This window comes from Mus musculus, chromosome 2, assembly GCF_000001635.26.
Source record: "Mus musculus strain C57BL/6J chromosome 2, GRCm38.p6 C57BL/6J".
Classification (NCBI taxonomy): domain Eukaryota; kingdom Metazoa; phylum Chordata; class Mammalia; order Rodentia; family Muridae; genus Mus; species Mus musculus.
In genome coordinates this window covers 118519350-118580880 of record NC_000068.7, presented here as the reverse complement: position 1 = coordinate 118580880, position 61531 = coordinate 118519350, and the positions used below count along the sequence as shown (strand labels likewise).

Sequence of the window (61531 nt, the reverse complement as noted above, 5' to 3'; positions counted from 1 at the left end):
TCTTTCTGTCTCTGGGTTATTTCACTCGGGATGATATTTTTTTTTTGACAGACAGACAGGGGAACAGGGAGACAGACAGACAGACAGACCTGAGCTGCACAGGCCATGGGCAATGCCAGGCAGGCCAGGTCAGAAGGAAGGGAGCTTGGAGAGAGACAGACAGACAGACAGATCCGAGGGAGGCAGGACACACAAGCTGGGGGAAGTAGGAAGGAAGCAATGTGGCTCAGGCATAGCATCAGGCACTGCTGACAGACACAGAGAGACAGACAGAGAGACAGAGAAAGGATGATATTCTCAAGTTCCATCCATTTTCCTGCAGAACTCATGATGTCATTTTTTTTACTGGCTGAAGAGTTTTCCATTTTATAGATGCACCACAATTTTTTAAAAGATTTATTAATTTATTTTATGTATATGAGTACACTGTTGCTGTCTTTGGATCTGCAATGGGCATCAGATCCCATTACAGATGGTTGTGAGCCACCATGTGGTTGCTGGGAATTGAACTCAGGACCTCTGGAAGAGCAATCAGTGCTCTTAACCACTGAGCCTTCTCTCCAGTCTGCACGACAATTTCTTTATCTATTCTTCAGTTGAGGGACATCTATGTTGTTTCCAGCTTCTGGCTATTACAAATAAAGCTGCTATGAACATAGTCCTTTAGGGCATCTTTTGGGTATATGCCCAGGAATGGTATAGCTGGGTCCTGAGGTAGAACTATTACCAGTTTTCTGAGAAACTGCCAAATTGATTTCCAAAGTGGTTGTACAAGTTTGCACTCTCACCAGCAGTGGAGGAGTGTTCCCCTTGCTCCATAGCCTCGCCAGCATGTGTCATCACTTGATAACAGTGTACAGATTTGATACAATTACTATCAGAATTCCAATTACAGAACTTAAAAGAGCAATTCTCAATTTCATATGGAGAAAAAAAAATCAGGGTAGCTAAAACAATCCTGAACAATAAAAGAACTTCTAGAAGTATCACCATTCTTGATGTCAAGCTATACTACAGAGCAATAGTAATAAAAAAAAACAAGCAAACAAACCCTGCATGGTATTGCTATAAGAACAGACAGGTTGATCAAAGGAATTGAATTGAAGACCCTAGAATGAGCCCATACACCTATAGACACTTGATTTAGACAAAGAAGGCAAAACCACAATCTGCGTCCAGCAATTGTGCCTAGCAGACAAGTTCTAAAGTAATAAAGCTGTCTATGTGTCTTTTATCCTAGGATTCAAGGGTCTGGAGGGGGGCTGGCAACACCATTCCTCCTGGAGCAAAGGCAGGTAGAAAAGGAAGTCAGGTTAGGGCTGGTGGTGACTGTTCCTGGAGCTAAGCTGGGTGGAACAAAAGGGAGTCAGAAGGGGACAGAGCTCAGGTCATGGCCCTGGGCAAAATGTAGTAGTATATTTTTAAAAACTACACACAACAGTCTGCATGTAGAAAAATGCAAATAGACCCATATTTATCACCCTGCACAAAACTCAAGTTCAAGTGGATCAAAAACTTCAACATAAAATCCTAAATCTAATAGAAAAGAAAGTGGGGAATAGTCTTGAACCCATTGGTATAGGAGACAACTTCCTGAATAGAACACCAATGGCTCAGGCTCTAAGATCAACAATTGATAAATGGGACCTCATGAAACTGAAAACTTTTGTAAGGCAAAGGGCATGGTCACTAGGACAAAACGACAACCCACAGATTGGGAAAAGATCTTCAGTAACCCTACATCCTACAGACGGATAATATCCAAAATAGATAAAGAATTCAAGAAATATCCTGGGTTTTTTGTTTTTGCATATGAAGTTGGACACCAACAATACAAATAATCCAATTTTAAAAAGTGGTACAGAGCTAAACAGAATTCTCAACAGAGGAATCTGGAATGGCTGAGAAACACTTAAAGAAATGTTCAATGTCCTTAGTCATCAGGGAAATGCAAATCAAAATGGTCTTGAGATTCCATCTTACACCTATCACAGTGGCTAAGATAGGGGTCATTCCTATTCAAACCACCACACCAATCTACCTGATGCCCTTTCTGATTCACTAATTTATGACTGTACTGTTTCTGTATTATAATTAAAGTTCATGTAACCTCTTGCAAAGTAAGGCATATTATTCAAGGTCACCTGAGTCCAAATTTCCCACCATGGCTACTCAGATTGCTTCAGAATAATCTAATCCCTTAAACCCCCCCCCCTTTTTTTTGGGGGGGGGAGGCGAGACAGGGTTTCTCTGTGTAGCCCTGGCTGTCCTGGAACTCACTTTGCAGACCAGGCAGGCCTCAAACTCAGAAATCCACCTGCCTCTGCCTCCCGAGTGCTGGGATTAAAGGTGTGCACCACCACGCCCGGCTCTTAATCCCCTTTCTTTCTTTCTTCTTTTTTTTTAATTAATTAATTTATTTTTTAATTAGATATTTTCTTTTTTTTTGTATTCTTTTTTTTATTACGTATTTTCTTCAATTACATTTCCAATGCTATCCCAAAAGTCCCCCCCCTCCCCCCGACTCCCCTACCCACCCATTCCCATTTTTTGGCCCTGGCATTCCCCTGTACTGGGGCATATAACGTTTGCCTGACCAATGGGCCTCTCTTTCCAGTGATGGCCGACTAGGTCATCTTTTGATACATATGCAGCTAGAGTCAAGAGCTCTGGGGTACTGGTTAGTTCATAATGTTGTTCCTCCGATAGGGTTGCAGATCTCTTTAGCTCCTTGGATACTTTCTCTAGCTCCTCCATTGGGGGCCCTGTGATCCATCCAATAGTTGACTGTGAGCATCCACTTCTGTGTTTGCTAGGCCCCGGCCTAGTCTCACAAGGGACAGCTATATCACCGTCCTTGCAACAAAGGCTTGCTAGTGTATGCAATGGTGTCATCACTTGGAGGCTAATTATGGGATGGATCCCTGGATATGGCAGTCTCTAGATGGTCCATCCTTTCTTCTCAGCTCCAAACTTTGTCTCTGTAACTCCTTTCATGGGTGTTTTGTTCCCAATTCTAAGAAGGGGCAAAGTGTCCACACTTTGGTCTTCATTCTTCTTGAGTTTCATGTGTTTTGCAAATTGTATCTTGTATCTTGGGTATTCTAAGTTTCTGGGCTAAAATCCACTTATCAGTGAGTACATATCATTTGAGTTCTTTTGTGATTGGGTTACTTCACTCAGGATGATGCCCTCCAGGTCCAACCATTTACCTAGGAATTTCGTGAATTCATTCTTTTTAATAGCTGAGTAGTATTCCATTGTGTAAATGTACCACATTTTTTGTATCCATTCCTCTGTTGAGGGACATCTGGGTTCTTTCCAGCTTCTGGCTTTCAACAAGAACAGTGTTCTTGGCATTCAGGCTCTGCTTACCAATCTTGCCACAATGGCACCAAATTTCAACATGCATTTGGGAAAGACATATAAGCTTAGATTTTTTTTTCCCCAAACCCTATTTTATTTAGGGTTCTTAAACACTTCAGCCTCCCTTCCCTTCCAACTCACTGTCCAGTGGTAGGGGGGAAAAGAAGGTTAGTGGGAAAGGGTGTTATGGACCTGTTTAGAAGTAGTCCCTTGGGGCAATTCCACTCTTTACTGTCAGGATACCAGTAATCTAGTCCAATAGCAAACACCAATCATGAATCAGTAGTAGCAGCCTGATCCAGAAGAAACAGCAAGGCTCCACCGAATCAGCAGAAGTCAGCAGAAACAGCCAGAAGCAGCTGGAATACCATGAGAACTTCTTGGTGCATTTCTCTCTACAAAGTGAAGATCATTGAAGCCCAGCAAAGCATAGCATGGTGTAGCAATGCAAGAGCCTCCTCTCACTGTTTGTGGGTTCCACTTAGATTTTTTTCCTAAACATCACGTGTACAAGACAGCTTCCAGAAAAACATCACATGACACAACTGGGTTGTTAAAGAAACCAGGAAGTTCCACTTCAAAGACACATTTTTTTTTAAACTAAAGATTTATTATTTTTTTATTTGTTTCTGGAAGGGAGTGTGTGCACATGAGTACAGGTGCCTGTGAGTCCAGAAGAGGGCACTGGATCCCCTGGAGCTGGAGTCACAGGTGGTTTTGAGACTGGCATGTATGCTAGAAACTGAACTCAGATCCTTTGCAAGAGCAGCATATGTTTTTAACCTCTGAGCCATCTCTCCAGCCAGACACAACATATTGAAACCATAGTAGGATGAAATACTTCATAGGCTTCACACCTATTCTTGGCCTTACCCCATTTAAGGAACATTTGTTGTTATTTTGAGACGGGTCTTAGTTCAGGCTGGTATTGAACTTGACCTCCTACCTCTCAAGTGCCAGTATTATAGGAGTGAGATACCATGCTAGCAAGACACTTTTTAAAAAAACAAAACAAAACAAAACAAAACAAAAACCTATGTGAGCGTTAGACATGTTACAGGTGTTAAACAGGTGTGGCACATAGCTGTAATACTAGCACTTGGGAGTCTGAGGCCAGAAGATCATAAATTTGAGACAGGACTGGGAGGAGATTCAAAACACACCCACCCACACACTTAAAAATATATAAAGAAAGAAAAAGGAAAGAAAATTTTCTATAGGGCAGCAGATGGGAGTGGGATGCAGGAGCAGAGGTCAACGGGATGGAGGAGCAGAGGGAAGTGACATGGAGGAGCAGAGGGAAGTGACATGGAGGAGCAGAGGGCAGAGGGATGGAGGAGCAGAGAGGAGGGGATGGAGGAGCCTGAGCAGGTGAAGGGGACCATGTGTTAGTTCTAGCACTAGGTGGTCCTTCCTGGGTGTTCCTTATGTTACTGTGAAATAGATAAGCATAAACAAGAGGTGGAAACACCATCAATTGTGATGACAAAAATATCTTCCTCCTCTTCTTCATCTTTTTTGGTTATTTATAGCGGAGACTTTCCTGGGACAGAGCTTACTCTGTACCCCAGGCTGGCCTTGAACTTTCCTTGATTGTCCTACCTCTGTGTCCCTCTTAGGGGCTGGGGTTATTAGGTGTACATCATCATTCCTGTTTTTGAGAATGATGTTTTTGTTGGAACCCTTCTTTCTTTTCTTTTTCTTTTTTCTTCTTTTGTCTTTTCTTTTTTCTTCCTCCTTCTCCTCCTTTATCTCTTCCTCCTTTTTCTTTGAGGTAGGATCTCAAAGGAGGCCCTAATCCAGTTGTCTAGGACATCGTTTTATGAAAAGACCAGTTTCAATGCAGTGAGACCAGATATATTCAGGGGTTGAGGGTACACAGAGGAGGGAGAGGGGACTTCTGGGAGCCTGAAGAGGTTGTGTTTTGATTCTGCCTCTGCATAGGTGATCTGGATAATTCTCAGTATGGTGAGGCCCTGGACACATGGCAGCTTTAGAGACAGAGGCTTCCTCCCTCAAGCTTGTCCCTGGTTGAAATCATTCTTCTTTTATCATCATGAATCAGTTATCACCATCACACGCACCAGTACTCACTATCGTGTTAGGCACAGTTGCATCCTCAGCCCTAACAATGACATCATCACAGAGGCTGACTGTCTGCATGGCTCCCAATGACATCATCACAGAGGCTGACTGTCTGCATGGCTCCCAATGACATCATCACAGAGGCTGACTGTCTGCATGGCTCCCAATGACATCATCACAGAGGCTGACTGTCTGCATGGCTCCCAATGACATCATCACAGAGGCTGACTGTCTGCATGGCTCCCCCAACATCAACCCCCGGCCTGTCCTGCAGTGGCAGGATGATTGTTTAGGATGTGCCCTAGTTTGCTTATCTGTTGCTGTGGCACAACACTGACCAAAAAGCAAGTTGGAGTAGGGGGAGTTTCCTCCCTCTTACAGATTATAGTCCTTCAATGAGAGAAGTCAGCAGTAGGAACCTGGAGAAAGAAACTGAGGCAGAGGCCTTAGAGGAACACTGTGGCTATGTGGCTAGGCCCTACCAGAGCAATCCTTAATCAAGAAAATCTAAAAAACAAAACAAAACAACAACAAACAAAACAAGCTAGCCAGGCAATGGTGGCTCTAATCCCAGCACTCAGGAGGCAGAGGCAGGTGGATCTCTGAGTTTGAGGTTAGCCTGGCCTACAGAGTGAGTTCCAAGACTCCCAGGGCTACACAGAGAAACCCTGTCTTGGAAAAACAAAGAGAGAGAGAGAGAGAGAGAGTTTGAGAGAGAGAGAGAGAGACCACAGATAAATACATGGGCCAGGGCATGTCGCTGTACCTTCATCAGGCAGGCAATAGATCATTGTCTGCCACCTCAACATGCCGTTCTGTTCCCCAATGTCTGAGTCTCTCTTGTCCCTGTGTTCTACTTATAACCCAAATGAAAATCTGAAGATGGAGGAGAAAGAGGAAACAGTTGCCTGATCTTACTCTCCTGCCTGTCTTGGAGACAGTGGTGATGTCTGGAACGGGGCTGTAACATGTGGCTATGGGATCAAACCAAAATCTGGAAGGCACACGTTATTTGCTGAAGAGAAGCCAACAGGGAAAGCAGAGTTGTCCTGCCATGACCAGCCCAGGGTTTCTTATTATGGAGGGGAAAAATATTCCTCAATTACGCCATGTTTGCTGGGCTCTGTTATAGAAACAAATTCACCTCTTCTGTTCTCTCTCTACCTCCCTTCCTTCCTTTGGCCTCTGTCCACTGTGCAAGTGTGGACACTCTCTGGTATTGGTCTTTACCTTCTACCTTATTTAAAACAGGGTTTCTTTGTTGTCAGCCTGCTGTGTATACAGGGTAGATGGCTTGTGAGCTCCAAGGATTCCTGACTCCATCTCCATCTCTCCTTAGGAGTGCTTAGGACAGACTTATGCTACGATTCCCAGCTTTATATAGATTCTGGGTATTCAAACTTGGCTTCTCATGTGCATGAGTGGCTGAGCCATCTCCCTGGCCACATATCCATTTCTAAGGAAACAACTTTTATGTCAGTCAAAGTCCTAGCAGGAAACCAGTGACACATTGTAAGTGAGACGAGGCAAGATGATTTACAAAGAGCAGAGAAATGGGGAACAGAAATGGAAGACTGGGGGACAGCAGTGGCTGGAAACAGTTGGCTCTAGTTCTGATGGTCCAAGATAGGGCAGCCACCCAGGAACTCATCGAGGAACAGCAACAAAGGCAGAGCCTGACAGGAGCAGGTCAAGACGAGCCCCCCAACAATCATCATGACCCCCCCCCAGAGGATGGGGGCTCCTCCAGTTTCTTTCTCCTTCAGCTTTCTGGTCTCCACCCAGGGCTTCCCATTGGCCAAATGAAGTACAAGTCAGGGGGCAAAAATAAACTAGGTGACATAGGCCTTCCAGGTTGAGACTGTTGGGGAAGAGTGGAGGAGGAAGCAGGAGTGGTAAGCATGGTGGAAGTGCGAGTGTGTGTGTGTGTGTGTGTGAACCTGGGAAGAGGGGAACCTCAGATCCCCAGAGCAGGGTTCTCCTGTTACCTCCCTGCAGCAGAATTGCCTACTGAAAACAAATTTGCTTTGTATCAGGCTGGTAGTCCTGGTGCCGGAAGTGTGTTTCTCGACTACACTCCCTGATAAATGAGGAGTCTGTGAGTCACCAGGTGTCCCCTATCTGATTTGTTTGTGAGGAAGTTAGAGGTGAGATAGTGCATACAGTTATAATAACTACTACTAACACATTTTCTGGAATAATGCCTACCTCATACTTATTACATGCCTTTTTTATCCCTGTCTACTATTAATTGTCTCAAATTATACTTGGGACTGAATGGAATGTGAACAGTTGTGGGGCACCTGGCATGGGGAAAGATGGGCTGGGAGAGATGACCTGAGTCCTGCCAGAGCTCCAGGGCTCTGGGTGGGTGGACTCGGGGGATTGCCACATGTCTGGCTGTGGGAAGTCATGGAACCCCAGTCCTCAGGGGTAGAGAGGGAACAGTCCAGGGTCTCTGGGCCTCATGGAAGCCAGAGATGACAGATTCTCAGTCTCGGACATCCCAGACACTGATATGTGTCATAGAAGAGCTGAGAACAAAGTAAGGATGGGGGCGGCCCGGTCAGCCCTGGGGCCAAAGAGAGGAGGGGACAGAGGGAGAAGGTGCTGAGTGGTTTCCCCATGGGCCAGAGTCTTTGGTCCGGCCTGGTGGCTGGAAATGCTGAGAGGCCTCCCGGCTGGAGGTTAGACATGGCTCTTTAGGGGAAGGCCTATTCCATTGTTCTAGCACAGAGGGTTTTGGTGAGAAGAGACGGTCCATGGTTTTAGAGCTTTATTGTAGAAAAGGAGAGGGAGAGAGAGAAAATAGAGAAGTAGAGGCCGGCCATGACCACGTGGAGAGAGAGGAGAAGGGACGGGGCGGGGGGGGGGGTTAGGAGAGAAGGGAGGGGGAGAGAGGGAGCAAGAAGGCTAGAGAGAGAGAAGAGATGAGAGACAAGAGCTTAAGAGAGAGAGGAGGAGCCAAGCAGCCCCTTTTATAATGGGCTGGGCTTTGTAGTCACAGGATTATGGAGTTGAGGACTCTTGGTGTCAAGTGCCTGTGTCTGAGAACGTGGCTCACTGTTCTGTCCCTTGAAGAGTTTTCTACTGAGTCTCTCCAGAGTAAGCCTTGTTTGACCAGAACACAGACTGCCTTTCACAGTCCCACAAACAGTAAGTCCAGGCTAGGCTCAAACTCAGTACATAGCTGAGGATGGATGGTCATGAACCTGCTTCGCCTGCTCCATCTCCTAGGTGCTGGTATTACAGGTGCCAATCACTACACCTGGCAATAAGTCTTGCTCTGGGTAATACATACCCAGGGTGAGCCTGCCTTCAATGAGATAGATGTCTGCTTTTCAGTTAAGTGAGTGACTGCGGTGGGCAGGCCATAACAGGTATGGCAGATTTGCTCCACAAATTCTTTAGGAATATGAGCCTTTGAGGGGCTTGGGGACCAGCTGCTCTTTGGCCCTTTTCATGGGTTTTCTGCTGAGACTCTCACCAAGAGTTCCTTGGCTAAGCAGAGCACCAGCTTCTGTCTCCCCCATGACCTTGACTCTGGTATCATCACATAAGGAGCAGTGTGAACACCTCAGAGGACTGGCAATGTCTGCATGCTTGGACCTCATGGGTATTTCAGGCTTGGGATGAAGCCTCTCCCCCTAACCCCGCCAGCTTGAGGATCTTTATGGGATGGTGGGAAGATACGGCACCACCCAGTCTCCATGGAGAGAAAAAGATGGGGTCTGTATTAGTCTATTTACTGTCACCAATAACACTGTACTACAAACAGGACACGTTATAAAGAAATAAGGGTGGGACTGAAGATATAGCTAAGTTTGTAAAATGCTGGACTAACCTGCACAACGCCCTGGGTGTGATCCCCAGCATCTCATAAAGCAGGCGTGGTATATAATCCCAGCATTTAGGAGGTAGCGGCAGGAAGATTACAAATTCAAGGCCATCCTGGGTTATGCAGAGTTAGAGACCAGTATGGATTACACGAAACACTGACTCAAACAAACAAACAAACAAATAGAGGGGAAGGGACAGAGAGAGGAAAAAGGGAGAAGAAGGAGGAAGGAAGGAAGGAAGGAAGGAAGGAAGGAAGGAAGGAAGGAAGGAAGGAAGGAAGGAAGGAAGGAAGGAAGGAGAAGATGTTTGAACTATGTGTGAGAACCTGCTGCGCAGACTTCTCCTGAGGCAGTGGGTGGAGGATCATTTGAGACTATGAGACCAACTCAGGCAATACGGGTTTATTTTTGGCTGTGGTTCTGGTGACTCAAGGTTGAGGAGCCATATCTGGGATTGGTTTTTCTGGCACAGTCCCAAGATGATGCAATGTCACACAGCAAAACACCAAAATGTGTTTTTTAGGTTTTTTGTTTTTTTAAAGGGCCAACAAGATGGCTCAGAGGATAAGGCTCAGGATTCCAAGCCTGAAATACTGACTTGAGTTCAGACCCCATGCCACACACAGTGGAAGAAGAGAACTGACTCACTGACACCCACAAGTTGTCCTCTGACTGCCACATGTACACAAATATCACATACACACATGTGTACACAAACATACACACACACACACAAAACACATGAATAAATAATTATAATAAAAAAACCAGAAAGACCATTAGTTGTAGCAGGTATGTCGGCGCAGATCTGTCTCTAATCTCAGCCCTTAGGAATAGAAACAGGATTAGGAATTCAAGATCATACTCCTCTATACTGTAAATTCCAAGCCAGTTTGAGTGACCTTGTCTCAAACAACAGGAGCAGCAGCAGCAACAATGACAACAAAAACAAGAGAGAAACAGAGAAACAGACGTACACATACAGGACTGTGTTGTCTTTGGGCATCCCTCCCTCTTCCTGTAAGGATTCAATTATCCCCAAGATTGAATAAACGTATCATAATCACATCTTAGAGCACTAGCTACATTCACCCTGTTAATGTCTCTTAGTGTAGATTAAATTTCAACACATGAACCATTGGAAGACACACTAAGAACCACATCTACACCACAGCAGGATCCCATGGGAAGGCGAGACTAAAATGACAACCAGACTTGACCATTCTGTCCTCGGCAAGCTGCCAAGCTTTGGGGGGAGGGGGATGCCCACTAGACCCTGCTTCTGCTGGTCCTCTATCACTTGGGGCCAAAAGGGATCAGTACTCCCAACTGACTTATACTGTTCTCAGAAGTCAAGTAGGATGGCCTTTCTTCCTTCTGCCTCTGAAGGACTAACTCACTAGGTACATCTCTGCCCTTTGAATATGGGCCTTCTTTGCTCCATATTCTCCATCATCATCATCATCACCACCATCATCATCATAATAAAAGCTACAAAAAGAAAGAAAAGATAGCAGGGACAAAGAGAGGAGAAATATGTCCTTTATTCCTCTTGGAGAATATGGAGCAAAGAAGGCCCCTTTTCAAGCCACCCAAGTGCATAATGCTATGAAGAGAGAAGGCAACTATAGTACCCAGACTGGGTGGTCCTGGTTTGAGCATTGTGAGGAATCCTGAGGCCTTACCTACAGTTGGGCTTGACTCAGGAGACAGATAACTCAAAAGCTAAAAAATTACTTGGGAGTGGAATTTGAGGTCAGAGGTCAAGGCAGTCCAGAGTTCCCCTTAAGCCATAGAAGTTCCAGCTCGATTGTGGACACTAGCACTTGTTCCAGCACCTTGCATTTCCATGTTCTACCCCCTGGGTTTCCATCACACATTTCTTGGCTTCTGGTAGAGCTGAGTGACAACTCATTAGATACAGAGAGCCAGTAGAAAATTGAGAACAGATCGACTTAGTCCTGGAGCAGAGGACAAAGGACTCTGCAGACTTGACTAGGTTAGTGTACTTTAAGAGCAGAGATAGTGAATCACGGCCAAGTTCTTCCACATTCCCAGGTCTGGCCTGCCTGCCCTCATGGAGACTCCTTACATAGTCCCATACTGAGAACATGCCTCTGAATGTCTGTCCTGCTGGAGGTGATCTGTCCTGCTGTTCAGGTAGATCCTTCGTGGCCCCTGTGGGTAGTGAGGACCCTCTTCTTCCCAGGTAGCCTTCTTCCTCTGCTGCTTAGGCAGGGAGTCCCTGAGCCAGGTCCCATCTAGAGCTCGAGGAGGCAGAAGCAGGAGTTGGGAAGGCAGAGAGATCTGGGGGAATGAGTCTGCAAGTGGCCTTTGGGCCTCGCATTAGGGGAGGGTTCCTGAAGTGTCACTACCTACTTGTGGCCTGCAGTTTTGTCACCTGCTTTGCACAGGTCAGCTTCTAATACTGAGGTTGATTGCAATCATTACTGAGTGGCCTAATTAACTCATAGTCCCTGCTTTCTTCTAAGTGTATGTAAATGCGTGCTAAGAAGTAAACCATCCATGGCTAGCCCGAGGGTCGGATGTTACTTTTATTCTTGACTCCCAAGCTGGAAATGAAAGGTTTATGTGGCCATTCCAGAGGCCCAGGTGTGTTGGAAGGATAGAGCTATTTTCTATTAAGTAATTAATTAAATTAATTGATTAATTTGGGAGGCAGGGTCTCATGTATCCAAGGTTAACTTCAAACCCCCTATGTGGTCAATGGTGCTCTTAAATTTCTGATTTTCCTCTCCTCGCCTCCTGAGTGCTCAGATTACAGGCATGGGCTGCCACTACTCCAACCCCTGTTTGCTGTTTCCCTTTTAAAGGCTTCCCTCTCCCTCTCCCTCTCCCTCTCCCTCTCCCTCTCCCTCTCCCTCTCCCTCTCCCTCTCCCTCTCCCTCTCCCTCTCCCTCTCCCTCTCCCTCTCCCTCTCCCTCTCCCTCTCCCTCTCCCTCTCCCTCTCCCTTTCCCTCTCCCTCTCTTTTAGAAATTCATCCTTGTAAAGTTGGAAGTGTAGGGTTGGAGAGTTCAGCAGTTAAGAGCATTGGCTGCCCTTCCAGAGGTCCAGAGTTCAATTCCCAGCAACCACATGGTGGCTCACAACCATCTGTAATGAGATCTGATTGATTCCCTCTTCTTGCATGTAGGTGTGCATGCAGATAGAGCACCCATATACATTAAATTAATAAATAAATCTTTAAAAAAGTTGGAAGTGTAGCTCAGTAGTAGAGAGCTTGCTTGGCACACACAAGACCTCAGTTCCCAATACCCATTAAAAATATATACATATATATATTATATAACAACTATAATATCTTATATGTAACAATCTATTAACTATATGTATATATACATGTACACATACATATGCAGAAAAGGGAGAAATACAAGCCTACATCTAAAGGTAAAACTGAAGCCTATAAGAAAGCCCAGGCTTGCACAAGAGCAGGGACCTGTACAGAGCATGTGCAATAGGCTCCCAGGACCATCATACTTACTTTTATAACAGTAATTCTGGAATTTGGAATTGCTGTTCAACAGAGGTCATAGGAAGCTATTATTTTGAATTGAACTCTTGGGTTAGTAGGGTCACTACAACCCAACAAAAATGGAGTTAGTTATGCTAAGCATCACACCATCATACTGAACCTTTAAGGAAGAACCAGATGGACCCCAAAACAGAGCAACATTTACCGAGAACTGGAGATTCCAGATGGAGTCAGCTAGTAAGGAAGTCACCCCTGATTTAACCCTTACAAACGATCAGCCTGGAGTAGCCTGATGTTAACCTAGCAGCGCCTCTAGATTTATTTTTTTGCTTTCCTTGTTTCTGTACTATGAAACTGTAATGTTATTATTGCTCAGAGAGAGCTCTTTCTATTTACAGAATTCATGAATCGTAAGTAAAAGCCAAAGCATCTCTAAGTTTGTTGTGACTTTGTCTTTTGACAAGAACTAAGCTGTAGAATCTGCTAGTTTACTTCCTGGAAATATAAATTGTAACTACGTGTGAATTAAAGCAGACATTTAATTCCTTTAGCTAAGGAATCCTTGGAGACGTGGTTAACATCTAAGTCTTAGCCTGCTTTAACTAGCGGCAGTTCTGAAAGGCACAGATGCCCACTTGTAAGGACACTGGTGGCTTTAGGGGTCAGCTGAGGTGGTTGGACTGTGTTCCTGCAGCATGTTCCCCTTTTGGAGAAGGGAAGAGAAACTAACATGTCATAAGCATCTGGACAGTTGGCATCATGAGAAACTCTACCTTCATCATCTCTTTGATCCCTACTTAGAAAAAAACGGTAAAGAAACCAGGACTCAAAATTTAAGTAACCTGGGCTGCAGCCGCAGCTCAGCTGGTCGAATGCTTGCCCTGGGTTCGATTCCTAGCACTGCGTACACTGGGTATGGTGGGACACACCTGTAATCTCGAACTCAGGAAGTGGAGAATGGGGGGATCAGAAGGTAAAGAGCGTTATTTGTTACACAGTAAACTTGAGACCAGCGCTGGAAGGTAAGGACCTGTCAAACAAAACCAAAAAGAACTTACAGGTTGCAAAGCATGGCTTGCATTTGTGGTTGAGAAGCCCCATCCACCCTTCACTGACAGGTTGCTCCGCTTTTTTTTTTAATTTTTATTAGGTATTTTCCTCATTTACATTTCCAATGCTATCCCAAAAGTCCCCCATACCCACCCCCCACTCCCTTACCCACCCGCTCCCCCTTTTTGGCCCTGGCATTCCCCTGTACTGGGGCATATAAAGTTTGCAAGTCCAATGGGCCTCTCTTTGCAGTGATGGCCGACTAGGCCATCTTTTGATACATATGCAGCTAGAGACAAGAGCTCCGGGATACTGGTTAGTTCATATTGTTGTTCCACCTATAGGGTTGCAGTTCCCTTTAGCTCCTTGGGTACTTTCTCTAGCTCCTCCATTGAGGGCCCTGTGATCCATCCAATAGCTGATTGTGAGCATCCACTTCTGTGTTTGCTAGGCCCCGGCATAGTCTCACAAGAGACAGCTATATCTGGGTCCTTTCAGCAAAATCTTGCTAGTGTATGCAATGGTGTCAGCGTTTGGAAGCGGATTATGGGATGGATCCCTGGATATGGCAATCACTAGATGGTCCATCCTTTCGTCACAGCTCCAAATTTTGTCTCTGTAACTCCTCCCATGGGTGTTTTGTTCCCTTTTCTAAGAAGGGGCAAAGTGTCCACACTTTGGTCTTCGTTCTTCTTCAGTTTCATGCATTTAGCAAATTGTATCTTATATCTTGGGTATCCTAAGTTTCTGGGCTAATATCCACTTATCAGTGAGTACATATTGTGTGAGTTCCTTTGTGATTGGGTTACCTCACTCAGGATGATGCCCTCCAGGTCCATCCATTTGCCTAGGAATTTCATAAATTCATTCTTTTAAATAGCTGAGTAGTACTCCATTGTGTAAATGTACCACATTTTCTGTATCCATTCCTCTGTTGAGGGGCATCTGGGTTCTTTCCAGCTTCTGGCTATTATAAATAAGGCTGCTATGAACATAGTGGAGCATGTGTCCTTCTTACCAGTTGGGACATCTTCTGGATATATGCCCAGGAGAGGTATTGCGGGATCCTCCGGTAGTACTATGTCCAATTTTCTGAGGAACCGCCAGACTGATTTCCAGAGTGGTTGTACAAGCTTGCAATCCCACCAACAATGGAGGAGTGCTCCTCTTTCTCCACATCCTCGCCAGCATCTGCTGTCACCTGAATTTTTGATCTTAGCCATTCTGACTGGTGTGAAGTGGAATCTCAGGGTTGTTTTGATTTTCATTTCCCTGATGATTAAGGATGTTGAACATTTTTTCAGGTGCTTCTCTGCCATTTGGTATTCCTCAGGTGAGAATTCTTTGTTCAGCTCTGAGCCCCATTTTTAATGGGGTTATTTGATTTTCTGGAGTCCACCTTCTTGAGTTCTTTATATATATTGTATATTAGTCCCCTATCCAATTTGGGATAGGTAAAGATCCTTTCCCAATCTGTTGGTGGTCTTTTTGTCCTTTTGACAGTGTCTTTTGCCTTGCAGAAGCTTTGCAATTTTATGAGGTCCCATTTATCGATTCTCGATCTTAGAGCACAAGCCATTGCTGTTCTATTTAGGAATTTTTCCCCTGTACCCATATCTTCGAGGCTTTTTGCTCCGCTTTTTAAACAAGCTCAGAGTCATCCCCTCTGGCTGAAAGCAAGGAGGTGAGGCGGTCTCCACAGATCAGATTTACCCAGTCGGTCACATAAAATGGTGGATGGGTGCGAGGGAATCTGGCTTTCACTTCACTTCCAGAAACACAGGATGTGCCAGGTTTGGTAGAGTGTACCGCCTGTGCGTGAATGAGTGTGTGTGTGTATACAAGTGTGTATGTGTGTGTACATGTGTGTATGTGTGACATTGTGTACATGTGCTAGTCAGAGGACTTAATTGCTGAGCCATCTCTCCACACACACACACACACCCAAGAGGTATATTCTGTTGTTTTTATGGTTTTTTATTTTTTGGTTTTTTGAGACAGGGTTTCTCTGTGTAGCCCTGGCTGTTCTGGAACTCACTCTGTAGACCAGGCTGGCCTTGAACTCAGAAATTCACCTGCCTCTGCCTCCCAAGTGCTGGGATCAAAGGTGTGCGCCACCGCGCAGGGCAAGAGGTATATTCTTAAGCCTTAGATACGTATAATCTTGGAGCTTTGAGAAATTCTATGACTGGTCCCTGTCCCTCAGATGATAACAGTTGGTCTCAATGGAGCACGCATATCTCAATTTTTTTTAAATATTCCATGTAATTCTTTTACCTTTTTTGATTTTTACATTTATTTATGTGTATGCTTCTAATTGCTGGCATATCATGGCATGTGTGTGGAAGCCAGAGTCAGGTCTCTCCTGTTCAAGGGATCAAGCTCAGGTCATCAGGCTTGGTGGCAAGTGTCCTGAGCCACCTAGGCAGCTCACTGGCTCTCTCCAGGCAATTCCAATGTGCAGCTCTGCTGAGAACCACAGCCTTATTACCTACCAGGAGGGCTTAGGACACCCTCAGTGTTTACCACTGGAAGGTCTGGACTGGAGTGGGGGAGGAGTGAGGGAGGTAAGAGGAAGGTGGGGGGAGATGTTGGGGGGAGGTCTCTGTTTTCTGATACTTCAGGTTTGCAGCTTAGGGTAGAGATGCCTAACTGGATCTAGTTCAGGAGAATTATAACTCTCTAGTAAGTACTACCACTAGTATGCTGGCTAGTTTTATGTTAACTTGACACAAACTAGTTATTTGAAAGAAGGGAACCTCAATTGAGAAAAATGCCTCTACAAGATCCTGCATTTTCTTAGTGATTGATGGTTGAGGGCCCAGCCCACTGTGGGTGGGGCAATCCCTGGGCTGGTGGTTCAAGGTTCTGTAAGAAAGCAGGAGGATTAGATCATGAGGAGCAAGCCAGTAAGCAGCACTTCTCCATGGCCTCTGCATCAGCTCCTGCCTCCAGGTTTGAATTCGTGCCCTGTTTGAGTTCCTGTTCTGACTTCCTTCAGGATGAGCAGCGATAGAGAGGCAAATAAACCCTTTTCTCCCTGGCTTGCTTTAATTATGGTATTTATTCATCATGGCAATAGCAACCTTAACAAAGACAGCCTCCAAGCAAGTGTTATGTGTCAGGAATTTTGGTATAAAGCATTTACATACATGTCTTATATATTCTTATAGTAGTTATATTCTATACATGCTTTTAGAGATAACTTATGTTTTTAACATTCTACAGTTTGTTTTGCATCTGACTTATGAAAAACAGAGCCAATGGTTTTGTTTGTGTGTGGGGTTTTTTTCCATTTATTTTGTGGATTTAAAATATTTTTATTGCACTTATCTATTTAAAAATATGTGAGTGTGGTGTGACTTGGTTGGAGTAGGTGTGCCACTGTGGGTGTGGGCATAAGATCCTCACCCTAATTGCCTGGAAGTCAGACTTCCACTAGCAGCCTTTGGATGAAGACATAGAACTCTCAGCTCTGCCTGCACCATGCCTGCCTGGATACTGCCATACTTCCACCTTAATGATAACTGACTGAACCTCTGAACCTGTAAGCCAGCCCCAATTAAATATTGTTTTTTATAAGAAAAAAATAAAATAAAATAAAATAAAAATATGTGAGTGGATGTTTTCGGGTGCAGGTGGCACAGTACAGGTATGGAAGTCAGAGGACAACTTATGGGAGTTGGTTAATGGGTCCAGGGATCAAGCTCAGTCTTGGCAGAAAGTACCTTTACCTACTGAGCCATCTCAGTGTGTGTGTGTGTGTGTGTGTGTGTGTGAATTTTTATCACAAGGAACACACAGTAATAGCTACTGTTTGTTGAATATCTCTTATGTACAAAAGTGCTCTACAAAGGTTCTTGTATTTATTTGTATTGCTTTTATTTGTATCCATTTATAACAGGACAGTTCATTCTCCAGTGTTATGCAAGGACCCCATCTGATAGATGATGTGACAACTTAGAAGCTACTTTATAATGGGTGCAAAGCTGAGTGTGAATCTCTATGTGTCAGAGTCTAAAGGTTGTTCTTATGTTTTATGTTACCTCTTTTAAAAAACAAACAAACTTCCTTTTTGGGACAGAGTCTCTATCACTGTAGCCTAGGATAGCTAAGATTTCCTAGGCAAAACTTGTGGGAATCACCCTGCCTCAATCTCCAAAGTGGGAGGATTACAGACATGGACCACCACATCTGGTTTACACTGACTTCTTAGGTAACAGCATTGTCTTAAGGTGTTATCTGTGCCAAACCAATTGACTCTCCAAGGATTCCTACCTCTTCCTTCAATTCCAATGGGCTACTGGAAATGGAACCCGGATGAGACACCCACCCGGTATCTTGGGGCACATAGAGTGTGCTTAATAAATACTGTGAAAGTTTCTTTTTAGAGAGGAAGTGATAATTATTTCAGTTAAGCCCATTGGGATTGTATGAAACTAGGAAGTGACCTTATTGCCAAAGGCAAAGTGAAACAAAGTTCTCAAAATAAAACACAAAAACATATGCCTGTAATCCTAGCACTGGTAAGGTTGAGGCAAGTCGACTCTAAGTTTGAGGTCATCTTGGGCTACATAATAAGATTGTCTATCCCCCCCAATACCTAATTTTTTAGTACTATAATTTGTATTTGTTCTTTGAGAATTTCATATGTACATATAATGTATTTTGATCATATCTACCCCCACCTCCAACTTCCCCTAGACCCCCCCTCCAACATGGGCCCCTCCCCATCTCATATCCTCTTCTTCTTTTAAAAAGACAAACAACCAACCCACTGAGTCCAATTAGTACTGCCCTGTGTACACAGGGGCGGGGGGAACTACCCACCAGAGCATGGGTACCTACCAGTAGCCACACCCCTGAGGAAAAATGGCTCTCCTCCTAGCACTGGTGCCAATGGCTCCTCAACTAGGGGGAGCCACATAAACTCCCTCTCATCCACGCTGGGATTTTGACTGGCCTGATCGTGTGCTAGTCTGCTGTGGGTTCATGAGTGTGACAGTCCTGTCGTGTCAGAAGACATCCTCCCCACCTTCCTGCTCTTCCTTAATGTGTCCTGACCTGAAAACTGAAAGCTGACAGTCCCTCAGTCTCCCACTTTAACCAGGAGTCACCATATTAACCCAGAGGCCCACTGAAAAAAATCGGCTCCCCTGACCACAGTTGAGAGTAGTACAAATCTAGGTAGATATTTAGAAAGAAATTTGACAACATAACCATTTAACTAAACAATAGGAGGTTTCCCTAGACATGTAGGTTTTCCTTCAGACCTGGGCTTTTGACAGGTTTTACTACACATGAGTTCCTTCCTGGAGAGCGAGCCTCAGAGCTGATCGGATAGCAGCTGGTTGGTCCCATAACCCTCATGCCTTTATTGTGCCAGTGGGCTGTAAGTGAAGGTGCCCAGAGAGAAGCTACCCTTAAACTCAATCTTCTCCAAGGACAATCAACTGGTTAAAAATTGAATGATTGTGGAGAGGCTACAGTGTTACAGGCCCAGAGTCTAATTACAGTTACCATGGGTTATCTTTAACCTCTAAGCAGCCATTCCTTGCCTACCTTTGTGTTTGACCTAACATCACGAGACTAAAGCCTTTTAGAATGTAATTAACATAATGAAATCCAGTTTCCACCAATCAAAAAGCTAAGAGCATCACCAGCCAGCATTCGAGGCCTAGCACTGAGATTTTTTCCATTTGGCTGTAACCACCTACTTAATATTTCCACAAATTTATTTGAAAAAAAAAAAACTGCCATAAGACTTTGTTTTGGGGGGGTAGGGGGGGTGGGCTGGAGAGATGGCTCAGTGGTTAAGAGCACTGACTGCTCTTCCAGAGGTCCTGAGTTCAATTCCCAGCAACCACATGGTGGCTCACAACCATCTGTAATGGGATCAGATGCCCTCTTCTGGTGTGTCTGAAGTCAGCAACAGTGTACTCATATATATACAAAATAAATAAAGTAATTAAAAGAAAAGACTTTGTTCTGTTATTATAAAAGCATCATGAAAGTTAGGGTAGCATAAATCTGTGTTCCTAGGCCATGGTCCTTCACGTTTTGGCTTCCGAATAATCCCTTATCCTCTTGGAGGTGAGAGTTGTGCTTAGTGTGCGTTGATGCGGAACGTTTTCAAAAGACTATATATGTTTTTCCTCCTTTTGAATTTTTGAAACAGGCTTTCTCCATGTAACCCTGGCTGTCCTGAAACTCACTCTGTAGAACAGGCTGGCCACAGACTCAGAGATCCGCCTGCCTCTGCCTCCTGAGTGCTGGGAATAAAGGCTTCACCAGCCAGCAAAAAGACTAAATTTTTAAAAACTCAAAATCATTTTTCAACACTAGTATAAAAAATTTAAATTTATTTATTATTATGATGTGTGTATTGTGTATGCCACGGTGCACGTGTCATCGGTTCACTCCTTCCGCCTTGAGCAGCAGGGTAAAACTGAAGTTGCTAAGTTTTCCTGGCATGCATCTTTAACCACTGAGCAATTTTGTCAACCCTATCTTTTAAGTGACAAAGAAATGTAGCTTGAATGGAGTAGCTCAGTGGTAAAGCTCTGGCTTAGCATTTGTCTCATGTTCTATTTCTAGAACTGTAAAAAAAAAAAAAAAAAAAAAAACCAAAAACAACATCCACCCCCAACCCAATGAAATGAAGTAGAACGCTTTCTACTTACAGGGAATATTCAAGCTATAAGCACTGAAACAAACCTTCACACAAATAAGAAAACAAGCAAGCTTGAGGAACACTGGCCAAGGAATTGGACTCCAAAACAAGATTCTTTTCTTCTTCCCTCTGAAAACTTGCCTAGTCCCAAAACACAGTTAAGAATGATCATCTATCTGGAAGATGCTGGAGAGGTCAGTAAGAATTTATACTGAGAATTTATGCAGAGGTCATAACTAGACCCCTCCATAGGTAGAAATAAACGCTTATTAGGGATCAAGCTGCCAAGGCTATCTCTGGGTGTGTGGGAGCACAAAATTGCAGAAAGCAAGTAAATTTTATATGTTAACAGGGAGGGGGAGGCTTTGAGCTAATACAGGATTGTTTGGATTGACCCGGAACTAGATGTCCAAGGTAGTTGACGTGTGGGGTGGATTAAGGGAGGTTCCTGATAAACAGAAAATCACTTTAGAAAATCCATGAAGGATGTTGAATTTAAGGCTCCGTTTATCTGGTAACAATCCTTCTGTTTAGGACATTCTCACCAGCACTACCATTTGGGGAGCCCAATGTGGACCTAACAGTCTTACATACTTTATACCTTCATTGTAAGAGAGGCCAGACATGAAACACATTTTATTAAACTATAAGTCTATTATAAAACTTTTTTGATGATCTTCTACAGCTGGGAAATTCAGGATTATTTTGGTGTTTAGTTTTGTTATTAAAAGGTCATATGACTGCTGGTGATGAAGCCTGGAGCAGCCTCAGAAGCAGGTCTGATCGAGGGGAAGAGTTCAGAATTCATAGGCTTGCTCCTTCAGTGCTTAAGGGTATTTATATCTAGAATAGACTTGGCTACATAAAAGCCTGAAATGACCTGATCACCACCCAGTTTCACGTTGTAGCTTGACATTTCTTTAGACAAACTAATCCAGTAATAGCAATTAAAGCTGGGCTTGCCAAAAAAGGACACTTTCATATTTATTCAAATACTAAACCACGCCAGGCAGAGAATGATAGAAAAGAGAAACACACAAACAGTGCTCATCTGTAACTACATTTGTGTACACAGATACATGTGCCCAAACATAAAACACACATGCATATAACATAAAAAATTATTAAACAAAATCTTACCTGGTGAGGTGTGGTAGCATTCAATAGTAATCCCAACATTTGAGACTCTGAGGAAGGAAGATTACCATAAACTTGATTACCAGTTTAAATTAAATAGTATAAATACATATATTCCTCTACAGTGTGTATGTATAGCAATAAACAGTAATTCAGGCATAAACAAACCATTTTCAAATGGGGAAGATAACCTTAAGATTAGTGTTTCCACCTGGAGATTTCCACTAACATTTAGTCTTTTGCTGGGTATGGTAGCATATCCCACCACTTGGATGGTGATCCAGTACTCGGAGGGCTGGAGGCAGAAAGGTCTTGAGCTCAAGATCTTTCTTGATCATGATCTTAGCTCAAGAGAGACAAATAGAGACCTTACCGCAAAAAAAGCCAAAGTTGTGGAGTGTTTTGAACTGGTAAAGAGCTGACCATGGTCATCATTGTGGCTCAAGGTGAGACCAGAGAGAGGCAGAGGATTCTGGAATTAGCCAGAAAAGAGATAGGGAGGCTAAGAGATCAAAAGATCTGTGGGAAAGAGAAGGAAGCAAGGAGGGAAAGTTCAGAGTGTGCAGAAAGAACGATCTATCTGAAGTTCTAGAAGATTCTATAGGAACGTAAAGGAAGCATGCAAGCCAAATGCAGCACCTACTGGACTCAGATACCACACCAGAGACGTTCCACCTGTCTTGACAGCTCTCTGTGTTCACCTGATAGCAGGACCTGACCCAGACATGTGGGCCACAGATCCTTGAAAGGTAAATGTAAGTTGATAGTGACAACTTGAGACTCCCTTCCTTTGGGTGCCTCTTGTTCACAGAAGGACTTTTCTTTGAGCCCATAGAATCCCTAAGTGATTATTTGTTATTAGACGCGTTCTCACGACCGGCCAGGAAGAACACCACAGACCAAAATCTTCTGCGGCAAAACTTTATTGCTAACATCTTTGGGAGCCAGGAGAGCAAGTGCCCAGCGCCCAGCCCCAGAAACGAAAGCCCCTCAATATTTTTAGGAGCCAGAGCTCCGGCGCGCCAAAGCGCAGAGCGTGCTCTATTGTTTACATCTTTAGGCAGCGAGCGAGCGCCGGGCGCGCAGAGCCAGAGAGATGCCAGCGAGAGAGAGTGGCGGAAAACCCCGTCCCCTTTAAGGAGGAGTGACCCTTCACTTAGGACGCATCACTCCCTGATTGGCTGCAGCCCATGGCCGAGCTGACGTTCACGGGAAAAGCAGAGTACAAGTAGTCGTAAATACCCTTGGCACATGCGCAGATTATTTGTTTACCACTTAGAACACAGGATGTCAACGCCATCTTGTGACGGCGAATGTGGGGGCGGCTCCCAACATCTCCCCCTTTCCTTTTAATAAGAGCAAATAGGCCACCCATATTAATGAGAGTGGAGATAGAGGTCAAATCCCCAGTGTGTAGGTAAAGGAGCCATGTACAGGATTAGCTCTTAGGCTCACAGGCTTTTACCCAGAGCAACCCTGACCTGCTCCCGTGTCGTTTTGCCTGGGGGAAGGGAACTAGGACACTGAACCTTCATGAAAGATGACATGTCTCCCTAGAATAGGCTCATATATGCCGCAGAGCCTTTCCATTGCAGTGCTTAGCCGTGCAACTCTCTCGGGCTGCTGAAGCACACTCACTCTATCCCGTGCAATGAGACTAGCCTCATGGGATATAAGAGCTGAGTGGCCAGCGACCTATTGCCTAAGCATAGATATATCAGGGGAAGCTCCATGTTCTAGTCCTGCAAGCGCCTGGGCAATAACCACCTTGTCTCTCTTAGTTTGGGCCTTAAGCTTACAGACCAATCAAAGAAGCAACACTAATCCACAGCAAAGTGTATCTCCAAATAGTATTAATCCCACCCATTTTTTAAAGAAAGAAAATGCTGAGGAGATCCAATTGGGTAATCCTTTGGTCAGCGACAGGTCCAAGCGCGTGGAGTTGACCTGAAGTCTCAATTCCCGAAGGATCTGTTCAAATTCAGCCATCCAATTCTGTAACATATACTGAAAAAGACTTTTTGACAATTTAGCTGCCCTAGTAAATTTAACATACTGAATGGAAAATAACACACAATCCCGGAAACTTTTGTTCACATCCCTGCTGAGTTATTTGTCATAATACATCTAGTTGTATCTGGACAAGATCTATGAGTTGATTAACCAGCATGAGACCTCTCTGTATCTTGACATTAGCTGAGGCCTGTTTATCTATGACTGTAGTCACTGAGGCTGACAAAGTGTTAATGGTGTCAGTTGTCTGGACCTGTCCAGACAGAGCCAAGGCTGTCTGAATCAAGGCCAAACCCAGTTTCTAGTTAGTGGTAAAAAAGCAGGAGAATACTTGAGCATTATACATCACCGTCATTGGGAGTGGAAATGTCGACATTATCCCCCAACGCTGCTCTCTCTTTTCTTGTCAAGGAGAAACGACTGCGTAATGTTTCAGCCGTCACATGAAAATTGTTATGAAAATTTCTTGCAGCCTCTACCGGGGATGATAGGGCAGCAGCCACCACTTTAGTGGCCTTATCTGCCAAATCATTTCCCAGAGCCATGGGGCCAGGTAGGCCTGAATGGGCTCTAACATGAGTAATATAAACAGGAGATCTTCTAGATAACAAAACTAATTGTATCTGCTGAAAAATATTGGCAACTCTACTGGAAGGCTTAATCACTCCAGCCACTTCTAAAAGATTTACTGCATTAACCACATAACAGGAATCTGACACAATATTAAGGGGTTCTAAAAAGGTTTTTAAAACTTCTAAAACCACTAAACATTCTACCACTTGAGGTGAATTTTCATTATATTGTTTGGATACTACCCTACTATTAGCCACATAGGCACCTATGCCAGTTTTTGATCCATCAGTATATACCACAATCCCATTTTTAAGTGGGTTTCTTCTAAACATGTAAATATTGATTTCTCTCAAAGGAGGAAATATGCGTGACATCCATTTGTCAGACCTGTAATGGCCTGACGCCACGAGGGTTTACCCCTACGTGAGTAGATAAAATTTGACAACAATCTAAAGGCATTATTAAGTATTCAGAATCATTTTCAGTAGAACTAATCCCTCTTGCAGCTCTAGGAATACCAGAGGAAGAAAAAACAGCCATGTAGGCTTGGCAAAATTATTAGTTGAGCTATTCTGTCCCCTTGTGATATAGAAAAGACAACTTGAGGACAAGAACAGAGAACCTGAAGTTCCCCTTTATAATCTTGATCTACAACTCTAGGGTGGACAATAAGACCTTGTAGGCTGCAAGAGCCTGCCTCTGTCATTATTGTCCAGTGGCTTCACCTGCTCGGGAGAGCGCCTTCCAGGCCCTAATAGCCTTTTCATCTGATTCAGAACTACTAAGAACTGGCTTCTCTAATTGATCTTTTTTCTTTTCTTTTTCCTTCTCCTTCCTTCTAATCTCTCCCCAGGTATTCTTACCTGACCTAAACTTTTCCTCAGGTTCAAGACCCTTGGAAAGGCCTGTATACTTATTTTGTGTACCATATTTTCTCTTTGCTCCTATTCTCTCTCCCCGCTTTACTTCTGATAGATTGTCCTGAACTTCATCCAGAATCCGCCCTGCCTTAACCACTTGATAACATGTGAAAAGGAACAAAAGGGCTTCTAACACTAGAGAAAGTTCAAGGCCAAACATACCTTATAAAGCTATTTTCCACTTTACTTCTGATAGACTGTCTTGAATTTCCTTAGAAAGTTCAAGGCCAGGCTTACCTCGTAAAGCTATACTTACGGGTTACCGCCGTTCCCCAGCTGAAAAGTTCTGAATTCATGCAGTTGAATCCTTCTTAACAGTCTGCTTTACGGGAACCTTTATTACCGCGACCCGCAGTTCTGGTTCTGGAATGAGGGATCTTCCCTGCGCCGGTGAAACTCCCGTCCCGAGTTTCCTCCCAGGTTTTTTCTTCCCGGATTTTTTCTCGTCCCGGAATTTCTCGTCCCGGAATTCGGCACCAATTGTTATTAGACGCGTTCTCACGACCGGCCAGGAAGAACACCACAGACCAAAATCTTCTGCGGCAAAACTTTATTGCTAACATCTTTGGGAGCCAGGAGAGCAAGTGCCCAGCGCCCAGCCCCAGAAACGAAAGCCCCTCAATATTTTTAGGAGCCAGAGCTCCGGCGCGCCAAAGCGCAGAGCGTGCTCTATTGTTTACATCTTTAGGCAGCGAGCGAGCGCCGGGCGCGCAGAGCCAGAGAGATGCCAGCGAGAGAGAGTGGCGGAAAACCCCGTCCCCTTTAAGGAGGAGTGACCCTTCACTTAGGACGCATCACTCCCTGATTGGCTGCAGCCCATGGCCGAGCTGACGTTCATGGGAAAAGCAGAGTACAAGTAGTCGTAAATACCCTTGGCACATGCGCAGATTATTTGTTTACCACTTAGAACACAGGATGTCAACGCCATCTTGTGACGGCGAATGTGGGGGCGGCTCCCAACAATTATTAGCTATGAAAGTCCCTTCAGCCAGAGCCCACTCTACCCATCTGGTCCTGCTTGGAAAAGGACAGAGGAAGACCTATTGGTCCTACACAAATCCCATCCCATCACACGGTATTTATGCACAGTAGCCTGAACCCACAGGGTCAGGGCAGGGTTAGGAAACAGCGTGGCAGACAGAGGATGGAAGTAGGAACTGAAAATATGCCCCAGAGCAGAGCCGGAGTTGGGGCTGCTTCCTGTGCATGATGCAACAGCTTCTGCCACAGGTGTCGTTGGGCAGACCGTGGGAGTGTCTGCCACTGACAGGTTGGAATTGACATCATTAGGCTGCTTCAGGCGTGGCACACCTATTATAGGGACAGTGGGGTGGTTATCATGGGTGGAGGCAGGGCTTGCCTGCCTTTAAGTCAGTAGATAGGGCTGACAATTTAAATCATAGTTCCATTCACCTGCTGCTGGAGAATGACCTTAGTTTCCTTAAATGTAAAATAGCTCAGTCCTGGGTTGTCAAAGATGGGATGAGACCCATTTTGTAGTTCTAGAACGCCAGATCTGATGTTTGATGTGGGGCTCCTTCTAGTCTCCCTAGTAACAGGTGGGCTTGGGGAGCAGGGGAGAAGTGGGACATTGGATCTTTCTAGATATCTCCATACAGGCAAAGGCAAAGCCAGCAGGGAGGAAGCCCAGCCTCCCAGAGAAGCTCTTTTTCTATTGCTTATCTAGTTCTTTTGCTATACTCTGCTCCTGTTCCAAGTGTCCCCCTGATCCTGGGTGTAGTGTGTAAAAGGTCACACAGTGTGTATGCTCAGGGATACCCAGGAGACCTCTAGATGCTGGCATGGGGCTTAACACTCAGTGTCGTTACATGTTTGATAAACTCTTATCTATTCCTCATTGCTAGAGACTTATTCCTATTCCAGCCCAGTAGGGGCAAAAGTTAGGTGGGAAGCAGCTGTTCCAATTTGCTTTCTCAACCTACACCCCCCTGAGTACCAGGTTCAAATCTAAAGGACACTGGGTTGGTTACTTTTCTGTCAGTGTGATAAAACACCATGACCAAGAGCAACTTGCAGAAGGCGTTTACTTGACTTAACGTTTCCAGAGGGATAAAAGTCCATCCATCATGGTGGAGAAGTATGGGAACGTGGGGTAGCATGCTGCCAGGAACAGAGGGCTGAGAGCACAAATCTTCAACAGCAGGCGTGAAAGGGAGGAGGAAGACTGGGAATGGCTCCAGGATTTTAATCTCAAAGTCTCAAAGGAGAAGCACTGCCTTAGCGAGGCTGCACCACCAAAACCTCCCCAGACAGCTCAAGTGTCCAAATGCCAGGGCGTTCTTGTCTAAACCACCCCAGATGTTAAGTTAGGAGAGATTGGCCCCACCCCAGCACAGCATCAGGATTCCTTGCTAGCAATCCATCTCTTTGGTTTCTGCTGGAGATTCCTGTAATTTCTCTGCTAATCTCAAAGAACAGGTGTAGTGATGTACTGATGCACTTCTGTCCTAGAGAGGCCACCCTCTTCTGGTGTTGGTGAAGCAGAAGGAAGTATACTTTGATTGGAACTTTCTAGTCCTTGGGAAGATGAAGCCAACTTCTTTCCCTTGGTCTAGGCCTCAGGTAGGAGAGGAACCCAAAGCACAGCTCTGATACCTGGTTTGGGATTTTTTTTTTAAGTAAACTGTCCACACTGACAATGACCTTATGATGTCCCAAATATGGACCAGGGTCAGTTGACCTTATCTCTGCCTCCTAGAGGGATTCCCTCTGCAGATGAGCACCTAAGGAAAGCCAGGTGTCCCGAGGACAAACACAATTTAGACAAGACACTTACTGAGATGCCCCCAGGCTGCTTTCTTTTCCTACATTGTAACACTAGTTTCTGTTCCTTTTGAAATGGGAAACTGTGCACTCCTGTATTCCCTCTGCAAATGTGTACTGAGCAGTCTCTGAAACAAGACTGAGCCTATGCTGGGTGCCACAGTTCACAGGACCCTGAACTCCACACCCATCTTCTACATTGGGTTTCTGAATCCTGAGATGCTGTCTCTCCAGCATATGAGTCTTCTACCTGAATCCCCAAGAACATAATTAGTGAGTAATAAGTTCACTAACCTGCACATCAAGTTTCTCCATGTGCACAACTTGCAGAAGCCAATCTGTTCTGGAATATTCTTTGAAATCACAGCAATCTTCCTACCATACCTCTTCAGTGCTGGGATTACAGCAGGTATTGCCTCCACACTTGTCTAGTTTATTATTGTTGTTGTTATTGTTTTGTGGGGAGACAGACTGATGCACAGAGAATTTGCCAAGGCCTGAATAAGAATGATCCCTGTAGGCTCATATATTTGACTGCTTAGTAACCAGGGAGAAGAACTGTTTGAAATGATTAGAAGGATTAGGAGATGTGGCTTTGTTGGAGGAAGTGTGTCACTGAGAGTAGGCTTTGAGGTTTCAAAAGCCTATGCTAGACCCAGTCTTACTCTGCCAGTGGATCAGGATGTAGCTCCTACCTACATTTCTAGCACTGTGCTATCATCCTGTCCACCATGATGATAATGGGCTAATCATCTGAAACTGTAGGCAAGCCCCCAGTTAAATGCTTTCTGTTGTAAGAGTTGCCATGATCAGGGTGTCTCTTCCCAGCAATAGAACAGTGACTGAGACAGCCCCCAAGAGATGCACTTGAGCCGCCTTAGGCACAGGCCCAAGTGGAACACCAATGGTGAGAATGAAGGGAAGGGACGGAAGGAGTTCAGTGCATGAGGAGCAGAGGTGGCTTCCTCATGCTTTGCTGAGCTACATGGGTCCAAGGTCACCCTGACCCTCTGACATTCTCACTTGGCCAAGCCTCCTGGAAGGATAATGTACCTCCCTTTGGCTCCAGCATCTCTTGTTGGACAGCTATCAACTCCTGGCAGGCTTGGGCTACTGGCCAATCCTACTTGACCCTTCCCTTTGTCTTTCCCCTCATTCCTGTACTCTGGGATTAGCATTTTCTTACAGGAGCAACCGCAGAGCACAGCCCTCTGCGGGCCTGCTTCACTCTTCTTTCAGATGGTTTTGAGAGAACAAAGAAAATAATAGACAGTAAAAGCCCAGGAGCCTGGCAGGAGGGTGCAGGGCTGCAATCCCAGCTTTTGGGAGCTGGAGGCAGAAGGTCATCATTGTCTACATACAGAGTTTGAGGTCAGCCTGGTACACACAAGGCACTATCTCAAAAAAAAGGGGGGGGGCTCTGCAGTGAAGTTCGCTTGTTGCTCTTGCAGAGGACTAGTGTTTGGTTCTCAGCACCCACATGGTGGCTCACACCCATCCTTAACTCCAATTTCAGGAGATTCCACCCCCTCTTATAGTCCCCTTGGGCATCAGGCACACACCTGGTACACACACATGCATGAAGGCAAAACACCCACACGAATAAAGTAAAAATAAATATATCTAAAAACAATTAAAAAAGAAAAACAGAAAGAAAGAAACCAAAGTAAATAAATAAAAATTTTAAAACAAAAAATAGCCAAAGACAATTGAGTCTGGGAGCCCCAGATCCAGCCAGCTTGTATCTTAGAGCAGACTGTAAGTAGAGACTGTAACTAAGCCCAGCTTCTCTGCTTTGCCCGTGTCTCTATTGCAGCTCATTTAGGTTGTGGCAGGGCTCTGTTCCTTTCACTGATTTCTGCCTCCCCACTCAGTTTTCCCCAAAATTCATCTTCTGTAAAATCTTTGCTACCAGTCCTCTATAAAGTAATTCCTTGGGGCTGAAGAGATGGCTCAGTGGTTAAAAGCACTGGTTGCTCTTCCAGAGGACCCAGGTTCAATTCCAAGAACTCACACGGCAGTTCATAGCTGTCTGTAACTCTGGTTCCGGATGACACGCTGTCACAAAGACATACATACAGGCGAAACACTAACGCACATAAAATAAAAATTAACAAATTACTTTTAAAAAATACAGACTCCTCAGCCTGGTATTCCAGGGGGCACCTCTGCAATCTGACCTGAATCTACCTGCCCATACCCTCACATCCTAAATCATAGTGAAGATGCCAGAGAGCTTGATGGGGGGGAGGGGGGACGGGGGGGGCGTGCAGCTGATCTTGCTTTCCAGACATGTTAAGTACTTTATTCTAGCTCCCTGACCTCTCTGGGTCAGGACTGTTTTATTTGGTTTTTATTTAGTGAAATATTCCCCATTCTTCAAGGCCCGACTCAAAAATCTTTGCTTATTATCCCTAAAATAGCACCATTCAAGCTGGTTTCCATCATTCACATGTGAAGTATCGGTTCATTGAGGTCAGGCACCAGAAGTCTAGCACTTAGACCAGGACCTGGCACATAGTAGGTGTTCAAAAAAATGTGGAGTCATCCCTAGATTGGCCATAGTACACGAGATGCGTTTTGCTTTCTTAGCAGTCCAAGAACAGCCTTCTGCTGCTGCCATAGATAGGGCTGTCCGAGCTACCCCTTTGATTTCCCCTCTGCTAGAGTCCTTTTTTCAACAGTGATCTTCCACAGTCTAGAAGAGAGGACATGGCCTTTCTTTGCACTTGATGGATCCGAATGTCATTTGGTTCTAGATGCAGACACACGTGTTCTCCTCCAGCTTTCCTCAGACACGCCCAACAGGAAAGAGGGCAGTTTTTTGTTTTGGTTTTTTATTTGTTTTGCTTTTTTTTTATTAGGGACCAGCAGCTCGGTTTTTTTTTTTTTCCGCTATATATTACAAGGCGCGTCTGAAAACTCCCAGTCTCCTCCTGAGCCGGCTTTTTGGAAGTCCTGCAATAACTCAGCCCATTTCCAAGTAGACAAAAGTCACTTAGGCGTCTTGTCCCCCCACTACCTAGTAGAAAACCTAGGGACTCTCTGTCGTTTCTGGGGCTTGCATTAGGAACCGAATCCTCACCCTCTACAGCGCTCCAATTGCGCTTCTGACGGAGGTCAGAAATGCGCCCGGCCCCTTATAATGTTTCCAAGGGAAGGTTTGTACATTGGTGATTGTCCCTGGCAGCTGCCCAGCTTGAGACTTGGACCTCCACTTGCCATTGGTCAGTGGTTGGAGTGACGCAAAGAGGGGCGGGGCCTCATCAGCTGTTTGCGGGATGCCCGGAGCGGGCGTATTTTGGAAACAATACCGCGCGGTGTGCCGTGGCCTCCTCCCGCGCCAGCTCGCGCCTGCAGCAGTCGCTGCCGCAGCCCGCGCCACCGCCTCCCACCGCAGCCCGGTGAGCGCCCGGGCGGCGGGGGGCTAGGCGGAGTTGGATCGTACCTCCTCCGGGAAGTGGGGAGCGGAGTCGCGCAGCGCGTGGGGGCCCGGGGAAGGGTTTGGACTGCGGGCATCTGGGGTGACCACGGGGAGTTGGGGTGCAGGGATGTGGGAACGAGGTGCAGAGCACAAATTTGTGGTTGCTGCTCCAAGAGGGGCTTTCGGGAAGCATTTGGAATTCGGAGTTAAAAGTAGGTGAGCAAATGATCCTGGGGTCCACTGCCAAGCTCCCGGACGCTCTGGCCTCCGGGTGTAACTGTGGGGTGGGGCCGTAAGTTGTGGTGCATTTTGCCTCCCTGCGGAGTCTGAAGGCTCCTCTTCTTAACAGCTGGAGTTTGCCCCCTTCTTCCCAATCGAGTGTGGGCACCAAGCCCCCCGAGTGTTCTTCACCCTGGACCCTGGCGCAGAGCCCTGGCATCACAACTCGGAGGCTGAGACGCTGTCCTGGAGTCACCCAGGTGTGTGTGCGTGTGTGCATGTGCGTGCGCGTGTGTCCTGAGATCTTAGCCACTATTGAGTTCAAGGTATCTGGCTAGTGCTAACTCCTAAGAGGAGGAGTTTATATTGAGCATCCTAGTTGGATCGCCGAAGTTCTGCGATGGCTCCAGCGGACTTTAAGACCTTTGCTAGGAATAAAGCATTCCCTGGCGGTGCTCTCAGGAAGTGCCCTCTTCCTATCAGTCTGGACTTTACCACTTTAGCTCAGGGAAGCTGAGGGTCTCCACTCTTCCCCAGTTTACTTTTGACTTTGCCCAGAGCCCCTCCGAGGTTCACACTAACTGGAGAGCCACCTGCAGTTCTTGTGCAAAGTGGGGGGGGGTCCTCCGCGTTTTCAGAGCCACACCCTCTGGCTGCACCTCCCCCACTGTCCAGTCTAGGCAAGGGTTGAACTTTGGGGCTTTGCTGGGAGGGGGAGGGGAGTGATAGGCTTCAAAAGAAACACCAAGACAATGACTCCTGCTTGTGATTGGCTCTGGAGAGTCCCTACTTTGGTTGGGATAGCCACACTGCAAAGAAGAGGTTGAAGGACAGAAGAAGCACTGCTAGGTGACATCTCTTGGTCCTTTCATCTGGAAACTTTACGCTGGAGTTACCCCTTTCCTATCGGAACAATAGCAGGCATGGAGTCATTCTCCAGGGAAGAGGGCACAGGACTACGGATAGCTCAGGGGTGGGATGGGGTAAGGCTTGAGGGTTGAAGTAAGAACCTCACAGAGCTTGCATTTGGGAAAGTAAGGTTTCTGAACCTAACTGAGATTTCTGTAAAGACTTAGCCCCACAAACTACTTGGCTTGTCTTTCAAAGGCAATAAAGTGGGGATCGGAACTCCCTGGAATCCCCAGCAGTCTGATGATGACAAAATTTGTCCTTGCATCTCCTTAACCATTCAGGTGCTTGTTGATGCTTCTGGTTGCCCCAGGGGCCCTAACTCAGGCGAGGTCAGCTTGGAAGTTCAAGCTGCCGGGTGACTCCAAGTGCAGAATTTCATGAGCTGTCAGGTGGAGCGAGAGGAACTTAACACTAAGAAACAGCCCCACTGTGTAGGCAGGGAGAGAGCGCTCAGCAGGAGGGCTGAATTTCACTTCCTTCTGCGAGGCACTTTGCACCTATCTCAGGTTCAGCTCTGGCAGGAATGGGAGGCTGAGTGGATGAGAATTGGAAGTCACGAAGATTAGCGAGTAGAATTAGCTGGACACTTTGCTAGAGGCCGATTCAACCCTCCAGATTAACCTGTGGTGAGCAGGCAGCTTTGCTCCTCTGGACGGGAGCTAAGCCAGCTGGCCAGCTGGAGTGACTAAGTTACGTCCCCTGTTCCAGGACACACTCACCACACCACAGAGCCTGTTTGTTGTGTTGTGCAAGGAGGGGGTGGAGATGTGCAGCAGGGTGGGGCTTAGCACGTTAGGAGGGAACCTGGCTGCTCTACAATTCCTGGCTCTTGTTTTTGCTGCTTAGCCTGGAGTTCAGACTTCGCCGAGAGCCTGGAGGTTCCTGCTTAGGAAGTGTGTGTGTGTGTGTGTGTGTGTGTGCACATAAGTATGTTGTGCACTTTTGTATAGTCAGTAAGTGTCCCCTTCTGAGCCTCCACAGCCACTTACAGAGGCTAGTCTTGCTTCTATGTCCCCAGGTACCCGGTGGTAGCACCTGATCCTACCCTTGCTGTTGCTCGCAAATCCTCAGTGTCAAACTTTGTGACCAGCCTAGGTCAGAGGAGGGGGTGGGGTGGGGGATGGGGGGAGGGTGGCTCTGGCAGGTACAGAGAAAAGGCATGGAGGGGCCCTGACCATAGAGGCCACATTTTGGGGGTGAATGTCACCCTTGGTGGTGTTTTATTACCAGGGTTGTGTATCATCAGAAGTTGGCTTGGTTCCCTCACATAAGAAGAGCAGGGGTGGGGGGTGAGGGGGGAAGGAAGGAGGGGAGGGGAATCCTAGGTCTGGCCTCAGTAGGACAGCAGCCCAGATGCTTCCATTGTTCTCTGACAGGAGAGATGGAGCCACCTCAGTGTGTGGAGGAGCTAGAAGATGATGTGTTCCAGTCAGAGGATGGGGAGCCAGGGACACAGCCTGGGGGCTTGCTCTCTGCTGACCTGTTTGCCCAGAGCCAGCTGGACTGTCCCCTCAGTCGACTCCAGCTCTTCCCTCTCACCCATTGCTGTGGTCCCGGACTCCGGCCCATAAGCCAGGAAGACAAGGCCACTCAGACCCTCAGTCCAGCTTCCCCAAGCCAGGGTGTCATGCTGCCTTGTGGGGTGACAGAGGAACCCCAGAGACTCTTTTACGGTGAGTGCTCTTAACCTTAGAGATTGGGGGAAAGAGGGGACTTTCCCTCCCTAAACCTGCTCTGTACTATTTCCTTCCTCAAACTGAACAGCCAGGGCTATCTATTCAAGAGCTTTCAGCCTTCCTCACCTGAGCTTGGGCCCCCAATAGAGCAAACTGCTTTGTTCTTTCTGTTCTTCTTGGAGGGGTTTCTTGGTCCCTGCAATCTCCTTTCACATCCTATGTCGTTTCAGTGGCTCTGCCCTTTGGCCCCAGTGCTGATTTGCCTTTCTCGAGGTGGAAGGGAGTTTTAAACCATGTGTCACTGTACCACTCAGCCAGTACTTATACGGAAGATTCCCAAAGACAGAAGGTGGCTTCCAGTTGCCATTTGGGACTTTCTGTGCTGGGAAGGGGAACTGGAGAAAGAGGTTGGGCCTATCTGGGCTCAGTGCCAGGAGAGGGGTTGTTACTAAGGCTAAATCAGACAAGACCCCTTCATTTGTGGGCTTCAAGGGTTTGTTTTATGAGAAATATGCCCTCCTCTGGCAAGAGGGCAGGATTAGACACTCGGTCTGTTTTCTTCTTTTAGTGCACTGGCCTGTGGAGGGAGGGTAAAGGCTCAGAGGTCATCCTGCTGTGTCTGCGGGAGCAGACCGAGGAGCCCTGAGGAGCGCGCTGCACTTACTCTCAGAGGGAACTGCCCATAGGGCACTTCTGGAAAAGCAGTTCTGGCGGGAGTCAGAGAAGCTGGATGAGGCCTGCTTCGGGCTGGAAGAGGGAGGAGGCAGGAGGTGGCAGGCGCCCCCAGCGGCCGTTCTGGTGCCAGCACTCGGTGAGCCGACTTGGCTGCTCTGTGGGCCTCAGGAGTTTTCTCATCCGCTTTGCTGCTGCTGCTCTGATCTCTGAGTGATGAGCCCAGCTCTCCCTAACTATACTAGAAAAACGAAGGCACTTTTGGGTTTTTTTGTTTGTTTTGCTTTTCCTTGTCTGCTTTGCACAACCCAGGAACTCTGGAGAGTTATCCCAGAGAAGCGCTTCCACCTACTGCTACCCGAGTAACACATTTAGGTCAAGTACAGCCTGATAAATGCCAGAAGCTTGGCATGGTCGTCACACACGTTAGCACCCTGTGCTATGCCATGGCACTGACAGGACAGTGCTGAGGAGAAGGCAGGGTCTGTATTCTTTCCTGTTTTTCCAGCATAAGTGTGTGTGCATGTGTGCGCGTGTATATGTGTGTGCACACACGCGCTCATGTGTACTAAATATTCAGCTACTCCTAAGCTACACCCTCGGCCCTGTACCAACGTTTATAGTCTTGGGCAGCTGTCCAAGTTTGGCAGGATGCCCTGGTAAAGGCCAGGCTGCTTCCTCTTCCTTCTGTCCTGAGCTTTACCAGTAACTCCAGGTCTTGGCCAGAAAGGGCTGACATGGAGAAGATGGGCTAAGGGGAGAAAAGGCTGAGTTGTGGATTCTCTGTTTTTGCAGGCAACGCTGGCTACAGGCTTCCTCTCCCTGCCAGTTTCCCTGCAGGCTCACCCCTTGGGGAGCAGCCCCCTGAAGGACAGTTCCTTCAGCACCGAGCAGAGGTGCAGATCGCCAGAAAGCTTCAGTGTATTGCAGACCAGTTCCATCGGCTTCATACGCAACAAGTAGGCATGAGGGTTGGGGGGGGGGGGGCTTTGAGGCTGTTGAGGCTGGGAAGCCAGAGCCAGGGGTTACTAGACCTCTGGGTGTGTTTAAGAGTTTTGGTCTTGGCTACTGTCAATTACGGATGGACCCAGGTAGCACAATTAGATGAGTACTCCTGTCCTTGAGAGCTCCAGCTACCTACTCAGCTTCACAAGAGGTGGAAGATGCTGCTGCCATCACTCCCTGCCAATGGGATGGCTTCCTGTAGTCTGGTTTGACAAACTCTCTGGACCCAAGTGAAGGGCTTGCCTCTTGCCGAATGCAGCAGTGAAACTGAGCAGTTGGGGGTGTGCCTGGCCGAGGAACAGTGGGAAACCAGTAATCAGTCCTGAGATGGGGCCTGAGTGGGGGAAAGTGGTAGAACCGGTTGAAACCTGACACTTTCCAGCTGGGGAGCCAGTCCTCACTGTCTGTGTCTGGGAACCCAGGCACAGGACTCTGGAGATTGTACCTCGGAGTCTCCCCAGAGCCACGGACGGCGGGGCGCAGTGCCTGGTGCTTGGCCGGCAGCCTGGCACCAGCCCCGTCTGGGCGGAGCATCGCGTGTCAGCCGAGCATGGCAGAGTCCATCAACAAAGGCGGCGGCTGGCAGGCTCGTGCTGGAGCCCGTTGTGCCATGGATGGGAGGTTGTCCTGCTTGACAGCCCAGCCACCGTCTGTGCTGGGCCCCCAGGTGCTTAACCCTTCCCAGGCAGGCTGGCTTTCTGAATGGCTGCCAAGGCAGGGGCGGGGCCTGGGGCTGGATCCTTGCTGGTACAGATGCTACCTAGCAAAGCCACAAGACAGGGGAATGAACACAATCTCTACCTGTGGGACTGTGTTCTTATCCTTGCAGCGTGTGTGTGTGTGTGTGTGTGTGTGTGTGTGTCTGTGTGTGTCTGTGTGTGTCTGTGTGTGTGTCTGTGTTTAGATCACAGGAACAAGTAACTGTCAGGGCTGGGCATAAACCGCAGATTAGATAGGCAATTTTAGATAATTCAGATAACCAGAATAGTTACTGGTAATAGTAACTTTGACTTGAGAGACACACCATTGCGGACAGGAGAGGGTGGAGCTGACCCTGAGTTTTCTGAAAACAGGCCACAGGGTGTTATAGGCTTCCTATGCTCTCTGAGAGGGACTGGGGTGCCACAGCTATTTCTGATGGGTTTTCCTAGTCCTTAAGTGATTTGGAGAGAGGTTAGCTCTGTGCTTGGTTATAAGGCTGCCTGGCTAATTGCTGTGGCCCAGCCACGGTCCCCATTCCTTCTATGATTATATTGTCCAATCTTGGCTTAGCGAGTCCCTCCCAGTCCATGTTTGGACACTTTCTGATTCTTTCCTGCACATTTAATCCACCTTGGTCGTATTCCATGGCTCAGCCCAGCTCACTCATGGTGTCTGGTCCTGACACTGACGAGGATGGGGCGACACAGTGGCCATAGTCTCTGCCTCATCTAGAGCACGTCTGGAGGCTTTCTTTCTTCACTCACAATCATCTGGCCTCTGTTAACAGCTGTTTCCCAGGATAGCCCCCTGTCCGTTAGTGAGCTCTGGCATGCTGGAGACCAGGCTAGAGGCCTCCTCACAGCTGGTTCAGGAGAAGACCCTGTCCTGAGGTCTCCCTACTCTTCACTGACTGACAAATTAATTCTCCTAGTTAGGGCTGCTTCTTTGAGGGCACAGGTCAGTTCTAGATATGGTGCTATTGTCTCATCCAGAGTGCCCCCAAGAGGTGGGAAGGAGAATTGCATGAGAGTATGACTGTTGGCTGCCCTTTTGTCCTTGTAATAGACCTCAGTTGTTGTTATTTTCTCCTTTTCCTGCCCAGTGAGATGTGGGACATTACAATGATGTAGAAAGGCATGCTGGCATATTGAGTGTATCAGTCCTGGCCCTAGGCCAGCAGGTGTCTAACTGCCCTGGGTGTTAGTTTATGTTGGCCATATTCCTTGTGCCTACCTCTAGGCCATTTGTTTTTCTCATATATTTCCTGAGGAGTGTGGTTAAGTGGAAGACTTAATCTGGCTCCCTAGGTTGCTGGTTTAGAGTGGCTCCCCTAGAGTCACAGACAAGAATTTATAGGCAGAAATCAGTCAGGCGCTGACCACTGCTAGTTCCTCCGGCATCTAAAGCAGGGGGTGATGTGAATGGAGGTAAAAAGTTCTCTCCCTCCTCCTCTCTCTCCTTCCCTCCGCCCCTCCCTTCTTCCCTCTCTCCTCCCACTCCTCCCTTCCCTCCCTCCTCTCCTTCTTTCCTTCCTTCCTTCCCTTTGCGGGGAGGAGGGGTAGGTACAACAGGGTCTTGCTATATAACTCAAACTGGATTCAGCCTTCCTGAGTTCTGGGATTACAGGCCTGCACCACCGTGTCCCGTTTAAGGGAAAACCTTTTCAAGCTTGCATGTGTATCCACCTCTCTGCAGGGCCAGGGAGAGGCTCTGTCCTTCCTCTCGGCTGGCAGGCTACATACAGCAGGGATGTCTGATACCTCAGTGACATTGACCTTCCGATGACAGTGATGGGTTCTGAGAGAGTGACCCCTTCCGTTTCTCTGCTGAGGAGGGAGGATCAGATTCCTGACAAACTCACAGCTGCCCTGGTCAGGATGTCTGAGCCTCTGTGCCTCTCTGTTCTCTGTGAGTGGTCCCTCCAGCCAGTGCAGGCCTAGGGAGAGTCAGAAACTTGTTTCCTTCCCTATGGAAAAGTCCACTGTGGCCAAGTCTGATGGGATATTTTCAGACTGTAGCTGCTGTGGGCCACTGAGTAAGTGAGCAAGAGGGTTAGAGTTCTTTATGTTGCACTTTTTTTTTCCTCCTCACTTGGAATGGAGACCAAGAATGTCTCCATTCATAAAAACAGATTTAGAAATTCTCTAAATAGTAATTAGACATTTTGGAAATGAGAGGACATGTTCCGCTCTTTGTTTGAAACCATCTTCATTTATACTATCAAAGGGAGGATGGTGGACTTTCAAACAGCAGATCTGGGAAGAATGTCTTCCCTGCCACTTACACAAGCTCTGTTTGTGGGCAAATCATTGTACGCATCCAGCCTCAGGTTCCAGTGCTAACCTGGCAGGCAAGCTGGAAAGGCCTTTGGGAATTGTAATACAGAGCACTATTGGCCTGGGCTTGTAGCTCAGGTCGGAATTAGACACTTGCCTAGCATTCTGGAGACCCTGGCTTTGATGCCCAGAACTGCAAAAAACAAAACCGAGACTGCAGTAGCTTGGAGCTTTGAACACATGCAAGGAAGGAAGGATGCAAGTTCAAGGACCACCTGGGCAACTTAATAAGACTGTCTCAAAAAGTAAGCAAGGATGTATAGATCAGTGGTAGGAAGTTTGCCTAGTGTGTACACACATACTCGATGAATTAGGGATTTTGCCTGGACTTGACTTGATAATTCCTGGGGAGCTCTTTTGGAAGTTGTATCCAGATTGGTTCATCACCTAGCAGCCTTTCTTTCTTTTTTTTTTTAATTTTGCTTTTTGGTTTTGTTTGTTTGTTTTTTTGTTTTTGGTTTTTTTTTTTTGAGACAGGGTTTCTCTGTCTAGCCCTGGCTGTCCTGGAACTCACTTTGTAGACCAGGCTGGCCTTGAACTCAGAAATCCGCCTGCCTCTGCCTCCCGAGTGCTAGGATTAAAGGCGTGCGCCACCACGCCCGGCTTTTAGCAGCCTTTCTACCCAACATCCTACATTTTTTATTCTGGGAGTCCCTGACTGCTTCCTGACCAACAAAACTACTCCAAGTTGGTCAGTAGTTTTCTGGAGCAGAGACCATGGCTGATGAGGCCACTCTGGCTCTAGAGAGAACAGCCTGGTGCAGGGACCCCAGAGGTTTGTCCTCCAGTGAGAGGTGCCCCCCCCTGGGAAGCCATCTTCTGTCCCAGGAGTAGGAGGCCTATGCAGGACAATGCTGGGGGAGAAGGGGGCCTGGGGGAGGGGTCTCTGGAAGCTCAGGGTTCGTGAGAGTCTGTGCTGGGGCTTGGGGGCCCTGTGTTTGCTCTGTGGCTGGCTCTGTTTATATCACTCGCTATATTTAGCTTCTGAGTCATCAGTGCGGCAGACTGGAGGCCGAGTTCCCCACACACTCTGCACCTGATTGCTCTTTCTTCCAAGAGAAGGCCTTCTAGTTCCAGGCAGTTCATTCCTCTCTGCCCACCAAGACAGGCCATGGGGATGGGAGTTAGCGTTAGTGTGTTTTCAGGGTTGGGGGAGGTGGGAAGACGGGATTGGAGGAAGCACAAAGAAAGAATAAAGAAAAGTGGCTGGTTTGCCTTTTGATCCATGCCTGGCAAGCCAAGAGGGCACATTCCATGACCAAAGCAAGAACAGTCTCCTGTGTGCTGAGAGAAGGGTTCCAACCTTTATCATTGCCCAGTCTACCCTGTCCTGGCCAGCAGACTGACCCCACAGAGAAAAAAACAGTCAGCTGCCAAGGCCCCAAGTTGCGAGTGAGTCTGGGGGTTCATTCTCCATAGCAGTATAGTCTTGCAACAGGCCCACCCCTCCTGCTCTCCTCCCTCTCTCCCTCCCTCCTCATTAACTGAGACACTTCCCTCCAGAGCTCTTCAGAACTTGCCCAGTGGTCTTCCCGTAGCTGCTCTGAGACAGGGAAACTGAAACACCCTGAGGGAGTTGGGTAAGGTGTCAGGGGTTTCTACTTCCTGGTTATGGAGGCAGTGTTCCAAGGCACTGTCTCCTGCCTTGCCACTTGTCCCCCAGTGGCCAGATCCAGTGACTTCCAGTTGTGTCAGGAAGCCCTGTCACCTCCAGCCAAAAAGTGGCAGTTCTAGGCTGTCCTTCCTTCCTTGGAGAAGTGACGGCCTTTGCTTTGGCAGCGCTCGGATCCTGTTAGTACTGTTGCCTGTGCTGAGAAAACCCTTGGAAAGTATTCTTTTCCTTTTTCCTTTTGCTATGTTGCTAATCATGGAGTGTCTGGGCAGCGGCTCACTGGGTCCCTGGATGACCCTCTGGGTGTCAGACCCCAAGTTAGTTTGAAAGCCTTGAAACCTGAGCTCAGCTGCCTCTGACTACTGGGACCAGTCTCAAAATAGGAAGGCTGGTCCGTCCCAAAGACTGCATAAGTCCGTGCGGGAGGTGGTGCTTGCTGGGGGCAGGGGCAGGCTTGAGAGCAGAATGTGTCTGCTGCTTACTGCTGCCACGAGGCCCAGGGACAAATGTATAGTTCCTCACGTAATGAGCCGAGTGGCCTTGAATGTCCAGTCCCATTGTTCCTATTCCATAGAAAACAGGCTCACAGAGGCAAAGCAGCATGCCCAAGTTACTCTGTAAGTGGTGAACTCAGGGCTGTGAGGACTCTGATTCTAAAACAATGACATTTCTACCTCCCCATCTCTTAAGATTTTTTTTTTTTTTTTTTTGGTTTTTCGAGACAGGGTTTCTCTGTGTACCCCTGGCTGTCCTGGAACTCACTTTGTAGACCAGGCTGGCCTTGAACTCAGAAATCCGCCTGCCTCTGTCTCCCGAGTGCTGGGATTAAAGGCGTGTGCCACCACACCCAGCTACCTCCCCATCTCTGTTTGTGCGCAAACACACGCCCAAAGGCAAGGATATGATGATGGAGCTGTCATTTTCCGCCTTAACCAATCTGACTGATACTTAATCCTGGTCTCTTAATTTCTTCTTTGTTAGATTGTGAAATCGCTGAGAAGGAGGTTATATCTTAACAGCCTTTGTGTCCTGTAACTCTGAGCTGCCTGCGCTCCGTAGCTCCTCAGTGGCTTCAGCAAAAAGCATCTTCCCAAGCTCCGGAGAGTGGAAATTTCCTAAGGTTGCGTTATCACTGTCCCTGCTCTCAGCCACAGGCTCTTTCCTTCAGCCTTGGCCTGGGTAGTTTGACAGTGTGACGGGAGACTGCGAGGGGCAGTGTGCAGATCCCTCTGAGGCAATTCTGTAGACCGTGCAATTCTGTATTTTGAAGTAAATGAAGTGGTTTCAAACCATGCTCTGAGGTTCTAATTTCAGACCAGTCTTTAGTTCTACTTGATCTTTCATTAACTCTTTCTCTAAAAGGTTTCTTTCTTTCTTTTTTTTTTTTTTTTGTGGTCCACATCAGCCTTTCTGAATAGTTAACAATCTGGAAACAATGCCTTTACGTGTAATAGGGAAGCAGTTCTATTTGCATAATGTTAGAGTAAACACTGAGGGTTTTTTTTTTAAAGACAGGGTTTCCCTGTGTAGCCCAGGTTATCATGGAACTAGCTCTGTAGAGTAGGCTGGCCCTGTACTCAGTGATCTGCCTGCCTCGGCCTCTTGAGTGCTGGGACTAAAGGTGTGCACCACCATGCCCGACTGACACCGCAATACATTTAGGAAAGAAAAGCTGTATAGGATCAGAGAGACCGCTCAGAGGTAGAGTACTTACTTGCCTAGCCTGCCCAAGGCCCTAGGTCGATCCCTAGCACTGCACTGTAAATAAATAATTTTCTTACATCAACCTGTGTAGGTGTTTTGCCTGGAGGTAATGTCTATGCAGCAGGTGTGTGCAGATACCTGCTGCCCTCCCAGGACAGAAGAGGGCAGCAGCACCACTGGAGCTGGTTATGAGCCATCGTGTAGGTGCTGGGAATTGAACCTAGGTCCTCTATAAGAATAGCAAGTGCTATTAACCTCTCCAGGGTTCCCTTTCTTCCTCCCTCCTTCCTGTCTGTCCTGCCTTCATTTTTAAAAAGAATAGCTTGGGGTCCAGAAGTCAGGGTCAGGGTCTTGAGTGACTCATCAAACTTGCTTAGGATTTATTTGGTGTATATATATATATATATATATATATATATATATATATATAATGAGTACACTGTCCCTGTCTTCAGACACACCCGAAGAGGGCGTCAGATCCCATTACAGATGGCTGTGAGCCACCATGTGGTTGCTGGGAATTGAACTCAGGACCTCTGGAAGTACAGTCAGTGCTCTTAACCACTGAGCCATCTCTACAGCCCCAATTTTTTTTTTTTTGAGACCCTGCTTCCCCATCAGTAAAACAGGGTTGGTAATACCTGTCTGTCCTATGACCCAGTGAAGAGATACGAAAACCCTGAGTCTGACAAGGTACAAATTGCTGTTTGGTAAATTTGCTTTTCAAGTGTTAGATCTTTTGGAAACCTCTTTTTCTCATTCTTTGGGTGACTTAGCCACAGGGGTTTCTGGAACGCTGGTGACACATGAAGCTCCCAGAGGGCAGGAATTGAATCTGGAAGGGAGAAGCAAAGGGAGATTCTTATCCAGGGAGGGCGGGGGTGGGGGTGGGGGTGGGGTGGCATGCTTTGTGCTTAATGCACAGGCCCTGAGGGACCAAACAGAGTTTGATTTGTATAACCTAGCTGTGTCAGATACCACCGGCTCCTTTTCTCTCCTTCCCCTTCCCTCTCTTCTTTCTCTTTTTACTCTTTGGCCTCTCCCAGACAAGAGGCTGAGTCTATCACATAAAGGACATCTCTTCACCTGGGCAGACTTTAGGTATTCTTGGCCTTAGACTTCTAGGTTATCTTGCAGGTCTGACTCTTCTGTAGTCAGACCATGTGCATCGGTCAAGAAGCCACAGTAAGTCTTCCAGCTTCCCTACCGCCGGGATGAGTTGCCAAACATTCAGTTGCAGCGTCTTGTTCACACACTTGCCCTTCCCCCATCTTAGCAGGAAGAGAGTTTGACCTCTGGTTGGGCTCTGGGGTTACTCATGATCCCTTTCTTAAACATTTGGGTTTTGTTTGTTTCTTTGTTGTGCTTCAGGTGGTAGGGGGCATCTGGTGTAATGGAGTCAGAGAACAACCTTCAGGAGTCCCTCTCTCCTCTTTATGGATTCTAGGTTTGGTTTGTTTGTTTGTTTGTTTTGTTTTTGTTTGGTTTTTTTGAGACAGGATCTCACTATGTAGCTCTGACTGGCTTGGAACTTGCTATGTAAACCAGGCTGACAAAGATCTACCTACCTCTTCTTCCTCAGTGCTGGGATTAAAGGCATGTTGCTGTCATGCCCTAGGGGTTCTAGGAATTGAACTCAGGTCTTAGTGCTTGGTGGCAAGCACCTCTATCTTCTGAGTCATATAGTCAGCCCCCTTGAACATTTTCTATTCTTTCCCTTTGCTTTTGGGTCTAAAGCTTTGTGGGGGTGGGGTGGGGGGGACTTTGGGGTAAGTGTTCCATCCCTTATTCCCAGTCTCTAATCTTTGGGTCACTCCATTGCGGTTTCTAGGAGCTTCCAGCCCTAGCGAGGCACATATGCCTGTCAGGGAGGGCTGGGCCCTGTTCCAGGGGTTTGCCCTCGGCGATCACAGATTGTGTGCTGGGTGTCTGGCCAGCTGCCTGAGATCCAGAGGCTGGCAGAGTCTTCCTGGTTTCCCCTTCCTTCTCGCTCCCTTGGAGAGACAAGCGCTGTCCGCTGTTCTGCTTTCTGTATCCTTCATCCTGTTTGGTAGAGGCAGGTTTCCTTCCTCTGCAGTGGCTCTCCTTTCGGGTCCTTTCTCATCAGTCTCTTTTGTTTGACTGGTAGAAATATTTGGTTTATTGTTGTTCCTCAGAATCTTGACTCTTGGTGTGCAGGAGCTTGCTTTGGGGTCTATTTTGGGGTGTTCAGGATAGACCTAAGCACAATATTCCAGGCTCGGTTTATGCTCTGGAGAGTGCTCAGGGTCTCGGGGCTAGGCTCCCAGCCCTCCCTAACCAGTGTCCAGGTCTGCCCAAGCACTGTTGAGTCAGTCGACAGGACTCAGCCCTTGGCATTGTGTTGTACTCCTGAAGGCAATTGTGGCCACAAACTCCTTGGGGTTGGAAAGTACCTCTATGGTTTCCAAAGCCTGTCTGTGGCCTGCTTGGCTGCTGCTCAGACACCTGGGCAGGATCTACGTTTGGCTCTGCCACGAGGGCAAGACACTGGTTTAATGGAAAGAGGTTAAAAGGCTCCGAAGAAGGTGCCAAATTATGAAGTGTTTTCTTCTAGGCTGTATGATCATTACTGGCTTTTATATTCTCCTCTGTATTTTCTTATATTTTGTAGTATTTCTACAATGAATGTGTATTGCTTTTATTATTTAAATGTTTAGTATATTTTTCCTTCTGATCTTCCTTCCTTCCTTTCTTTTGTTTTTGCCACACTGGGGATTGAACTCAGGGTCTCTAAGTATGCTAGGCAAATGCTCTTCCATTGAGCTACAGTCCCAGCCCCCTTCTGATTTAAATAAAATATATTTATTTTCATTATTTTTAATTATATGCATGTGTTTGTGTCTGTGTTTGACATGTGTTTGTGTCTGGGTCATGTGCACGTGAGTGCAGGTGTCCTTAGAGACCAGAGTGCCAGATCCCCTGAAGCTGGAATTACTGGTGGTTGTGAGCCACTGCTGTGGGTGCTGGGAACCAAACTTGGGTCTTCTTCAAGACCAGTACACATGCCTAATCACTGAGATATCTAGCCTGTCTGCCTCTTATGACTTTTAAACTGTTCCTCATGGAGCTTGTTCAGTATGTACACTCCTGGGCCCCTTCCCTGGACACTCTGACCCTGTTGGCATGGGTGGAGCCTGAACACTGTCTTGTGCCATAGTCGGATTTAGAAGTCGTATACCTATAATAACACCAGTGTTTTCCTTACAAACAGTGAGAGATCCAGCCTAGAGCCAGGCTCTCTGGGTTCCTGATCTCTACCCACTTTAGTGCCTTCTTTCTAGCCTGTGAGCCCTGAAACCTCACCACAGGGGCATGGTGCTGTGTGGTATCAGAGGCTGTGAACCCCACTGTGTGCTTCACGCTTGCCCCGTCCCTTACAAGCCTTCAGCCATTCGATCTGACCTCTCACCAGCTCAAAGATGCTTATCGGATGCTAAACTCTGCAGAAAGATGGGGTGAGGTTGTTGCCTTGTCTTACTTCCAGAAGACTTCGGGGGCCCAGGAAGCCTCCTCTGTAGCAAATGACCTCCGTTGGTAGAATTTGAGAGAACCAAGGTCATAGAGATGGGATTGGTGCAGGCATTGAGTTATAGAGAGATGGTCTCCTTCCTTGGCCATTAAGTATTTTGAGTGATGTTGCAAAAAGAAGGATGGAGGATCTTCTTGGGCACAAACAGTGATGACTGACGGTACTCGATGTCCGGTGACCATAGGTAGGGACATTGCTCTGCGTTCTAGCCAGTCCTGGCTACTTACCAGCCATCTGATGGCTGAATTAGATCTTTAGTTGTCTCATCTGAGATGGTCGTGATAATATGGATCCATTTCATTGGGTTTGGGAGGTGATGGGCTTTTCCATAAATAGAAGGATGCTTTTCATCTTGTACTGTGCCGAAAACCTCAGAATTCTGGGGATCTTGTTGAAAATGCACATTCCAGTTCAATGGGTCAGCATTTTCTAAAGACTTATTTATTTATTATTATATGTAAGTACACTGTAACTGTCTTCAGATGCACCAGAAGAGGGCATCAGATCTCATCACGGGTGGTTGTGAGCTACCATGTGGTTGCTGGGAATTGAACTCAGAACCTTCGGAAGAGCAGTCAGTGCTCTTATCCGCTGAGCCACCTCTCCAGCGCGGGTCAGCATTTTCTAGTGAGTGCCTGCTATCCTGGGGACCACACCTTACGAAGCAGGAGTGGAGAGCACTCAGTATAGAACTACCACAGTCTGTCTCTGTTCTTATTGCGAATCACTCTGTTTTTTCAAGCAGGCACCTGAGGGGATTCACAAGGCCAGCAGACCGGCCTCTCTGGGGACCCATCTTTTCCTGGGGTCTCCTGTTCCACTCATGACCCTTGCACCTGTTGTAGACAGCAGGTGGGGAGGGACGGTGGAGGAGGGAGCTCTCCCAGCTGTCGCTGCCCAAGTCTCTAGCTTTGCAGCTGAAGTTCAGGCTGCTCTACTGGAACCAGATTTTGCTAAGCTGGGTGTGTTTCCTCTTTATGCTCATCTTTGTTTACAAAACATGAGGAAGCCATCAGTCTCCCCAACGCCTTCTGCCAGGCTGTGGCACACCCCACTTCCCTTAACCGGCTTGGCAGGCACTAGTCCCCACTCACTGGCCTATCCACCACACACTCCCCTCCATCATGGCCGTGGAGGTGGAGTAGTCTGTGTCAACCTCAGTTAGACATTATATTTCTTTTTGTGGCTGAGGACCCACAGCCGGCTTGGTTCCCTGGGGAAACCTGGAACTGGATGGAACTTCAAAGCTTCAGAAGTCCAGGAAACCTGGGAATATGACCTGCTTTTCTTACTCTTCTCCCATGTGAGGAGGTGTTGCCTGGCAGGAGCTGATTCAACAGGGGTTGTGGTTAAGGACTGCCTAAGAGATGGCCCCCATGCTCCCTGGACACCTCTCGCAAACTCACTTGCTCTCTGGGCACTGAAGGAATCTGAATCTAGCCTGTGCAGGCCTTCTCTCTGCACACTAGGTTTTTATTCCCCTGTCCACTAAGGACCCCATGGAGAGGCCCCAGCCCGTCCTCCTTCCCTGACAGACAAGGAGAGAACAAAGACTGCCTCTTCCAGGGCTCCCTTGTCCCCTTCAGGCCTTTGCTGGCCTCTGGGAAATGATACCTGTGTAGACAGGACACCAGCCAGAAACCTTTGTGCTTTTGACCTCTGAACTTTGCCCCCTAGCTTCCCAGCCTAACGGTAGGACCTGGGATAACCTCCAGAGCTGGTGTGCATTCTTTGTTTTTGTTTTGTTTTCAAGTGTGTTCTTGCTTAACGTTTAATTGGCTCCAGTCAGTAGGAAAGCGCTCCAAGAGGGATTATTTATGGCTTACTGTCAAAAGCAGCTATAAAAAGGGCAGCCCGGAGCTGGGGATGCTGAAGTGGGGAGAGGGCTGGCTGCCTCACACAAGTCTGTGTGTGTGTGTGTGTGTGTGTGTGTGTGTGTGTGTGTGTGTGTGTGTGTGTGTGTGTGTGTTTGTACTGGATGAAATCAGATTTTTGCTGCCTCAGCAGTGTGGTTTAAATTGAAGATTAACCCTTTGACCTTCACAGTGTCAAATCACTTGCAGATGGAGGCTCCCCCTCCCCTTCCCTCTCTTGTTCTCTGTGTTCCTTTGGAATGGGGGAGAGGGAGGGACTTCTTGTCTTTCTCGCTCAAGCAAGATTGTTGTTCATGCAGCTAAAGTTAAGGGGGGGGTGGGTGTCAGGAGCCAATCTGATTAAAAGCAGTACTTGGCTAAACTCTGGAAAAATCCTGTAAGCAAGGGAGAAAGTCTGATCCTCCTGTGCTCAGTACACACAGCCCAGCGTGGTGTATTTAATGCCCAAGCTGCAGTTGTCTTGGGAGGTTCGTCTCTTGTCCCCCAGTTTGCTGGATGGCACAAAGGTGCCAGCCTGAGATCTGGCAGTGGGAGCCTGTTGGGGACCCAGTAAGGAGCCTGTGGCCTGACACCTAACGGTCATCTCTTTTCCTTACAGCACCAGCAGAACCGAGACCGTGCGTGGTGGCAGGTCTTCCTTTTCCTTCAAAACCTCGCCCTGAACAGACAAGAAAACAGGGAAGGGGTGGGGCCCTGGTGAGGCTGGACCGCCCTGGCCGGATGGATCACCAGGAATGCAGTCTGGGAGGACAGATACTGTCTTGTTAAGTTTTGTTATCCGTAACTTTCTATCCATGTGTACATATTACATGCCCCAGTGGGATCTTCTTTCCCCGTTCAGAACCTCCACTGAGGATGGGGGCCTTTGTCAAACACTGTTGAAGGAGAGGCAGCTGTGTCTGCTGGTAGAGTTCCTAAGGCTCTGAAGATGACCAGTTGGTGATGTTCTCCAGGAAGTGGACTGAGACTTGCTACCGGAGCTGGTTAAGTCAGGTTAGGCTCCCAGTACCATCAAACATGTCAGCCTTCCTTCGTGCCTGATGGATCATGGCTTTAACCCACCAGGACCCTGTCTGGGAGCCTCCTGGCTAAGATCAACTGTGCCTTGGCTAGCCCGATTCACGTCTGGGTTCCCACTTGGCACAGCCAGCGCCCACCGCATGGGCTCAGGGATTCTTACTCAGACGCTGTCAACTTCCGGAAGACCTCAGGGAGGGTCGGACTTCTCCAAGAACCCCTCAAAGGTGCCACAAAATGAATCAAACTTGAGAGGCTTCAAGTCTGACTCGGTCCTACATGGAAGCCCCTTGATTGGTCCCCAAGGGTGCAAACTACTGCCACCTTTGCTGGAGCCAAGTAGCCAGTCACCATGCCGTTGTACCCAGCGGCCTGTGCCTTTGTCAGCTCTGTTTTCAGAAGACCCTGCCAATGACTGGACTGGATCTGTCTGCATCCATCTCAGCAGAAGCACTTGGAGATGGGGTGGGCTTGCTGGGGGCGTGGGAACCCAGCAGCCATCCCACTGATAAGTTGGTCCCGGGGGAATCCTAGACCTCTTGGTTTCCTTGGAAACGTGTACCTCCTCCCCCTTACCCCCATTCCTTTTCTGTACCTAGCGGGATACAGGAAGAAGCTAGGACTGAGGCTTTGTCAGCTGAAAAGTGACTTTGGAAGTAACAGACAATGTTTAGACCATGGAAACTGCAGAGCTGACACATCTTGAATCTCCCTTTAGCTTTCAGCTAGGCCAGAAAGGAGAGTTCTAGAACCCAGCAGGACCTTAGCTGCCTGGGAGCTCCTTCCTTCTCTCCCCGCTGCAGTGCTCAGGGAGGGAACGAAAAGCAGCTGATCTTAGAAATTAAGTCCTAAGTGTTATGTATGTAAGGAAAGACATTGGTGCTATAATGAAGATGAGCCAAGGCTCAAAGAAAGATGGCTTCCCTAGACAAAGAAGAACACAGGATTATTCAAGGACTTTGGAGGAGAAACTCAGAGTAGACTCAAATTGAACAAGCCCAGTGACTCCCCATTCTGCAGAAGTGGGGGGGGGGGGCGGATTTCAGTACCATAAAAGGGCACCGGATCTCCTGGGTGTCCAGTTGGGCAGGTTTCTCCCTGCCAAGGCTACCGACAGAGGGGGCTCATAGAGGCTGAGGTCCAGCCTGTGCCCTGCTCTCTAGGCTGCACATCCTGATGTGGGCAGGGTCTGCCCAGAGTAAGGAATGTCTTTCCTAATTTGCACAAAGGTACTGTGTGCACTCTCAGTGGTCCTGAGGAGGACCTTAAGGCATGTGTATAAGCCTTTGTGTTTTTCTGCTCAGATGACCTGGAGATATTACCTCTTCTTGGCCACAATCATTTTTCTCAGGGTCTATACCATAGTTCGTCTGCTAAGAAAGTGGGTTTCTGTTTGCAAGGAGAGGGGACCCAAGTAATGAATATGAAGACTGGTTCTGAGGGTGGGCTTGATTATTTGTGAAGCCCAGCCTTCCTACATCCCACCCTCCCTGCAGTTTAGATGTGTGTGGGACATATGTGGTCTTCCCCTTTCCTGGATCAAGGCTATGACAGGCAGGCTTCTGGTATGTGCTTGGTACATGTGCTGCAATACATGTGCTTGATGGTACATGCGTGCCCCTCCCCATACAGAACCTTGTACTTCAGTTATCTTTAACATAACTTAGTAGACTTTCCATCTGTCCTAAGGCATGACTGTCAGCTTCAGCAACCTTGCTAGGTGCAGGCTGGGTACCCTGTGGCCTGAGAACTGAGCCCAGAGTTTGACCTGAACATTGAGCCTGGACCAGGCAGAAGCTGGTCAGAATGTACTGTCTCCATTTTGGGCCAAGCCGGGACCAAACTTACTAACTCAGGCAAGCCAGGGTGAAACTTAAACCCTCTTTTATCTTTAACCTGAATCCAGGCTGGAGTTGAAGCTCAATGATAAAGGGCTTGCCTGTCGGTCAAGAGACCCTCGGATGGATCCCAGGACTGTAAAATATAAATAAATAAAAATATGCCCCCTCTCTCCAACCTCTTGGAGGCAGCTGGCAGCCCAGCTCAAGGAGGCAAGAGGTTCCCCCTGGCTGCTTGCTTTAATTGGCCGGTGATCTCTGCCTGGTGAATTGGTTTTATAGTCTCTGAGTCCAGCCCCTGGACAACCCCTCCCCTTTGCCTCTCCAGAACTCCAGGAGCTTGGCTGTCTCTAGTGAAGAGTGGAGATTCAGATTCTGAGGGAGGGAGGGAGGGTCTGACCTGTGTGGTGACCTGTAACCAGCTGAAGGCAACAGGCTTTTGTGGTGTGCTGAGGATGGGGGGTGGGAGAAGAGCTGGAAAACTCTGTAGAAATGCCCTAGAGGAACAGAAGCCCTGTATTCAGGGGCCAAACTGCTCTACTAATTCACAATCCCCAGGAGGCATTTCTAAAAGCCAGTGAACAGATCTGGAGAGGAACATCCCCCAGTCCCGTCACTGACTCCCCCAGGGAGACTGGGGTGGTACGCAGGAGAGTGGGGGGAGGGTGGGCACTTTGCCTGGCCCTGTCTCTCTGTTTCAAAGTTTGGCTGTGCTGTTCAGTTGTCCCCAGTGGCCTTGTCTTGCTCAATCAGAGGTGGAAAAAGATCACCTCCCGGTGACCTCCTTCAGGCCCCAGGGGATGGGCTGTGTCCAGAGCTATGTGGCAGAGCTTGTTTCCAGAGCCCAGAGAGGCCCCGCTGGCCTGCCTTGCTGCCCCAGTGGCGAAACGCAAGCCCAACACTGAGCATGGCAGGGAGTGGGTGTTGGGGACAGTCTAGCCAAGGCCCCTGTCTGTCCCAAGCTTTCCAGGAACTAAGCAGTGAGGTCACTGTGACAGTCCTGCCTGGTCAGCGAGGAGAATATTCTGAGCTTTCCCGCTCTGGGACTTACTGGGGAGGGGGCGGGTACCAGTGTATGGAGTAACAAGACATCAGCCTTCGTGGCTCTGCAGGATTTGGGGGAATCAGTACAGTGGCCACTGTGGCTGCTATGAAGATAAGGCCTTTTGGAGACAGGCTATCCTGGCCTGATACCCTGGTTGGACCTAGAGGGATACAGGGTGGAGCCACAGTCATTTCAAGTTCCCTGGGGTTCCTGTGGGCTGCAGACCTAGGGGACAGAGCCTCAAGGAAGACAGCAGAACAAAGCTGAGCTCTTCCATATATGCCAGCTTTGGCCAAGGTGCTATGAGGTCTGTGACCCCAGGCTTGCACTGCCCCTTTCTCTACAGTTGTCTGATGTCCACCCCATCTCTGGGTTCACAGAAACTGACACGGGGAGACCCAGCGAGATGTAGCATTTCCTTCATCCCCAGTCTGGTTGGCCCGGGGTCTGGGCATCCTGCCTTAAGGAAAGGAATGGGGACCATTATTTTTTAACCTGTATATAATATTTGACCTTTTTTTGGTTCTTTATATGTATACATGTGTAAATATCCTCTCATCCATCAAGTGGTACAGTTTTTAATAAAACCATTTAAAGCAGATCTGTTCTTTATTTTTTCTAAGGTGTGTTAAAAGTACAAGAGGGAGCATCAAACAGCCTTAACGTGTTTCTCCCATGATAGCCAGAGTTACCGACAGGGGTGTTGCACTCTTGTCATGGTCTTTCACTTCTTGGAGTTGAGAAGAACAGTCTGGCTGCATAGTAGTAGAGCCACCGAAGCCCAGTGCCTCGGGACAGAGGGGCTTTGGAGGGGTCAGCCTGGGTTCGGGTCCAGGCTCTGCCTGCCTCAAAGCACTGAAGGGACTATATCACAGGCCCCACCACCTGTCACCCAGCAGTGGCAACCTCTGTGGTGGTGATGAGCCTCCTGCCTTTCTACACACAACCCATGCCCCTGGCAGGCTGAAGCCTAGATCCCTTTTACCAGGGTACTATGGTAGCATAGGCCTATGCTCCCAACTGCTTGGGAGATGGAGGCAGGAAGATCACAGATTAAAGCTATAGAGAGTTCAAGACCCTGTTGTAAAAGGAAAGAACTGGAGACTGTCACTTGGTGGTAGAGCACATTCCAAGCAGGCCTGAGGCCTCAGGTTCAATCCCCAGTTCACAAAGATAGGGGTGGAGGGAAAGGGGATGGCTTAGGGAATACAAATGCGTACTGTACTGTAGCAGGAACTATTAAAAAACCGGCACCACCCCGAGCTATACCCAGCTGCTCTCTTCCCGTGGACAGAGGAGAAAGGAGGAAGGAAGGATGATGGAAGAAGAGGGAGAAGATCCAGATTGCTCATGTGGCTATCCCATAGATAGCCATAGGTAGCTAGGAAGGTCTTATAAGGGATGGATAATTTCAGGACAATTTGTCTTATCTTATCTAGGTGGGCAGTTTATATCAATATCAATTGGCTCTGAGTTCATTGTGTGGGCGTTTTGCGGGGTGAGAATTTACTGATACAAATCTGTCTTATAAATTCCAAGCCTCTAGAGTTTGGATTTTACTGGGTTACTGGGATTCGGGACCCCTGACCACAGTGGGTGGGTGTCTGGGAATGTGAGCAGAATCCGCAGCAAGAGAACCAGGATCGGTCACCAAATGGGGCTAGCCTGGGGTGGAAAGACCTCGGGAAGAGAGTAGCTGGATATAGCTCCGGTGGTGCCGGTGATTTTTTTTAAATAGTTCTCGCTATACTGTACCAAGTATAAAGACCTAAGTGTGGATTTGTTTGTTTGTTTGAGACAGGGTTTTTCTGTATAGCTCTGGTTGCCCTGGAACTCATTCTATAGCTCAGGCTTGCCTGAAACTCAGAGTTTCTGCCTGCCTCTGCCTCCCGAGTGCTGGGACTAAAGGTGTGCACCCCCAGCCACCACAAGCCACCAGTTAGCTCTAAGTATGGATCTTAGGGACCCATTCCAAAGGCCAGGAGCAGAGGCACTTTCTGGGAGGCAGCAACAGAAGATCTCAGGGGCTTGCCTGGACAGCCACTCGTAAATGAATTGGTAAACTTCAGCTTCAATGACAGACCCTGTCTCAAAAGAAAAATTAGATAAAAAATTAGGGGCTGGAGGGATGTATCAGTTGTTAGGAGTGTTGGCTGCTCTTCCAGAGTACCTAATTGGTTCCCACTGCCCACACTGGGCAGCTGACAACGGTCTATGACCCAGCTTCAGAGGGATCCAATGTCTGTAGCCTCCGTCACTCACGTGCCACATGCTGTCACATAAACACATAATTAATAAATCTAAATCTTTAAAAAAACATATATAATATATAGAGTACTAGCAGATACCCCATCTTTGACATATGCCTCCCCTCACACATGCACACATGTACCCACCACACATGAGGAATTGTTTGAAAAGATAAAAAGCAACCAGGACATGGTGGCATACACCCTTAATCCCCGTTTGTGGGAGGCAGAAGTTAGCTAGCCTCATTTACTTAGAGAGTTCTAGGCCAGCCAAAGCTACCTAGTAATACTCTGTTTGTAAATGACTTATATAATTAATCAAAAAGTAGCTTGTCAGAAGTCATGTGCTGGGTGTGCGGGGACTTTCCTGGCTGACTTTTTCTTGTGTATGTGTGAGACTCTAAAAGGTGATTTCCAGCTCTTGACAGAGTTCTGTAGGTCCTTCGGGAGAACGTGCTGTGGGTCCTGTTTAGCTGTGTGAGCAGCCGGCCAGCTGGCTTTACCTGTGACATGCTGCTGTGAAGACCTCAGCTGTCCATACATGCCCTATTCTATAGAATGTGGCAACTTTGGTTGATCTTTTCTTAGTGGTTTGCTTTACAGATCAGTAAACTGAGGCCCACAAGGGCACTGCACTTTTCTATGTAGGCTAGTTAGTTAGATTTTTCAAGACAGGGTTTCTTTGTGTAGCCCTGGCTGTTCTGGAACTCACTCTGTAGACCAGGCTGGCCTCAAACTCATGGAGATCTGCCTGACTCTGCCTCCCAAGTGCTGGGATTAAAGGTGTGCGCCACCAATGCATAAACCCTATGTAGGCCTTTTAAATAGCTGAATCAGGTCGGATGTGTGTGAGTGTGTCACTCTGTTTCCACTTGAAAATCACATTGCTAATGCCCGACTATTTGAGGAAGCCAAAGCTTATCTATTTTTAATGCCAAATAACTGCCTCTTCTATAAAACATGGCACTTCTAACTGCTCTATATTTGAACAGCGAGGTTTATTTTTACTGGAGTGTAGTGGAAGTGGGACTTGGGACTTGGTGCCATCCAGATGTTATTCTACATGTCATCTGGGTGGGACTTGGTGCCATCCAGATGTTACTCTACGTGTCATCTGCTAAGTGGCTGAGTCCATTAAGTGTCCTATGAGGTACACAGAGGATTAGAAGGTACCTAGTGATAGTAATGTTTTCATTTTTAAATAGTTAAACAATTTCTTTTGTTGTTTATTTTTGGTTCATTTGAGACAAAATTTTTCAGTATAGCCCTGGCTGGCCTCAAACTCATGATAACCCTCTGCCTCAGCGTCCCGAGTTCTGGGATTCTACACCTTATCTATCTGTCTGTCTATCTATCTATCTATCTATCTATCTATCTATCTATCTATCTATCTATCTATCTATCTATCTATCTATCTAATTTGAGACAGACTCTCACTACGGAGCCCTGGCTGGCCTAGAATTCACCCTGTAAATCAAGCTGGTTTCAGACCCACAGAGATCTGCCTGCATCTGCCTCCCAGGCAGTGGGGTTGCTAGTGAGTGCCGTGGTGCCTGGCCCTTTACTTTCTATCTGGCAAGTTATCTTGAGCCTACTTTTTTATTGATTCTTTATAAATTTTATATCACACGCCCCTATCCCTGTCATCTCCCTGTTCGTTCATATCCTCCCTCTGCCCTTACAAACTCCCAACTAAAAAAAAAACAACAAACAAACAAACAAACAAACAAACAACCCAAATAATGAAAACCACCTTATCCTGGAAACTAGTGTGCCACAGTGTGTCACAAAGTATACTCTTTTGTCCACACATCTTTGCTTACAAATGTTTATTTAAATGAGTCATTGATCGGGTTTGAGGCCCCTGGCTTCTCTACACTATCAATACTGGGACTCCTCTCGGATTTCCTGTTGTTGCCCTGTGTCATGGAGATCCTGTAGCTTTGGGTCTGCAGGACCAGCCCCTTCATGTGCTCCAGCAGTTCATAGATGGGGTAGATGTTGGGGGTGGGCCACCTCAAAATCATGGATCTGGACCTAAGTGGTATCTGAGTTGGTTTGCCAGCCAGCTCTTGCACCCATACCACCAGGGTGAGCTCTCCAGCACTACCCAGCTTAGCTAACCCAGCCAGCAGGGGTGGGGATAGCTCTCCTCCTGTAAGGGGTAAGGAGTCGGGGAGGGCATCTCTCCCTTGCCCAAGTTACCTAACCCAGCAGCCGAGGGGCCTGGCCATGAGTCTTCTTTTGGTACCAACCTGAGAGCTCACCCTTGTCCCACTCCATCCACTTTTTAAAATATGACCTGCCTATCTTGAGGAAACACAGAGAAACAAAGAGAAGAAGCCCTGTGTCGGGGGGATTATTAAGGACACTTACTATTCTTTCAGAGGAGCAGAGTTTGGTTCCTAGCATCATGTCAAGTGGCTCCCAACTGCTCACAATTCCAGTTCCAGGGGATCCGGTGCTCTCTTCTAACTCCACATATAAGGCATGCACTTACACAGATACACATACATATACATACATACATACATACATACATACATACATACATACATACATACACACAAACAGATCTTAAAAATAAATAAAATAAAATAAAATAAAAGCAACTGCAATCTCAGCCCCTCTACCACAAAACTCATTCTACCAGAGTGTTCCTCACCCTGCAGGTTACTCTGGTGTTAGCATTCTGCATGTGTGTTCTGCATAGCCAGTCACCCTCACATGTAATGGCTTAAAATGATAGGCATTTATGAGCGTGTGATTTCTATGGGTCAGGAAATTGAGATTAAGAAGCCAAGGTGGATGAGACTGAGGTGCTGGTAGAAAGGTGAGGTTAGTTGAAGGGCCTGTTTAGGTTGCATCAAGTCATTGGTGTGGCTTAGCTGAAAAGAGTTGGGGGGGCTCATAGAGTGGTGGGAGGTTCATACAGTGATGTACTGGTGCATAGCAACACAGTATACAGCTCTATTGCTCCTTTTGCAGGTGGTGATGTATGTGTGTATGTGTGTGTATGTACATATATGTATATAGATGTGTGTACATACATGTGTGTACATGTGTGTATGTGTGTATGTATGTGTGTACATGTATGTGTACATGTGTGTGCATGTGTGTGTTGTGCATGTGTGTGTATGTATGTATGTATGTATGTATGTATGTATGTATGTATGTATGTATGTGTGTGTGTATGTGTGTGTGTGTGAGAGAGAGAGATGGAGTATGAACAGGCCCTTCCCTGGTCAGATCACAGCAGTGTCTGATCATACAGAGATAAGCCTTTCTGCTTTGGTGTTCTAAATGCTAGCCAGTGTTTTCCTCTGCTGCTCAACTGAGGCAAAGAAAGAACTGGCTGGCTCTCCTGAGACGTGATCACATCTGCTTGTTGAACTTCATGGGCATCTTAAAGGATTTTCAAGGACAATTTTTACTTTGTGTGATTTTTTTCCCCCTCACTGGAGGTCTTGGCACCGAATCCTTTGTAAAATGAGACTCCTTTGGACCACTAAACCCAACTACTCCCCCTTAATCCCCTGCTTCCTGGGAGAACTTTTTGCCTAACTGGAAAAACTGTTTGGAACCGAATTCTAACCAGAATTAGAAATGCCACTCAGAGAGGTGAGAAGAGACTCTGTTAACCATGTTCTATCAGTCACTGACGTGTAAAACTTGCCTGGCTCCATGCCACCCTGCATTTGAGTGACATTAACAGTGCCTAAGAAGATGAGGCCCACTGATGAGCCGGTGACCACAGAGACAAGGAACTACCCTAAGCCCAGGGCACTGATCCAAAACAAGCTACATGGTTCCTGCCCTGAAGATCAGACCTTTCAAGAAGACTAGGTGGTGTGGAACATTGGGAAAGCCACCTGGCCAGGACGGAGGAGGTTCAATGTGTAAGATGACTCCATCCCTAACTGGTGACTTGGGGAAGGACCTCTCTGGCACTGGGCGTCCTCATCTGTCAGTGGGTAGGACTAGGCTTATTTGTCCACTGTTTTGTCCATTGGTTTCTTTGAGGGTGGAAGAGTCTTGCATTCTTTTGTTTGTACTAAAACAAAATATTGATCATCTCCCCAGGAAAAAGACACAGAGTGTGTCTAAACTCAAGGATTTATATATAAAATTTCAGGCAATTAGCTGGGGGCATGGCTGGTGTGAACCTGTAATTCCAGCACTGGGAAGGCTGAGGTAAATGGATTGAGACAACACTTAGTGAGATTCTCTCTGTCTCTGTCTGTCTGTCTGTCTGTCTGTCTGTCTGTCTGTCTGTCTGTCTCTCTCTCTCACACACACACACACACACACACACACACACACACACACACGGTTCTGTTGTTGTTTTGAAACAGGTCTTGCCATGGCCCTGACTGGCCTGGAATTCTTCCTCCTGAGTGCTGGGATTAAAGTCCTTCACCACTGTGCCCAGCTAAGAGAGATTTTTACACATAATAAAGACTACCTTATTGTAAAGCAACAAGCCTAAAAAAAAGCACCACAGAGGCTTAGAAGCACAAGGAAACCTTCTTCATTCCATCCTTCCCTTTATCCACACTGAGAGATGTTGCTTCTGCATCCTGTGTGCCTCACCCTCTGTGTACCGTGAAGGAGAATTGTGCAATCACTGGAGACTTGTGTTTATCAGACTGCATTCCTGATGTAAGGGGCCCACACTTCCTGTCCACACACTCAGAGACCAAAGCCATGACAATGGGCTGGTTCTTTCAGAAGCCACGACTCCAGTCCAGACAGGGTATTTGTGGCCAGTCTTTATAGCACTCTTATCCAACTTAAAGAGGGGTGCCTTCCCATAAACACAGCAAGGAAGTTCTGATCATGTTGTTTCAAGGCTCATCCTAAATTAGTGTCTGGGAACTAATCAGACCTTGAAAGTATAGGAAAACATGGCCTGAGGCTATGGGAGACCCATAGCAGGTACAGGCAGAGGCCAGGAGGTCTGCGTGTCCCTGATATAAGTTTCTTGTTTGTCACCCGAGTGAGCCCAGGGTTATGCCCGATGATTCTGACTTTGAAGTGGAGAAGGTTCAATGCCTGGTGGTCACCTCATTTCTAACACACATTTACCAAGTGCCGATGAGCCCCAGGCACCAATTTCAGAAGCTCTGAAAAAATGTGAATATACTCGAGTGAAATGGGCATTATTTTAAACAGAATCACAGAGAACCTTCCAGCCCCCAAGTCTGGTAAGATCAAAGCTAGGAAGAAGTCTCTTTGCTGACACCAGGGCCAGGATCCAGTCAATGTCCCACAGCTGGCCATTCCAAGCATGAAACTTCAATGATCCTTCCCCAAAGAAAAGAGTGATGGCTCTCTCTCTCTCTCTCTCTCTCTCTCTCTCTCTCTCTCTCTCTCTCTCTCTCTCTCTCTCTCTCTCTCCTCCCCCTTTCCTTCCCCCTCCCCTCTTTCCTTTCCAAATTTATCTCTTTTATTCTGTGTAATGTATGTGCACTGGTATGTGCCTAGTATACAGGAGCCAGAAGAGGGCACCAGCTCCCCTAGAACTGGAGTTTTGTAGGTGCTTGGAACAGAACCTGGATCACCTGCGAGAGAAGCATGTACCTCCAACTAGTAAGTCATCTCTCTAACGTCTGACACCATTCTCCTTTGGGGACAGTGTTTAAGACAAGGTCTCATTATGGAGCTCTGGCTGTCCTAGAACTCACTATATAGACCCGGCTGGCTTTGAACTCAGATACCCACCACCCTTTGCCTCCTGAATGTTGGGATTAAAGGTGTCTATCACTGTGCCCAGCTAGGTACTATTTTCTTGATCACCAATAGCTATGGTTGGGTGAGTGGCTCTGGACATACCTAGATAGACAAGAGGGCCCTGGAGGGGCCTGATGGGACCTGTGATAACTGGTCTCATTCCTCACCATAGCTCCACCCCCTAGCAAAGACCTTGACTCTGACCAGGAGTTCAGAAATCTCTAGAAAAAGGCAATGAAAACTCATCCTGAGAGTAACCTCATAAGTGCTAATGGTGTGGTGTTCAATAAGACCATCACCACCATCTTCCCTTCTCCCTATATAGTCCAGGAGCCCGGGATTTGTATGACAAAACTAAGCTGTTTCCTTTCTTCCTGGTGCCACAAGGCTCCAAGCAAGAGGGCTTGGAGTTCTGGGCTGAGATGCAGCTGGGGGAAGGGCACACTAGCCACGGGAGCAGTAAGCAGCTATCAGCAGCACAGGATGGCGGGCCACCTGCCTTGTGTGGGAGGTCACAGGCAGAGTTTTCAAGGGTCCTTTCTACCTTGGTGAAGCCCAGTGCACATGGCTGCTGGTGCCTGAGGGTGCAGCCAGGGTAGGCTGAGTCAGTGGACTGACACTTCGTCTGGCAGTGGCTTGCCAACAATCACCCTTCCACTCCTGGGAAGAATCAAGGAGTGGCTAGGCCTGTCCTGAGGTCTTCTCCAGGTCCCCAGCCATGCAGGAGCAGAGGGCGAGCTAAGGGGATGCTGGGAATGGGCTAGCCTGCAGTGTTTACATGTGAAGACAAGGGCATGCTGTGGTTAATCTTTCAAACCACCCCAGACATTTCTCTAATGGCTTTGGGCTGCCTCTTAGCTGGGTATAGGGATACTGTGTCCCTTTGCAAGGTCACTCACCCCTACCCTGTCTCTCTGTCTCTGTCTTGCCCCCCACCCCAAGAAATACCTGCTTGGCTCCTCAATAACGCATAGACCTTCCAACAAAGAGTTAACCTGCCCCTAGTAGCATCCCACCAGAGCCTTTGAACCAGCCTTCTGTGCCTGCCCATGTGTGTAGCCTCAGGACTGCCACTCACTCACACTTGCTGGCTCTGCTGCAGTGTACACAAAGGCTGCCTTGTTTCTGGCCGAGCTGGAGTCACATGTTTTCACTCTTAACCAGAGCTTTAAAACGAAACAGCCACCCTCTCTGGCCCCAGTTGACCCTGTTTACGTCTGTGGAGCCAATTCCAAACAGCTACAGTAGCGAAAACTGCTTTCTAGGGGGACTTCTTGACTGTCTGTGTAGAGAGAACAAATCCTCACTTTGTATAAAGGGGGGACTTTAAGGAGTTTAGGGAAATGCCTTAGAGGGGAAAATACTAGGAAGCCAGCAGCTGGCCACAACTTCTCTGTTTTCTAAAGTATCTCTTACAGGAGACCCCAGGGGCCAAAGATAAAGCTTGCAAGAAACAAAAGGATGAGCAGAGTTTTCAGGGCAAAGAGACAGAACCTTCTGGATATTCCTAGTGAGATCCCATTATTTAACCCTTGAAGAAAGTGATATTTTCTTCTTTCTTTCTTTCTTTCTTTCTTTCTTTCTTTCTTTCTTTCTTTCTTTCTTTCTTTCTTTCTTTCTTTAAAGAATAATAAGTTTTTGTTTTCTTTTGTGTAAGTGTGGATATGAGTGTTTGTGTATGTATATGTGTGTGTGTGTGAGTGTGTATAAGTGTATCTGTGTGTTTGTGTGAATGTGTATGAATGTGTGTGTGCGCTCGCGTGTGTACATAATGAGTTAATGAGCAATGCCCTTTGTTTGGTTTGTTTGTTACTAACAGTAGGAAAGAAAGTTCTCTTTCCTGGCGTAGGGAAATGACCTGAACTGTGGAGGCTTCTAGAAACGTCTGGTGTCAGGTCTGGCTGAGAAGGACCTGTTTTGTTTTGTTCTGTTTTTTTCTGTTTGTACCCTGAAGACTTTCTTCTTTCTCGTTGTGAGTGGTGACCCATGTTCACTGTGCAGGAAGCCAAGTTTCCTATGATTGTTC

At 47.2% G+C, this 61531-nt stretch overlaps 1 protein-coding gene across 5 annotated transcripts; it reads left to right on the top strand.

Annotated features, from left to right (window-relative positions):
• The first annotated feature begins 31194 nt into the window (after positions 1-31194).
• Positions 31195-52124, top strand: Bmf (BCL2 modifying factor). Of its 5 annotated transcripts, XM_006498855.2 has the most exons (6): positions 31206-31341; positions 31711-31840; positions 33511-33587; positions 33869-34165; positions 35636-35799; positions 48222-52124. In XM_006498855.2, exons 4-6 carry the CDS (start codon positions 33874-33876, stop codon positions 48321-48323), a joined length of 558 nt encoding a protein of 185 aa, XP_006498918.1. In that variant the 5' UTR covers positions 31206-31341; positions 31711-31840; positions 33511-33587; positions 33869-33873; the 3' UTR covers positions 48324-52124. The 5 variants fall into 5 exon arrangements, 4 of the variants coding, with proteins under 4 accessions (NP_612186.2, XP_006498918.1, NP_001318150.1 ...); NM_138313.4 differs by lacking the exon at positions 33511-33587 and having other exon boundaries at positions 31195-31341; NM_001331221.1 differs by lacking the exons at positions 31206-31341; positions 31711-31840; positions 33511-33587 and adding an exon at positions 33282-33385.
• The last annotated feature ends 9407 nt before the right edge of the window (positions 52125-61531 follow it).

Bases quoted from the DNA above. Each gene is read 5' to 3' on its own strand.
- Bmf (NM_138313.4), top strand. From the start codon at position 31,219: ATGCCCGGAGCGGGCGTATTTTGGAAACAATACCGCGCGGTGTGCCGT. The intron at 34,166-35,635 runs GTGAGTGCTCTT...CTGTTTTTGCAG, and splicing joins ACCCCAGAGACTCTTTTACG to GCAACGCTGGCTACAGGCTT. The intron at 35,800-48,221 runs GTAGGCATGAGG...TTTTCCTTACAG, and splicing joins ATCGGCTTCATACGCAACAA to CACCAGCAGAACCGAGACCG.